This window comes from Eublepharis macularius, chromosome 1, assembly GCF_028583425.1.
Source record: "Eublepharis macularius isolate TG4126 chromosome 1, MPM_Emac_v1.0, whole genome shotgun sequence".
NCBI classification, from domain to species: domain Eukaryota; kingdom Metazoa; phylum Chordata; class Lepidosauria; order Squamata; family Eublepharidae; genus Eublepharis; species Eublepharis macularius.
Window position 1 is genome coordinate 81,669,327 of NC_072790.1, and position 72,089 is coordinate 81,741,415.

Consider the following 72,089-nt stretch of genomic DNA (forward strand, 5'->3'; position numbering starts at 1 on the left):
AAACTATAATAATCATTAGGAGTTTTAACCAATCTAAAGAAAAGAGATTCATACATACAAATGCATGAAAAATCCTAGCACTGGGCACTGATTTACACAAGGTTGCGCTGACACAGAACAACATCTGTCATGATCTTCCTGCTGCTGATGCTGCTAACAGCCATTTTATATAACAGCACTTAGGACATGGCAGATGCCCTCTCTCTGGCATCTGAGGATCTTAGGCTACACACACCATTTCACGGCACACGAGGGTGATATCTAGCACATTGCATTGGAGCGGTGCCTAAAATCTCTTCTCAAGAGACATATTGTTAAGGAAGCATGCACCTGAACAGATGCTTCCACAGGATTCAGGATTCCTCTCCAGGAGAAGCACTCCTGGGAAGGAGAAAACTTGTTCCATGTTTCTCAAGGCTTTTGTCTCACCTAGACTCTCCTGGGACTGCTCCCATGTTCATTCTTTCTCTTACCCTCACATAGCACTGCTTGCAATGAAGAGGGATGCATGAACAGGAGATGTGCAATATCCACAGTGACTAGGACATGAAATGGAATCATAGCTAGATGTGGGAGTCACTGGCATCACCCATTGCATTAGAGTTTGGATTCTCTAGTGTGGGCTGCCAATGAGGAAATAGTAACAACATTATATCTTTTGCACTGAAGCCAGAGCTGAACAACTTGTGACCAATTCAAAACCCAGCCCATCAGCCATGAAATTGCGGTCTGTGAGAAGTTTAACACCCTCCCCCTGCCAGCAGTCAGAAAAAACACGAGGTTTACTGAGCTCCTGATACACTGCTGAGCATGGCCAGTGTATTGTGTTTGGCTTGGTGCATCATAAAGTGTGTAGATCTAACTCACACAACTCTGGTCTTGTGTGTATATATGAAATGAATCCAGTTATAATTCTCCTCATGGCTGCTGAAAGCCCAGCTGGGTGAATACTGGCGGTGGTGGAGAGCAATACAGCTCTCCTGCTGCTTTCTTCCAGAGCAGGCATACACATCCTTCACTTTACTAGCAGCCAAGCAAGTCCTCATCTATTTTACAATGTACCTTGAGATCCACCAGACCTCTGCCCTCTCTTCCTGAGTACATTGGCTGTGCAAACTGGAGGAGAAAAATCTGTTGTGGATGAGAGTGGTTTGAAAAGACTCTTGAATTCACATATTTTTCTATGGCCTGGCTCCTAAGTAGGCATTTTCTATAGAAAAGAGGAGACATAAATCCACAGGATGGGGCGGAGGGGGGGGAACAATAGTGCATCTGTGCTGAAGCCCTGAACCTCTCTTCTCATCTGCCTTAAATGGACCATGATGACAGCTCTTATGTGCACTAAAAGGGAATGTACTCAGATGTTGTGGAAAGAAACAACTTGCTAAATGAAGACAACTGGCTTGCAGCTCTGACTGAAATGGCTTCATTTGGAAGCATAATATGCTTGGAAATGATTAAAACAAGGGAACTCTAATGATATGTGGAACCAATTCTTATTAATTCTGACCTGGTATGTCTCGTCTTGAGAGAAATCTTTATTTTTTTTGTAATGGCAATTGCAACCATATGATCATTTATACCCCTGGAAAAAAAAACACTGCCACAGATTCATGGGTAGGGAGGGGTAGCAAATGATTCTCTCTGCATTATATGCTCTTCACACCTTTATTCAGCCAGGCAATTCTCTCTCCTCGTTATCTATACTTCATGGGCTTAATTCCTTTGGCTGATATTCCCATCCTCTTCACTGAGAGACAATCAATATTACATCATTTGGTTAACTGCAATGCCTCATACATACGTTGGAGCAAGTTCCTGCGGGACTTGTTTTTTTTCCCCACCAGCCCTCCTTCAAATCAGTAAGGAAATGAGAAGGTATGATTGGAGCATCGCCCAGACAACATTATCACAGGGCTTTAACCTTCCTTTATGGGAACTGATGTCTGCAAGAAATCCATATGCTGCCATTTGTGCTTGCAGCCAAGATTTAATACGCAATCAATGAGACAGACACAGAGAGAATATAATGAATTAGTTTGGCCTGTACAGGAATTTAAAGGTCTCCACTTGGATGCCCGGTGATGGGGGGTGGGGTTCCAGTATATTGTAGGATAAATGATATTATTGGGGGGGTTACTTTTTTATTATACAAATTGAAGAGATTCCGTTCTGTCCAGGGTTTTAACTGGATAGCTAAAGGGGTTTGCATAATGAACATGGATAGCCAGTCAACGGATGTTTCCAGACATGGCACAAAGGCAATCATACACACTTCCTAGTGGATTGAGACACATGTGTTCTGTGTGTGTGTGTTTGAAAGAGAGGCTATTAGAACTTAGCCTCAGCAAGAAAAACAGTTTTTGCAGGTGGCTTGCAAGATGCAGGCTGATGCTGTGTTGGGGGGGGGGTTGATGTGGCTTTAAAGATTAGTTCTGCTTGTCTGCTCCTCTGAGCTCGTCTATTAAAAAGAGACAGCTACATTGCAAGTCTCCACGCTCTCTCTTGTCAGGGAAACATATACTGTAAAGGCTACCTCAGAAATTTTGTACTGCTTTGGAAAGCTGTCATTGTTCTTGAAGACAAAATATGATACACAAACAGAGAGTGGAAAAGAGAGAGAGTGAATTTATGGGGCCAATATTGTGGAGGATCCAGCATTGTCATTTTATCTACACTAGCCCAAGTTCAAGGAACAATGTGAAGGGTTTCATTTTTGTTGGTTAGGATAGCACTGAAGACTTGCAGTTATCAATATCTGGTTTTATTTACAAATGTACAAGGAGAGAATAGGGGAAGTGAACAGACATTCCTTCAGCAAGCAGCAGATTTCCTTGGGGTGCTGTCCTTCCCCTCCCCAAGACTGTCTCTCTTGCAAGCCAAAAAACTCTCAGCTGTCTTATTTTCTTCCATTCAGGTACTGACAATTGCTGCTGTTCAGAGACACATCAGCTGAGTGCTTATTAGACACCCCCCTCCCCCAATCCCTGCAGGTGACTTGCCCATTCAGGAAGCATTTCATCAAAGGAACATTAATATTCTTTCCTCAAATCCCTATCTCCCTTCAGGTAACACTTTAAGCAAAACCCATAAGGACCCAACATTCCCAGTAATCAGGTGGTCAAACAAAATGCTGTGAGTAGAAGCATTGCTGCAACAGAGAGAACACAACAGATCTGGTTTTGATCTTTGTCACACATATGAATGTAAGTAGATGCTTTTTCAGTTTAATTTTGGTTGAAAGATGCGTCCCTGGAACTAAAAAGTGATCACTCCAAAGATTTCCAAGACAAAGAATAATACTGATTTTTAAGTAAACACTCACTATAGCCTCAGACACAGCAGCAGTAACTGGCTGTCTTGTTTAGGGATTCATGTTTTTCTTGCCATTGCTGTTATCACAGACGTGACAAAATCAAAAAGGAATAATGTGGTACTTCCAAGACTAGCAGATTAACAGTATAATCCTAACAGTATTACATCCTTTTAAATCCAGTTAAAGTCAATGAACTTGAAGTCAATTAACTTAGAAAGGCACAACTCTGTTTAGGATTGCACTAAAATTACAGTTTGAGTTTTTATGGACTAACAGTGCAATCCTAAACAGAGTTGCTCCATTCAAAGCCCATTTATTTCAATGGACAGACTGGAGTAACTCTTCTTAGGGTTGCACTGTAAATCCCACCATCTGATATAACTGCGTAATCCTATGCATGTTTATGCAGAAGTAAGTTCCATTGTATTAAAATAGGTTTACTGTCAGTTAAATGTGCCTAAGTACGCAGTTTTAGGGAACAAACCTAAGCAGGTTTATTCAGAAGTAAGTCCCATTTTATTCAATGGTGCTGAGTCCCAGGAAAATGTTCTTAGGATGGCAGCCCTTGTCTTTAAAGAGCCGCAGAGTCCATGGCATAAGTCTGCTTTTTTATTTAAAAAACCTGTGATCAAGTAGCAAGCCACCACTGCAAAATTTGTAAAACCACTAGTGTACTTTAAAACATGGCTGTAGGCTGTCAGTAGCAATTTTGTCTTTTTACATATTACAGGTCTGTAGCTGGGATAATTGGTGAATGAGAAACTGAGGGTAGAGTGTTTCTTCATTTAATTCTCAAAACAGAGAACTGTGCTTTCCCCTGATTAAATTATTTTATAATTCAGTCGTTTGCACATTCTTGTTGGTATAACATATATAACTTGGTGTTTCTCCTGACCAAGCAAAAACATGTTTAGCTTTAACAGTGTAACCACATCATATGCTCTCAGGCCATGCTCTGATCTTTTTATAGCTAGCAAATTCTTCTTTCTCTTGAGATATGTGATAACAACAGAAAGTAGTGGTAAATATTCTAAAGCTGCACCAGCAATTTGGGAGTGGGTATAGCCTAGCAGAATTTTTCACTGTCATATGAAACTTTTTTTACCAAGTCAGACCACTTGTTTATGTAGCCCATTTCATGAAAGGCCTGGCATATTTTACCAATCTAGGCATCTTCACTCTGTTTAGCTGTTCTATTCAATGACCTCAGGAGACTTTAGTCTGTGTATTGATAGACCGGGAAGAGTAGCATTTCATCTAGATGGAAAAGATGCAGAAAAGGGCAACTCAAATGATTGAGGACTGGAAAGGATAAAGAGTGTGGGTCTTTTCTGTTCAGAAAAACAAGACGCCTAAAGGAGGACACAACAAAAGATTTACAAATTGCAGATGGCACATAGAAAGTCTATACGGAGACATTTTTGTCCTTCTCCCAAAATACCAGAACTTGGGAGCACCTGCTGAGCATATGAACATATAAAGCTGCTGAGTTATACCACTAGTCCATTTAACTTAGCATTGTCTCCTCTGGCAGGCAGCAGCATTTGAGTCCAGCGGTACCTTAGAGACCAACAAGATTTTCAGGGTGTAAGCTTTTGAGAGTCAAAGTTCCCTTCTTCAGACACAAGTAGGAATGGAGATTCCTGAGCCTTTATATCCCAGCTAAAAGGTGGGTGGGGTATTATTACAAGGAGGGCATCAGGATGTAAAGGTACAATGCAGCTTGACCGGGGGGGAGGTGGAGAGATGTTCCATTGTTCTGAATTTGTGAATGAACTCCATTTCAGCAATCTCACATTGTAATCTCCCCTTGAAGTTTTTCTGTTTGAGGAGAGTCACTTTTAGGTCAGCAATGGAATGTCTCTGAAGATTAAAATGTTCTCACACTGTTTTTTGAGTGTCCATTTATTCTTTTTGTTAGCAGTCAGACTTGCCAACACAATACTAGAAGGCTTATGAATGTAGTTATGCCACAAGCCCCTTCTCTGAAGCATTAAAACTATTGCCCAAGCAGGCGGGAATATGGAAGCCAGTTCCCAGCTGGGAGATGGAATGTGAGAGCGTGGGGAATGACAGGCAAGGCCAACTCACCCCCTCCCATGCCATAGAGGCTCACTAAGGATTCTGATACAAAGGGCCTTTCCGGAGTTCCCGAATTAATCACTGCAACACACCCTATCTATCTCCTCTTAACCACTTTCGTATTCTTAGGCAATTTAGGGAGCTGATTGCCTTACCCATCCATACTTTGTGGATTGTCAATCATTTTGATCACTTTAGTTCTACCCGGGAGGACCTAATCAAACCTTTCAAGTTCATTGTCCCACTTTGGAGACAGTTTGCCAGCTCTTTGTCTCGCTCCGGAGACAGCTTCTCAATCCTTTGTCCCACCCCAGGAACAACCATTAGATCTTTGCTTTGGGGGCAGAAGATGCAATCTTGCCCTTGGGTAGGATCTACACTATAATTGGACTGCCCCTCCGGCATATCTGGGTGCATGCTCTTGGATCCAGCAACCACCCTCAAACCTCTGTTCAAGCTCTTCCGCCTTGATGCACTGGTCACTCAATGTTCTCTCTTCTGGATGCCCTCTTCTGGATGGTAAATATCACCCAATCCCTTAAACTCTATCTAACTTTCACCACTGCTTTCCAGTTAGCTCTGAGTGTGTGCTGTGTATGTTTTGTGTGCTGTTGATCTTTGTTATTTTCAATGTAAAAAAAACCTTTTTGGGTGAAACCTCAGTCTGGTCATTGAAAGAGTTCTCTAGCTGGAACAATCCTCATATACATTGGTCGAGATCCCTAAGTTACCCCCTCTTGTTGCCCTCCTTGCATGCTGATTCTTGTGTTCACTTCTGTAGACCCAAATGGCAATTCTTCCACTGTCCAGTTTTCCCATTGCAAACTTTCTTCTACACAAATTACTTACTTTAATTAGAGGTGGTTGGTTGAATAAGAATTGAGTTGAATCATGTACTTTACCATGTATATTTGTGAGACTTAAATTTGTTTAACTTTGTCCAGATCATGTCCAGTCTTGATAGGTAAAATTAGATATCTTATCCTCCAATGGACAGCCTCAGCTGGCACCATGTGACAAGTGAGTAGCCAATCAAAGCTAAACAACTTGTCAATATCACAGTAACAAAATAGCCACAACTTTAAAACTTACTGTGATTTTTTACTGGACACATCTACAATATGAAGACTAGATGAACTTTTATTTGAAAAACTTATTGTATTGTTTTGCTATGTAAATAAGTTTGTGTGTTTTATTTCTCTGTATTAATATGGTTTTTTTTAATATATGTTACTGTGGGTTAAGTTCAAGCATCTGAGTTGAGAAGGAGGGAGGCTGGATGGATGAGTGTGGTGTGCTGTGCTTAGATGACAGCTGTACCCTAAGTGATGGAGTAAAGTGCAGTTTTTAGTCAGCTGAGGAAAAGAGTTTAGTCAGCCAGGAATTCTGTCTAGGGTCAAATCCACATTACTCATTCTAAGTCGCATGTTCCCCGCATTCCCCACGCAATCCCGAGTGCCGGTCACATTACCTCATTAAACAGACGCATTTCATTCGCATTTCTCCCGAATATGTGGTCACAGGTTTTCAACGGGAGTTTCACGGTGGCCGTGAACAGGCCAATGCGCAATTTAAGTGGTTTTTTTAAAAACCACTCCCCTTCCTGTCTCTCCGGCTGTTCCGAGAGTTCCTATTGGATGATTCAACTTGCAAGTGCTCCGTAGTCTGCAAAAGACTGTTTTTGACTTCATAGCATTGGATTTATTGATTATGCTGTTTCTGAATCAAATCTGGTAGTTTGAAAAATCATTTTGGGGTGAATCCATCCTCAGAATGGACTCGCGAAACTTCCTTTTTAACTGTTTTTTATTTTTTTTATTTTATATTACTGTAATATTGAAATTACGAAATATCGAAATAATGACACTCCAAGGAAGTGAAACTTCAGTAAAATTCAGGCACTGAACTGTCCTGCATAGGAAATGCCCACGAAAGCTTCCCACATGCTTCCAAATTTCCAAAAAAGAAACGGGAGAGAGCTATCAGTGCTGTCAGTGGGGGAAAGAGAGGCATCATTATCTTCAATGATGTTTCTTTATAAGGCAAGATCGAAATAACGGAAAAGTGCGCTCAAAAAAATTTAAAAAATGGGCGGAGAAAATAGGTCCCGCCCAAAAAAGCGGTTTTCGAGCGGCCGTGTGACCAGAGGGACGCGCGAGAAAGATGGATTGGAAGCAGGAATGTGAACGAAGAGGAAAAAATCGCGGATTGGAGGCAAACGGAAGATATCCGATAAACATGCGGGTAATGGGTGAATGTGGATTTGACCTAGGTCAGTCAATCTGTGTGGAAGTCTGAGGGCCAAACTACAAGTGACGAATGACACTTGAACAGCAAGTGTATTCCTCGCTGTTCACTTGCCCTCCACTTGCTCGCCACTCAATCCACTTGCCGTTCAAGTGTCATTCGTCGCTTGTAGCTTGGCCCTGAGTGTTCTGCTTTGTGGATGAACATGACCTAAGTGGCAACAGAGGGAAAGTCTAGTGCAGTCAGGCAATCTGTGTGGAACCCTGATGGAGTTATTCTGTGGGTGTCGAACTATATGGAAAATTAGTCTTTGTGACTAGGTTTGTGCATAACCATTTAAGTATCTATAACTATTTTGAATCTACCAAGCCTATGAACCTATTCTGAAACCAATACACTTTTCAATACTCTGCAATCATCACACGTATGTACTTAAAAATAAATTCTCTTTCTGGTTAAGCAAAACACCTGTTTTATCTGGATATAGGATCCCTTTCTACCTCAAAGACACCCCCCCACACACATGCTGACTGTTCTGTCATACTACCAGTTATAACTAAGCCTTCTTATAATACCAGTTAAACTGAAGAGATCTAAGGTGAAAACCTTTGGTGGCAGTGAAAACCTTTTGGGAATACTAAGGAAATCAAGGAGTCAGCAATTTATGGGATACACGAAGGGGGCAAAATGCCATAGGTTGTGTTAGTGGTAGGATTAAAACCCCAAAAGGAAGATGTTGTTGAGGTAAAAAAAGCCTGGGTAGAGAACCTGAAGCTCTGGGGGTGGGGGGAAGGAGTGTTTGTTGTGACCAGGGCCCTCCTGAGGTAAAAATATAAGGTAATGTAAGGAGGAGCTGTAATAATGGTCCGCTTAAAGGTTACACGTATGCCAGACACAAGTGCTCTTTTTCATTTCTAAATACCCTAATTAAAACTTATTTTTAAAAAATAATGGAGAAAAGTGAGATCCTCTTCATCATTTTACAGAACAAAAACTTAAGAGGGAGTACTCTGATCATTTCTGAGGCAATTCTAAACAGAGTCAAGATGATAATTTCACACTTCACATACCTGTCTATGGAAGTAATTATAAGATTTCACTGAAGATAAGAGCTTATTAAGATTAAAAATTAGGCCTTTGGTTAGCTGAAAAAGCTAATCACATGGTACAGAAATAAGTCTCTTTATAGATTTGACTATGGTGGAACACACTAAGGGCCAAGTTTACATGCAAGTGCAAGTAACAAAAAGTCCAACAGCTGCTTTTTCGCCTCTCCTTATGCTGCTCCTCAGTACTAAGTGGTCCCCTTCTAAGTCTGTTTTTCCTTAACAAAGAAATGCCATCAGGATTCTGTTATCTGCATTTGCTTTTATTGCATAGCTAGCCCTACAAAAGGCCAGCAGCCTTTCCTAAGCAGGCAGGTGCGTCTGGAAGTTCGCAAGCAGAAGGAAGAGGTGAGGATGGCTAGTGTCTTATCTTCAGCCTGCTGAGGACTGCTTTGCTATCTCTGATCACCAATATCTCTCATTTTCATGGACTTAGGGCCAAGCTACAAGTGACGAATGACACTTGAACAGCAAGTGGATCGAGTAGAGGGCAAGTGAACAGGGAGAAATACACTTGCCGTTCAAGTGTCATTCGTCACTTGTAGCTTGGCCCTCAGTGAATCTCTTTTCCAGTTTATAGGGAAACTGAAGCTGCTTCAGGGCATCTTCCCAACATATGTATTAAATGGCCACCGTGATGGGCTCATTTCCAGTATGGGCCAAGCCCTTCACTTGCACTCTGGTTAGCATCTTGTAGATCTGGAACATTAATTCATGTTGCACAAGGTGAAGGGTTGTTGCAGATGAGGAATGGTTTCTCACAAAAAGGCGTTTTACAACTGTTCTGACCCATGAATCTCTCAAAGAATAAAAGATTTAAAAACCTTGTTTAAGCATACAATTTATTAGGAATTAGAAATGAACAGTGCATAAAAGCACAACATAAGTGCTTATCTGCATAAGTGGGAACACACAAGGAGGCATCTCATTGCCACCTCCCCCACTATTTCCTCTTTCCCTTCACTAAAAGCCCTCCCCCCCCCTCTCCTTTTCCTGTCTCCTGCCAACCCAGTGGTCAACCTACCTTTAGCTCCCACCCCATCTTCAGTTTTTCCTCCTTCTCTGCCCCTGGCATCCTCTCCCTGGGAAAAGTCTGGCCAAACTGTCCACTGCCAACTGCCAGGCCAGGCCCAGTTGCATGGTAGGGAACCAGTAAAGTACTTGTGGGAGGCACCTCAGTTTCCTTTTACTGTGTAGTGGAGCAAACAATAAAACATCCAGGTTCTTTAAAATTGAAGGTTTCTTTATTAACAGTAACTGCAGGGCAGGTAACTTGTCTCGAAAAAAAAGATATAAGAATACTTAACAGTTTGGTGTAGTGGTTAAGAGAAGCAGGACTCTAATATGGAGAACCAGGTTTGATTCCCCATTCCTCCACTTGAAGCCAGCTGGGTGACCTTGGGTCAGTCACAGCTTCTAGGAGCTCTCTCAGCCCCACCCACCTCACAGGGTGTTTTGTTGTGGAGATAATAATGACATACTTTGTAAACCGCTCTGAGTGGGCATTAAGTTGTCCTGAAGGGTGGTATAAAAATCGAATGTTGTTGTTGTTGTTGTTATATTAAGCAATTCATGTTCACCGGGCCCAGGGTTGTCCTGGACTGGTTCTGAAGAGTTCTTGGTAGGCCCCAGTGGCCTGAAGGCTTTAGCAGGGAAAGTTAAACTGTCCCTCCTACACCCCTGCTAGCACTGAGGCCTACTGGGATGCCTCTTAAAGAGGCAGTACACAACACCTCTGTATCCCTTTTCTCACACTATTTCCTCTTTCCCTCCTCCTAACTGATGGAATAGGTAACTTCAGCATGCCTTGGACACTGGGAGGCACTGCATGTTTTTCTCTGTGTTTGTGTCACTCTCTTCATAAGTAAGCTGTTTCTTCTTGTGTGAGGTTGGAACACCTCATCACCCCTCTCTTTCCTTCTTGTTTCATGGCCTTCCAAAGGGGAAGAATGCATTTTTCAGAGCTCCTGCCATGAAGGCCTCAACCACACACCCACGTCCAGCCTTCATGCAGTGCAAGATGGCCGTGGTAATAGGAAATTGATTCTTTAGACTAGAACTCTTTCTTTCGATTCCAAGATATTGCTGCAAATAAAATCAACCTCAATAAATGATAAGTTCTATCTTCTCTACTATTTGATTGCCTGAGGATTAATTACTGCACGTTTGAGAAAACACTTCTGACTGGGTAACTCTGCTACCAAACGAAATATAACTATTTCTAATACTGACAGACCCCATATTGTTACCTTTCTCTGCTTCCTTCTCTCCTTCCCAGCCACCAGCCAAACAATGTTTTATCTGTCCTGTACCTTCAGCTATATATTTTTTTCAGGGGTCTCAAACCTTTTTGAGCTGCAGGTACCTTTGGAATTCTGACTAAGCATGGTGGACGCAGCTACAAAACAACAGCCACAAAATGGCTGCCTTGGGAGGCAGACCCAGTCACAAAATGGCTGCTACAGATTACTTTCAGTCACACAGTGAAGATTCATGTGCTGTAGTGGCTGCTGCTGCCAAAGTAACATTTTTAAAACTCTGTACAGCTCACAGATGCCCAATGGCCAATAAGAAGCCTTGCTAGGCAAAAACCACATCTGGCCCCACCCACATTCTAAAAACATTTGGCAGGCACCTGATTTATATACCCCATCTTTCTCCACAATGGGGGCTCAAAGTGGGAGGAAGGAAAGAGCAGCTTGCCAACCAATTGACCAGGCATTGCTTCCCTTGTCTCAAAAGTGGCTGTGGAGGACTGGACACTGTTTCCCTTGTTTCATCAGAGCTTGAGTGTGCTGGGCACCACCTCACATGGAGCTCGAGCAGACAAGCCAGGGGCTGCTTTCCTAGCCTAGCCTTGCACAGGCTGAATTAGGTGCCACTTCCACCTCCTTGCTTTGCGCTAGACTCGGGTGGGTAGAACCAGGTGCTGCCACTGCCTCCCTTACCTTGCTTGGAGCTCATGTGGGCTAATCCAGGCACTACCTCCCATTGCCTCTGGTGGAACCAAACTGGGCACTGCCTCCTCTTGCCTCCAGAAGGGCTCAGGTGGGCCAATATAGGTAGCTGCAACCTATATTGATGGATACACAATAGGTGGGCACTTTGATAATACCACTTTCCCCCCAGTACCTCCTTTCCCACAGAGATTATCTCTGTGGTTTGCTTTGAACAAAGCTGATTTTCACAGTTAGCAAAGCCAATGGCTCATGTATCCCTGTATCATCTTCTGTGACTGGCAGCAGCTCTCGAAGCCTTCACACAGTGGTCTTTCCCAGTGCTGCCACAGGAGATCTTTCTAAGACAGGAAGAGAACCTGAAACTTTCTATATGCAAATTGCCATTGAACTACAGCCTTTTCCTGCAAGGGAGCACTACTGCTGCTGAAACTCACTTTAATATAATGGGGGCTCCTTGTGGCTGCTGTAATGATGGCAAACACATGGGCTGGTCCTATCTCCAAGAAGGTACAGCATTGGCATGAAGGCTTTCCATGCAGCAGGGCAGATTTGTGAGCTGCATACCAAAGTTACAGCAGCTCTATGGAGCTCTGGACACAGTAGCATTTTTGGCAGCAGCTACCCTGCCCATATGGAAGAGGCCTGGATCAGCGATTATCAGCTTACGAGAGTGCCGGAAAAGTTGAACTGCAAGCAGAAAACACCACGGCCCAGTAGTATTAGTTTCTTTGGGCAGCTTCCAAAATGATGAGGAATTCAAAGCAAATACTTTATATTCAAACAGCCCTTTCATTGTCACTTTTAGGGGAATCTTAAAAGTCTGTGTTCACTCTATTGCACTGCCAACAGTCTCACTGTGCACAGAGAGGAATGACTGCTGCTAGGTCAGTTAAACTGGGTACTGTATATGGGAAGCTGGCACTCATACTTTTGACTGTAACTTTATTTTTCCCTTGTGCACCAACAAGTTCATACTGACCTTTCTCTAAGTTGTTCTGTACCTGCATAAAACAATGAATGGAGAAATTCAGTACTGAAAGCTAGTCTTAAATATTACAGCATTAAATATTAAACAAACACAATAATGAACAAATGTGAAATGTTTCATCTATTCTGTCTTGGGGACAAGGCTGTAGCAGTCTAAGGCCTGTCTGATGGTTGAAAAGCAGTGATTTAGCATTCAGAGACTAGATGATGTTCTTTGGATTGCCCAGCAAAGAAGGTTTTTAATGTTTCTAAGTTGGGTGGATGGCGGTCACTTTCAACTGGAATATAAAGTGAATAAAACTGACATGAGAGGAGAGATGATCTGTTTTCAGTGTTTCTGTGGTCCTAAGTATACAATACATGCAAACCCTTGCAACAAAATCCCAATATCCATCTTAAAAAAAACTTTTTTAAAAAGCTTTTGCAGTGGGGCTAGTGATGATAGTTGGAAAAGAGAAGCAGTAGGGAGGAGTGTGTGTGTGCACCACTGTCGTAAACATGCTGCGTTCCAGTAGCATTAGTCCTTGGTGCTTCAACACACAGGTTTGCAAACTTGGGGTGGGGGGAGTGGCTGGTGGGCTGATTTGGAATGGCGGTGGTGGGTGGGGAAAATGCTAACTGACCCCCCTCCCAGCCCCAGCCCCATTCCCATTTCTCTATTCCAAATTGCCCTCTCCTGAAACTCCTTTTCCTTTAAAAGGTAAGCAGGGCACATGCATCCCACACACACTCATCACTGGTAATCTTACTCAACTGCACGTATCTTTTCAGATTAGTTGTTCCTCATAGACTTCCAAGCTTGTTAGCACTGCCACAAGGTCTACACAATCTTGTCTGTATTTTCTTTTACTTGAAATATTGGGTTTTCAAGATGGTGAATTTAGCATTTTGCAGTATGGCTGTTTTGTAGGACATACATGGTTCCAGCCTGATCATTAGGATACTGAGGTTCATTTCATAATGTGTCTAGAGTCAGTGTTGTGTAGTGGTTAGAATATCCAGTAGCACCTATAAGACTAACAACATTTGAGGTAGGGTATGAGCTTTCGTGAGTCATAGCTCACTAAATTTTGTTAGTCTTAGAGATTCTAATAAATAAAAACTGTTCAAGATAAAATGCAATAGAATGCACTTAATAACTCATTTGGTTTCATTCCATTCCTCCTGTTCTGAGTGTGTGTACATGTTAAACTATTAAGACAAAAAAAAATACAGCAGTAATGGGTCACCCCACTCTCTGTTCTACACATGGAATCTGAGCAAGCATGCATGGGATCATTGAGACAGGAAATCCGCTTGGTGAATGGCTGCAAGAGTAGATCCAGGCTGGTCAAGGAAGACTTCACTGGATATATCCTATACGCAGTAAAAGCGAGGAGAGCACTATTCCCTCTCTGTGTTGCTGTCTTGAGAAGCTGTAGCAATCGCAGAACTCGGCTAAAAATGCAGATGGAGAAAAGAAAGGCAATCTGGAATTCTAGGGTTGCCAACCTCCAGCTGGAGACTGAATATCTCCTGGAATTACAACTGATCCCCAGACTACAGAGATCAGTTCCCCTGGGGAAAATGCTGAAGTCCCTTTCCTCTCCAAACCCGCCCCTCCCCAGGTTCCTCCCCTGAATCTCCAGGAATTTCCCAATGTGGAGTTGGCAACCCTATCATTCAGGCTTATTTAACTCTGCCTTTTTCAGATAACAGGGGAAGCAGAGGAAGGTGTCCCCAGCAGGCTAGCCTAGTATAGCTCTCCAGAGGAATTTGGGATGATGAGAAGAGGATGGGGAGCTGCCACATCTTCTCTGATTGGTGGTACCTCTTCCCCTACCATCTCCTCCTCCTCCTTTTGTATCCTTATCCAAAGCACATTTAATGATAATGGTATTTTATGAAGTGTCTTTCCTAAATACTCAAGTCATTTTACATACATTATATCTGTAACCTGTGCAACGTTCCTGTAAGGTAAGCCAGTGTTACAATCATATTACAAATGGAAGACTGAGACTGAAATTTAGTGGCTTGCCTATGGCTACCCAGGCTGTTCATGGCTGTGGGGATATTTGAACTGGAGACCTTTTTTAAAAAAGCTAATACTTTTCAAAGGCGTTTACTTCTAAGGAGTTGTGCAGAAGATCTTAGGTTTGAGCTGCTCTTCTGCATTCTGTTTCTCTTTTGAGATGTTTTGACATTTTCCAGCTTTTTTTTCTCACTTGTTTGGTTGGATTTCTGCTCATCTGTCTATGTGAATCATTCCTGCATGGGCACGGATCACCATGCATGAGTGAATCAAGATTTCATAAGATATCTGATTTGTCTTGCTGTGCTGTAAACTTGATTTCAGTGTGGTAGTTTGTAAGAGCCATAGGCCAAAATCCTATTAGGGGATGCATTGCATGGACATACCCTGTCATGAACAACAAAAATCCAATTCCTTAATCACTTACCTTCCAAGAAAAAATGGAAGGTAAAAAATGGAAGGTAAAAAATGGAAGGTAAAAAATGGACAGTTTTAACAAACGGGTGAATACAATCAGTAGGTGAGTATTGGTTAGCAAAACATGTACAGGCCTCACCTCATGAGCTGACAGCCCATTCTCAAAGCACTACTAGTTCTCAGAGCCACAGAGCCAAGCTACAAGTGATGCTTGACACAGGTTGGACACTTGTCAGCTTCCCTCAAGTTTTGATGGGAAATGTAGGCATCCTAGTCTTGCAGCTGTAATGGAGAGCCAAGCTGTAAAACCAGGATGCCTACATTTTCCATCAAAACTTGAGGGAAGCTGACAAGTGTCCAACCTGTGTAAGATGTCACTTGTAGCTTGGTTCTAAGTCTATAAGTTTCTGTAGTTTTTCAGATCCCTGTGACAATGAATGAAATTACTGGTTGAGGTGGCATGGCAACCATTTTGTGTTTATGATGGATGAAGCAAGAAGTTAGGGGTCACATCTAACTTTCCTGTAGGCTGCTGCTACTCTGCTGTATGCAATGACAGCCAATGTGGTATAGTGAACAAAGTTAGGCTTGGACCAGAGGGACCTATGTTCAGAACCCTTTTCAGCCATAAAATTCAGTTCATAAAGATCTGAAGTAATGAAGCTACTACATTCATAATCTTCATTATTTTCTTTAATTTTTTTACACTCCTTCAAAATTGAATGCTGGCTCATAAATAGGCAATTTCCCCTCCTTTCAGGCTGTAAAAAGAAAGGGGTGATTTCTAGAAAAGCTGGGCTTATAAATGTGATTGTATTTTTCATCCACAAACAAGAATAGCTTTAAAAATATATTAATTTGTTTTTTCTTAAAATGTAGGGTAATAGTAGTACTTTATTAATGCCTTCTACAGATCTCCTGATTTGATAGCACGTTACTGACTAAGCTAGAGAAGAATCTGAGCAGACGAATGTTCTGGAACTGCCAGCCTGTGCCTTAAAAGCAAAAACGAGCAGAATCTGAAGTTGATGGTCCCCATCTGGAAAATTCTCATTGAGCCTAATATGAATGACTAGCGAGATAAATGCATCTCGCTGGAGTCTGCAGTCTACATAAAGCTCAAAGATCTGATGGTGATTAGTGCAACAGAAATTCAGACAGATGGAAGGATCAATAAAACAGCAACAGAATGTAGTTAAAAACAATTCTATTCAATAATATCTTATTAGTCTGGCAAGCTGTACAAAAGCTCTCTGTGAGTGTTTGAGAAAAATCCCTCAGGTAGTTCTAAAGGAACAATTTATTACTATATTATTAAAATCTGGGTAATCTGGATCTGAGTTTCAGGGATAACAAAAACATTTGTTATCTCTGAAATCTGGGTCAGATTCTCTGTCCCGGTTAAAGAATCCTAGATTTAACTGCTATTATTCTCTATGGGGGAAAATGTCTGGGAGGACTGGGGTGCATTTTTAAAACTAACTCCACCAAATTCCTGACTGTCTTCTAAAGAACCCCCAATTTTCAGGAGGATTGAACCCCAGAGTTCAATTCTATGGGGCCTTGAACAAGCTGCCCCCAGTGACCCTCCATTGTTTCCTATGGAGGAAAGATTTCCAAGGCTTTTAAATTCTGTGGCTTGTCCTCCCTGCTTGCTTGAGATTCTCTGGTTTGACATTGACTCAAACCCAAGAATTCCAATCCAAGAATTTCAGTGTCAAACCAGATAATCCCTCAATTTGCAGAGTTTAAAAGGTAACCACCTGTGGTTGCTTGAAGGGCTCCCAACTTCCTGAGGCTCCTGAACTCTTCTGCCAAGAACTGTCCAGCAAAAACTCAATTTCCCTAAATCACTTCTGCATTTTCTACCTGCAATACCTATCTTCTCTACTTCCCTATTCCCCACTCTCTATCCTTCCTCTCCCTTTCTTTCTTAGAGATACAGAACATATACCTCTCATGGATAGACCCATAGGTGGATACATCTAGTCTAAGCAGGATACTTCTACTAGGAATTGTTTGAATTGTTCATTGATGCTTATTCCCCAATTTGCGTCATTTGCATCAGTGTGATTTATTAGCTTCATTATATTTTCCAATCTTAGTGTACTTTATTACATTACCTTTTCAACCTGCCTTCTTTTCTTGTCCTTTTCCCCCTATCTTTATTCAATAAAGATTGGATTTTGTTCATCTCACCCAACATATCACTCCCAACATTGTATCTATGTATACAGGGATAGACTTGTCAAGTCCAAGATGGGAATTTCCTGGAAATTTGGGGGTGGAGCATGGGGAGGGCGGAGTTTGGGGAGGGGAAGGATCTCAGTGGGGTATAATGTCATAAAGTCCCCTCTCCACAGCAGCTATTTCCGGCAGGAGAGTTGTTCTCTGTAGGCTGGAGATCAGCTGTAATTGTGGGAGATCTCCAGGCTAAACTTGGAGGTTGACAGCTCTATAACATGGACTCAGATCTTTTGCCTGGATTTAAGAGTGCTGTGTGTGAAGGCCATGCATGTGTAGCCTCCCTGGTCCTTCATGAGTTGTACCTTGTTTCAGAGCATTCTCTACCAACAAGATACTTAGCTCCATAGAAATCTATGGGCCAGACACTAACTCTTATGAACTTCCATTGCTTCCAAAACCACAACAAAATTTAAAACACAGCGATGAAAAAATATATTGCCTAGACTCGGGCAGACATTATGTTGTGCTCTGTTCACACGGTATGTGACCCTGCCATCCATTGCCCAGTTCACACAATACAGTGAACTGAATGCAACGTAATGCCTGCAGAGTCAGATGCATCTATATTAAGCCTAGTCTCTGGCTTGAGGTGTCTGTGGAATGCTTACAGCTGCTAAGGACAGAATTGAGCATTTCAAGAAACAGGTCTTTTGCTCAAAATGGCAGCTGTGATGTTGAGCTTTCCCTTCCTCTGCTACAACTAGACAACTTGCTCTTTACATTATACTAGATATTAAGGAGGGGGGAGGTTGACTTTGGGCTGCAACAGATCCATGTTTTGTCTCAGTGGTGACAAAAAGGTACACTGCATGTGTTTAGAGTCAGCTTTCAGTTATGAAGAAGGCAGTTTATTTTCTGACATGGGAGATGCAAGTTCTGGAACCCAATATTGGCTTGTGAAACAGATTTTGGACTCTTGAAATCAAATGCTAGGGATTTCTTTTTCCATTATCCTAGCTGTGAAAGTGATGTATCCACATAAGCCTAGCTGGGAGGATTGCAATGTGTGCTGGCAGAACTGAGCCTGAAGGACTGGCACACCACGGTTTATATCTTAGGTACTCTGGAGAATAAGAGTAGGGGGTGATATGGGGGGAAGTGGGGACAGGGAAAGGGCTTTACTTCTCAAGCAGGAACAAGATCAGTATGTGAAATCAAGGTCTCTCTCAAGCCATATAATAGTAAGCCCAGGTTTTAAGAAAGTATTACGGTTTTTCTTTTTTTGATTTCACTGTAGCTGCTAATATGCAGAGCAACATTCTGCCCCCTCTCATATTTTTCCTTTTTATCTGGAGGACTATATAACTTTGCAGATTTGCATTTTTTTCCATTTTCTGTTTTGTCAGGGATTAGATATACCCGGAGGTTAGAATTGAAGTAGCTTTGGTATTCAAGAAAGTTATCTGAAGGTGGCTGTTGTTTTCGGATATTTATGTGCTCTTTATTTAGCTTAAAATGAAATTTCCCAGAGTTCAAATTGTCACTTTCTTGCATAAGAACAAGACATTATCATTCTGCAACTTTCTTTTCACATCTGTACCATTTCCTCCCATCTTAGGAAGCACCATTGCAATTTAATAGCTTAACACTGCGACCCTAAACAGAATCACACCTTGAAATGAATTGGCTTAGAAGGCCTCTGCTTAGGATGGCACTGTCAGTGAGGGAGTTTTCATGGCAGCAAATGCAGTTCATCAGCCTGATTAACTACTTAGAGTTTTCAGCAATTAAAATGTAACTCGGCTTCTTTGAAGGGTTCTTGCTAATCAAGCAGCGAATATGCATTCACAAGCCAATACTGGGTTCCAGAACTTGCATCTCCCAAATAAGCTTCATTCTACCAATACACTAGGTGAACAAGACATTAACAGTGCCATCCTAAGAACACTTTCCTATGAGTAAGCCTCGTTGAATACACCTGGGTAGGATTCTGAGTAGACTTGCTTAGCATTGCTCTCTCAAACAGAACTTTCTTCTAGCTGTCATTCAAGGCTAGTAGACTTATCTAAAGTTATTTCACATGTTTTAAAAGCCAACCTTTCCCTTCCATGTACCTCTGTACATTTATTTAAATGTAATCAATGAGTTGATCCTTTACTTTCACAAAAAAGCTTGATTGACAGACCCAATAGATTTATACAGAATTTGAAGGAAGAGCTTTCAATAGAGGTTTGTAAGGCAGAAATCAATTATGTTTCACTCTGACTTTATGCTGTATTCTTCCTTCAGTTTGATTGCTATATAGAAAATATTGTTTATAAATATAAAAGGCTTAAAGGAAGAAAAATTAACAGTGATGCAAGAAACAGCAGCAGATGTTATTTTCCTCCAAGAAATTCTTTTAAATCTATTACATAAAAACAGAGGAAGGGTTAAGAAGCCAAACCTATCCTGTTTGCAGTGAAACTTGATGTGGATGCTAAATTTTCATTAGTATAAATTAAACCATATATATAAATATATATAAATGAAAAACAAAAGGTACATCTGGCAATAAGATACACTGGGCTGGATCCTAGACTCCCATCCATCAAATCTTGCTTCAACAGAAAGTGATTTCCTTCCATTAAGAAAGATTGTTCTCCTAAAGAAGGTAATCTTCCATTGAAGGATTTTTCTCTCTCTTGAAGGAGAAGTTTGCAGAAGAGAGTTGTAGGAGACCCAGCTTAATGGAAGGGAGCCAACGCATTGTTCCCAGACATCTGTTCCTGCAGTTAGAGTTGCCAGCTTCAAATTTGGGAGCAAGGTCTAGGTAGCGTTTGGAGAGGGAGCTCAGCAGGGATATGATTCCATAGAGTCTGCCCTCTGAAACTACCATTTCTCCCAGGGTTGCTGATCTCTGGAGATCATTTGTAATTTTGGGAGACCTCCAGGCACTAACTGGAGGGTGATGATCCTACCTGCAGCACATGGGAACAGGGATCAGCCGAGATTATCTGCTGCAGGGCCACAGGTGCTGATGAAATAAGTATAGCTTATGCAGCATGCACTGAGAACATATTAATGTTCTAGTGGAAAATGTATACTTTCCCCCCAGGACAGTTCAGACTCTCCCAAGTGTTGGGTGCACTTAAGCCATGAACTCACAAGGTAACCTGAGGCAAGATACTATCACTCAGTCTAGAGTTGCCAATTTTTGTTTTCAAAATGCTGACATTTCTGGCTGCCTTTGTGCATATTCTGTCTCCTGCCTCTCGGTAGGTGTTAGTTAGTTGGTTAGTTAGAGAATAAATGCCTCTGATCATCTGCACTTTTCATTTTTGATGGGTATTACCTTTTTTTTTAATGGACCTTAGTGATTTGGAGAGGGGCTGTGACTCAGTGGAATAGCCTCTGCTTTGCATGCAGAAGGTCCCAGGTTCAATTTCTGGCAGTAAGTGATGCGAAAGACCTCTGCCTGAGACCCTGAAGAGCTGCTGCCAGTCTGTACTGATCTTGATGGAGTGATGATCTGATAAAGCAGCTCCGTGTATGTGTGTGACTTATGCACTGCTGATGTATAGTGCCCTCTTTATGTGAAATGATGAAAATATAAAATATGACATTTTCTCTGGCTGTATATTCTCCTGTCTTTACAACAGGCCAGGGGGATGAAATTCCAGCCAGGAAAATAAAAATGTGCTGGTTGGCACCTGCATATGAGCCTCTGTTCTGTCATATCATTTTTGCACATATACAAACAATCTGCTGTTTCATTGCTTTATCTTCCCTTTTACTGTCTTTCAAAAGCATTCTGCACATTCGCCTCTGCCACTTTGTGCCACATAGTGAAGGGAATAGGATTTATTTAACCAAAGGAGAAAAAAAATAAAAGTAACCTATATATGCAATTTAATGGAAGACTATTAGCAAGAGGATTCTGAGCAGTCACCTTTACAGCAATAATCATGATCTATCAGCCTTTTCCCTTGGACTGGCACTGACACCTCAATAAATCGTCAAGCCCTTTCTGTCTAACTTGTAGCTACTGTAGACTCCTTAGCTTGCATGTACAGGCCTCTAGTCATTCAACTACTTGTTATTTTTTATTCTGAACAGGTGCAAGGAAGTATGATAGAGGTGAGTGTGTAGGTCTTCAGTGAGAGTCTCTCTACATGAGACATCTGACATGTGAAGAACATGTGTCGGGAGATGTTAGATGGGAAGTGTAGTTTTAAAAGACAGCTGGCAGCAGGGCAAAGGCTTTACTAGGGGAACAAAAGGGGTTAAGTAACAACCTAAAAGTATATATATATATATTAAATATTAAAAAGTATTTATTATAGATGTGCACCAATGTGAATAAAAACAAGTTTAAAACATAAGGCCTGAATGGCAGGCTACATATAAATACTAAAACTTGCTAAAACATCTCAAGGTACAGATGATGGTACAGTGCATGACCAACACAAATAGACCAAGGTACAGTGCAAAACTGACCAGATGCGTTTCGGCCCTAAGGCCTTCCTCAGTGGTCAATTGTAAACAATTTATGATCAAACACACCCACACATATGGAAACCAATCATGCAATGCTCCCAGTGTTTTATCTAGAGCAGTAACAAAAGAAGAAGGGGGAGGAATTTTTTTAATATAACATAGTCCATTCTAAAGTGCTAGAAATATTCTAGGTAAAATACTGGATCAAAATTTACCTCTAGTATTGTGTGATAAACTGCAAATATTGCAGTAGACCCAGGACTGCATTCACACAATGCTCTTCATTTATTGTTGCACTCTAAAGAAAAAATGTATCAAATTATAAAATTATTCCCTAAACATGCCCTTAATTACCCCCTAGGTTCTCCAAATCCAATCACAAACCCACCTGAGGCAATCTGCAGTAAAGATACAACGGCTCTTTAACCTAAAAAAGTTCAGCTATATGACAAGGTATAAGGATGATGCAATCCCTCCCATGTGATAAGATGTGCTCTCAAAAGAGGTGGAGGGGAGGAGAGAGAGAAGGAAGGGAACACCGGAGTGGCTGAGACACACCACACATTCAATTAGGGCCATTGTCCAAATCCAATCCAATCCATCTCAGACACAGCAAGTCCAGTCCAATTCTTCATTAAGTCCCCAAGGTGGGCTGGACTTGCTGTGTCTGAGATGGATTGGATTGGATTTGGACAATGGCCCTAATTGTATGTGTGGTGTGTCTCAGCCACTCCAGTGTTCCCTTCCTTCTGTGTGGGTGTGTTTGATCATAAATTGTTTACAATTGACCACTGAGGAAGGCCTGAGGGCTGAAATGCGTCTGGTCAGTTTTGCACTGTACCTTGGTCTATTTGTGTTGGTCATTGCACTGTACCATCATCTGTACCTTGTGATGTTTAAGCAAGTTTTAGTATTTATATGTAGCCTGCCATTCAGGCCTTATGTTTTAAACTTGTTTTTATTCACACTGGTGCACATCTATAATAAATACTTTTAAATATTTTATATATATATATATATATATATATATATATATATATATATATATATATATATATATATATATATATATATATATTCCTTGCAAAGGCTTTACTATACACTGCAGCTGTGTGAAGGGGCTGTGAAATGCCAGAAGGGAAACTTCAGCTCATTATAACCTCTCCAGGTCCTACCCTGGCTCTGGAAGGCAGCTCCAGCCCATTTCCATTCCTCACTGCCCTCTGGTTGCAATTCCACACAGTTTTAGACAGGAGAGGTAAAACTGACAGGCGAAGGTGAAATTAACAAACCCTCTAAGGAGCAATCTCTGTGGGGTCTGTCTTTTAAAACTACACTTCCTGGCTAAGATTGCATCTCCCTACACTTGAGCATCCCCATGTAAGATGTCTTGTGTAGACAGACTCTAAGAAACACTGCATCCATAAGGATGCAACAAAGTTTTCAGCTCCATGGTAGGTGTTACTCAATACCTGATACTGGCCGTTTCCAGATGGCTTACCTGAAGCCGCTCCATGCCACAATGTTGTGGATCGTGCCGGGGGAAATGCGAAATATCGCATTTTCCTGCGTGAGTTTTGCGCGACGTTGCTCAAAACTCACGCGAGAAAACACGATATTTTGCGTTTTCCCCGGCACGATCCACAACATTGCGGCATGGAGCAGCTTCAGGTAAGCCATCTGGAAACGGCCACTGTATTAGATAACGATGCAGAGGAGTTAGCCATGTTAGTCTGTGGTAGCAAAATCAAAAAGAGTCCAGTAGCTGATAAGTGCTGGAAATGCAAAAAGCACGAAGGATCATTATACCATATGTGGTAGACTTGTGAAGTAGCGAAGCAGTACTGGGGAGATATAATAGAAGTAATTAATGAGGTGTTACAAACCCAAATAAATAAGAACCCAGAACTGCTGCTACTAAACTTGGGAATGGAGAATGTTCCAGTGCAAAATAGAACATTGTTATTTTATATGACAGCTGCAGCAAGATTACTGTAGGCGCAGAAATGGAAAGTGCAAGAAGTACCTACTGTAGAGGACTGGATTTACAAATTGCTGTACATGGCAGAGATGGATAAAATGACAAGAAAACTTAAAGACCTGGATCCAGGACAGTATTTGGCGGACTGGGCGAAACTGAAACAATTTTTGGAAAAAAAATGGGATGTGAAAAGAGAACTGTGGCAGTTTGAGAACTTTTGAAATAAGACATTTTAAACAGAAGAGAGAAGTGACTTTACCATTAAGAATTTATATCTATTTTAATCTAAGCTTGGATTATAATATAGCAGAAGGGGGGTGAAATTTAGAACTGATTTTTTAAAGAATAAGATAGGGAGGTTACGATAAGTAATACCTGTCAAGGAGTTCCAGACCCCTGGGGCCCAGCCCAGCTCAGGGAAGGGACACAGGCTGCCTGGAAGGTCCTGTTGCAAATAGCAAACCAAGTAAGCTGCCACCAGCTCCCCAGTCTATCCCTAGGCTAAGGAGTTAGGGAGCAAAGCTCCAGAGCCTATTAGGGAATTTAGCCAAAGCAAAGTCTACCTTGCAAGGATAAACTTACAGGCAGAGTTCACAGCAAAAGAATAGTTGTTTGGTAGGTGGATCTCAAGCACACATAGGGTGAGTTCAACAAAGGTTTTATAGCAGTGAGGCTTCAGAGTCTTAATAACCCACACAAGATAAAAATATAAAGGTTTATTAATTCCAGGTGCAGGGTTATCACACACGAGACAAAAGGTGAGTACAAACAAACAAAAACCTACAGCAGTAAGCTCTACATACCACAGTAAATTCTTAGGAGGCAAAGCAAGTTGGTTTCTCAGTTGTAGCAAGCAAAAGTCCCACAAAACAGCAAGGCAAAAGATGGAGCTTCAGTCCTTCTCAACAAATAGAGCCAGAAACAAAGCAAAAGAGCATAGGCAGAGGTCTAAGGTAGACACTCAACAAAAGCTTCTCCATGTTGGTTAACAGCCGGTTTATATTGGTTCAAGCTGGAACCAAAGTGAGGCAGGCCTAACCACACCCGCTCCCAACCTGACCACATCACCTGACAAGTACGCAAAGGGACGTGTGGAAGGTCTGCAGTTCTTGGCACACGACCCCGAACTACAGGTGTGAAGTTAATTACCAATTAGCTAGTAAGAACAGCTTATCTTGACTCAAGGACAGAGCATACATAACTTACTGCTAGCAAAAGTGAAAAGCCTCTCCAAAAGGGGGGAGGGAATTTCTCCAGCCAAGGAAGCCTCCAACCCAGCTCTCAAAAGGGCTTCCTATACTCTTAAACATTTTTTCTTTACAATACCTTTATCAGAGTATATGAATAAGGGAACAGTTAAACAAATATACTGATGGGGCATACTATATATACTATTATGTTGGTAGATCAGATTGTATATTATATAATGAATGTGCAGTATGGTGCTGTGTGCGGTGCCACATTGTTGGCAGGGTGCACAGTAGGGGTGTTAATACATATTATGACAATAGTATATTTGATAGAATATATGTTTAAAAGAAATAGAATATGTTTAAACTAAGACTTTTGTTATATATTATATTATATTATATTATATTATATTATATTATATTATATTATATTATATTATATTATATTATATTATATTATATTATACTGGTCTGCTATATTGAGGGGTATAAGATTTATACTATATTGATAGTATAATTGATAGATGTATATTATACTGATAGAATATTTGATAGTATAATTGATAGAAGCATGCTATATTGATAGGATATTTGATATATATGATAGAATACCTGGAACAAAAATTAGAATGTGCTTGGACTAAGGGAATTATCAAGTAATAAGAGGGGGTAAGGGTTGGAAAGCTGTTGGAAGTCGATAGAGAGGGGGGAGGAAAAGGGTGGGGGATAGGGTTAATTAGATATTGAGGGAATGTATGTATTGAATTTGAAAAGTATACTCACCAATAAAAATTTTCTAAAAACAAAAACAAAAAGAGTCCAGTAGCACCTTTAAGACTAACCAATTTTATTGTAGCATAAGCTTTCGAGAATCAAGTTCTCTTCGTCAGATGCATGGTACAGAAACTGGTCAAATATAGAAGAGGAGGGCATCTGACGAAGAGAACTTGATTCTCGAAAGCTTATGCTACAATAAAATTGGTTAGTCTTAAAGGTGCTACTGGACTCTTTTTGATTTTGTATTAGATAAGTTAACATAATGCAGTGATGAACATCACAGGAAATATTGTTAAAGCACCTTGCAATATTGTGTTTTAATTAAAGTAACTATGGTTAGTGTATAAGCTTGTCAATCTCCAAGTGGGGCCTGGAGTTCTATTAAAATTACAGTTTATCTCCAGGCTACAGATATCAATTCCCTTAGAGAAAATGGCAGCTGTGGAGAGCAGACTGTATAGTATACCATAGATTCTAGGTCAAACTCTCCCCAAACTCCCTCTCCACAGCCACCACTGGCATTTCCAGGCCCCTTTACCATCCCAGAGGGTGTGATGACATCACTTCTGGAAGTGACGTCATTGTGCCCGGTGACAGAAATGCTGCTGGGGCCAATCTGGGCCCCTAAGAAGCACGGGAGCATGTCTGCTGCCAGGCGCAAAGATGTCAGTTAAGGAAGTGATGTTGTTGCAGCAGGTGGGAGCATGCCCACTGAGCACTGGCCTGGGTTTCTTTAACCTCCTAGGCCCATTCCCCAGGCCTCCCTCCCCCGCCAGCCAAGTGAGGCTGGGAGCAGGGGTCCTCTGCTCCCACTAGGGAACTAGCAGCCCTAGGTACCTCCAGATCTCCAGGAATTTCTCAGGTCAGAATTGGCAGCCTTGTTAGTGTGATTGTCTGAATACAGACCACTCCATTAACTATTATCAATTAGAGTTTATCAAGATATGAAATCTTGGTTTGAAGTTGATTTATTAACCACTGTTAGCCTTATCTATTGCCGCTTATTTTATTTACTTAAAACATTTATATCTTGCCTTAGGGCCCTCAAGGTGACAAATATTTAAAAACATTTAAACATTAATTTTACAAAATGTATATTCTGCCTTTCTATCCTCACAAGGGCCACCAAGGTGGCTAACAAATTAAAATATACATAATAAAATCGCATCTTAAAACTGTTAAAACTAACCACCACTGGGCATGAAGAAGGGATCACTGAGGGAATGCAAAATGAAACAAAGAAGTCTTCAGCTGCTGGCAGAAGGTGGCAATAGAAGAGGACGGGCCAATCTCCCTGGGGAAAGGACGGGCCAATCTCCCTGGGGGAAGAGTTTGAGTGTCTTGGTGCCATGACTGAGAAATGCAAGGTCCTTTCCTGGGTTTCCACCCACCTCATTTTAGAAGGCACCCGAAGTAAGGCCTCAGAAAATGGCTGTAGTGGTTGGATAGGTTCACAAAGGAGTAGGACAGTCCTTCACATATGTTGGCTAGAGGACTTTGAAAAGTCAGCATCAGTACCTTGACTTGTGTCCAGAAACAAATTTGGAGTCAGTGCAAATGGGCCAAGACATGAATTGTTATGGTACCTACATACAACTCTAGTCAACATCCTGGCAGCAACATTCTGCATCAATTGAAATTTCCAAACACAGTGGCCAATTCTTTTCTGTCAAGGAAATGCCATAGCTGGCTAACTAAAGCCAGTAAAAGGTACTCCTCATCACCATCGCCACCTGTTTATCCAGCAGTAGGAACTCCCAGACTAAAGACCTGTTCCTTTAAGGGGAGTGTAACCCCATCTAGAATAGGTGACACCTTAAATTCCAGGTCAGACTTTCCGCTAACCTGTAACACTTGTAGGGATTATGCTTTCGTGATTAGCCCGCATACACTCCAAAACTGTCTCTAGTCACCTTTAAAAAAACATTTGTGGCTTTATGTGATATATTAACATGGACATTCCTAACCTGTTTTCTGGAGCCGCTCTTGCTGCAGTGCAGGCTGGGATGCCAGTTGGATCTCAGTAGGAAAGGTGTGTGTGGGGTGGGTGGGTGGGGAAGAGATGGAAGATGATGGAAACAGCATTTGTCCACTCAAACAAGGGTTTGAGTTATTAGATTCAAGACAAATCTTAGTTGCACAAATTCATCTTAATCAAAATAAACCATGGTTTCACATTTTATCTCAACCGAGCCAGCACAGGAATTGGGGTGGGGGAGTTACAGACAACAGAAGCAAAAAGGATGTATGCAGTAGAGCTTCTCCACTTTTGCAGGAGTAAATGTTCCTGTATAGGTACATGTATTTGTTTTCTTAGATCTGTTGTTTCCACTTTAACATGCACTAAAACATTTCAAAGGCCTCTAGCTCTTTTGAGGTAAATCTCTCAGTGACGGGAGACCCTATAGATAAATAAGATAATAAAGCCATCAAATCACTGTAGAAGGCAGCATTCTGAGCTTGGATCTCATCAGCTTTTTGATGGGGGTCAAGAACTTGTAAATCTGAACTTGAAATGAAAGGAGGAAAAATTATGACTGCTCAAAGGAAATGTTGAGACTGCTTTATCAAGAGGCTCAGGATTAGTTATTCATTGAACTTTGCCTAGATGTTTGAGTTCCTCAAGAAAGGTTAGCATGTATTAGATAAAGATTCTGTAGGTGTAAAGTGATGTATGGAATTTAAAAGACCTCACGTCCAACCCCTGAGGTATATCCTCAGTGCTGAATAGAGGCCACGCGCTAGTTTTGATCACTTTTTTGGTGCAGGATGGGGGAAACTGAATTGGAGTCATCACTGACTTGAAGTAGGGTTACATATATCCCTGTTGAACAGATGTTCCTCAGTACCTGAGCTGAGGACCAGTTGGGGAAAAGGCTAAATCTACTGATCTGGATAGGTATATTTCAGGTAGATCCACTGAACAGAGGATCTAATGTGGTTGCTTTGATCATCTGCTGAAGACAGTACTGAATCTCAAGCAAGAGATCAGAAACAGGGCTTTTTTTCAGCGGGAACACGGTGGAATGGAGTTCCGGCACCTCTTGAAAATGGTCACATGGCCGGTGACCCCACCCCCTGATCTCCAGGAAATCAGGGGGCGGGGCCACTGGCCATGTGACCATTTTCACTGTGGGCAATTTAAACTTTAAAAAACTCCCCCCTTGTTCCAGCTAACTCAAAGTGATGTCATTGTGCTGTCCTGAGTTCCACCACTGAGTTCCACCACCTCTTTTCCCAGAAAAAAAGCCCTGATCAGAAGTATCTTATTGACAGCTGAGGGGCAATAGACAAGAGGAAATATTTCTTTGTAATTAAACAGTAGAATATACTACCAGTGGATGTCAGCATGGATGGCTTTATAAGGGGGTTTAGACAGATTGATAGAGATTAAGTCCATCAATGGCTACTAGCCACATGGAACCTCCATATTCAGAGGCAGCAAACCTTTGAATACGAGTGCTAGGAAACAACATTGGGGTAGGCCTCTGTCTTTGTGTCCTGTTTTTTGGCCCTCCAGGGTGACTGGTTGGTCATTGTGTGAAACAGGATGCAGGACTGCATAGGCTACTGGTCTGATCCAGCAGGGCTTTTCTTATGCTCTTGAATGTTTGCTGGAGAAATCTTTGCTCGCATCAGTATGAGTGCAGCTCCGGTTGCATACAAGACACTCTGAATTGGAGCCATTACTGCTGCACCTATTATTCAGTTTTAGAGGAAGATTATTGAATACAGCAAATGGAATTCAATTTCCATTAAGGTCAGGTAGTACTATGTTGAGCTTTTTGTTCAGAAAATACAATGGACCACCTTGACACTCTTCAGCCTTTCAGAGTGTGAAATACACTGGCTTCACTGAAGGTTGTTAAGCAGCCTGTGTAGCATACAAAGTGGGAAGGGCATAGAGATGCAAAATGGAGCACACGGTAATTACTCTTTCTGGCTGGATCCACTAACAAGTGTGAAATCCTCAGTTGTCATTTATTTCTCTATAAAAAGAGGAAATAACTCTACATTTTATTATGACAATATGTGAAAAATTAGGGTAAAATTTTTGTGTCTTGCCTCCTAATAGAACTGAAGAAGATAACCTCCATCTTCTAGTTCCAGACGTCAGTGCCTCATTTCCCCAGTGACGCATTTTCTTTGTTTCATATTTTAAAACTGAAGCATTCATTTGTTGCAATAGCCTGGCAAAAATGGCAGTCCCAGCAATGGAGGATTTCAATCATAGAGAATAAGCAATAAACATCTTAATGACTTTTCCAGAATGTGGTGTGAAAGCAAATGGAACCTATTGTATCACTGGAAAGAGGTATAAAGGTACTTACCCTTGAAAACAGAATATTGTATTTCTCTTACAGTACAAGAGAGCTGGTGCATTCCAGTGCATAGAGTTCGATTTAGGATTGAAGCAGCTATGTCTCTTCTGGGCTATGAGGTCCTGGTCTAGCCTGAGGCCATTGAATGGTGCCCAAGAAGGGGAGGAGGGCCTGTGTATCACTCTGACAAAGTTTCCAATGCTTTTAATAAAGGAAGGTTGCTAATCCTCTGTATATTCCCTGCTGCATTCCCTTCTGATCCTGTTTTTGGTTTGGATCCATGAGGCATGAGATTAGGGAAAGGTGACATGGATAGAGTGAGTTCACAGATATGTTCATAACAGAGACAATATACAACTGGTGATTTGCCAATGTTTCCATTGAAAAGGATGGCCCCAGTTGGTGTTTCAGTGTGCAGCATTTCATTTTCGGTGAAACACATCACAGTCTCAGGGAGAGAGCTTTCTGTCTGATTATATCTAGTCACAGATCCTGTATTTTTGTTCTTGGAGCTTGCACATACTACCTAGCATGCCCCACTAGACCAGGTGGGAATAGAGACAGTTTCCACAGCTTGCAACAAGAGGCATGAATGAACCTGCAACCACGCCTCCCAGTTCTTAGCACTGACCACAGCCACTCCAGAAACCAGGCAGGCAGAATGCAGTTCAATTTATTGGTGAGACTGGAAGTATTCCCTTTCTCAAAGGCCGTGCTTCCCAATCTCCAGTCAGTTTCTGGGGTCTACACACACGCAAGACATGAATTCCAGGCTTCAGCTTAATAAAATGTAAGTTTATTAGTTAAAAAGTGTCTCCACAAAACAGGAAGCACTCTTTTCAGGCAACAGCTTCTAGCATGAGGGAACTGACAAGCCATCTTTTCAGGCTTTACTGAATCACCCAGCAACACAGGAACCAATCAGGGCTAAGCCATGCATTACAGCTGTAATCGAGGGCGTTGACACAGAGCCCTCTTGTGTGAACAGTCTCTTCAAGGTCAAATCTCTATGAAAATTAGAAACTGTTCTGCAGGTGTCCCCAGTCAGTTCTGGCAAACACATTCCTGTTCCAGGCCACAAATCCTACAACACTTACAACCTGAACCTAAGTTCAGCCATTTTCTCTAAAGACCTGGTCTCAGGTTAGCATCTTCCATACAAGGAATTCATTGCACGAGACAACAAACGCTTTGCTTGCAGTAACTAGCATGAAGACAGACAAGGCTACAGCGACTGGGTGAGGGGGGTGTGTGGAATAAAGGCAGAGCACTACAACTAAGGATGACAGTAAAGTGGTCAGTCTGATATAGAGTAATGCTAAGGAAGTGGCTGTAGTAGTAGCTCTCATCTCCTGCTTCAACAATAGCAATAATAAATGTAAGTTACTTTTATTCTTGTCCCTAACAATAACAACTCAAATCTAGATGAAATGTGAGGAATCACTGAGGAGGAAGGAGAATGATCTATCAATGCAAGTGAGATCTCCTAATTGAAATCTGAAATCTCTTAACATGTTTAATTTCATGCAAAAGCACTAAACAGCTGTTCCTTTTCCCCAGTAAAAATGTATCCTTTTCCCAGCTAATGAGCCCTAATAAGTAAAAAAGATGAGTGGGTACTTGGGGGTTGGGTTTAGTGCAAGTGAGAATTGTCTATGCAAAATAGACACTTTCTCATATTAGACTGAAATTTGGCACAAATTTCATCCCAGGTGGGAAGAAAACAGAAAAAAAATACAGGTAGAAATCAATAGAAATAGTTTCTCACTGAAACCAATAAAAATTAATACAGAATAGAATAAAGAATCTGAACAGGTATACTAACTATTAAAAGTCAAACAAATAGAACTATTAAAGAAAAAAGGAACCTCTGGCTGTTTCCACACTTCTTACCAGCCTCTGGAACACTGCACAAAACACCCGGAAGACAGTGTCTTCTTGCGCGAAATCGCACCAGTAAGACGCTATCATCTGGGAGTTTTGTGCAACATTGAGTTTTCCTGGCATGATTTCGCACAAGAAGATGCTATCTTCCAGGTGTTTTGCACAGCGTTCTGGAGGCTGGTAAGAAGTGTGGAAACGGCCCTTATCGCCAAGCCTCTCAGGCCAGGGAATTCCACTGTCTGGTCTGAGGTCCATGCTCCATATATCTGCCATCTTTATTTCTGTCACAGCAGACATGCAGAATTGATCTTAGATTAATGTCAAGTTCGTATAGGCTTTACCCATATAGGCAGAGGTAGCCTTTTAAGTATTTTGACCCTAAGTCATTAAGGATTTTAAAAGTCAGTAACAATAATTTAAATGGGACTTGTAACTTAACATCAATCATTACAGCTGATGCAGCATAAGGTTGCTAGCCTCCAGGTGGAGCCTGGAGATCTCCCAGAAGTACGACTGATTTTTATCCTACAGAGAACATTTCCCCCAAAGAAAATGGCTGCTTTAGACTCTTTGACATTGTACCCTACTGAGGCCCCTGTCCTCACCAAACCTTGTCCTCCTCGGGCGGCTCCCCTAAATCTTCAAGAATTTCCTTGTTTGGGGTTGGTGGTCCTAGAGCTACCGTAATTGGTCACAATGGGTGTGGAAACTACAGTGGGTGTGGAAACAAGTCTGTAGTAAACAGCCTGCCTATGGGAAAGCAGACAGGTGCTGGCACTTGCAGGCAATTAGGCCACAACAACTTTTTAAAACTCTGGCAAGCCACCATGTCTTTGGATCTTGCTGTTTGATGTGGAACTGTGCAGACATATGACCTGCAATTAGGCCCATGGAGTGACATCTCAAGAGGATTGTTGGGGATCCCCAGTCTTGAGAGAGGGATGTAGTAAGCCTATCTTTACTTGATTTTTAATGTAACCACCACCCTGCTTATAATACTTTGTTCAACCTGAATAAACACCATGGTAAACATAAGCAGTCTGTCCTCTTCTTGGGTATCCTAGGAACCTAAAATCAGAGTATGACAGGCCCTGATTCTAAAGTAAGACAGGGGATGCCGGTTAGAATCCTCTCAACAATACTTTGGAAACCTCCCCACCCCATGAAATTTTCCAGTCCTGAAGTTTCAGACCCCTTCAGACAATAATCCAGTCTGTATAATTACCAAGGCATGTACGACTATAGGTTTGCCCTCAATAAGAATGGCTGCAGTTGAGAAACCAGTCTAAACTGGTAAAATGTACTTCTGGAAACCACTGCAACTACCTTCTCAGGAAAAGAGAAGTGGATCTAGGAGTGTTTCCAGTGCAAAGCTGATCTTTCAGGGGGATTTCATCCACTACAGTAATTTATTATTCATACTATTTATAGTCTGCCTTTCTCACTGAGACCCAAGATGGATTACAAAATGTAAGTCAATACAGCCAACGGCTGTAACCCCAACAAACAATACAATGGGAGATGGATTGCTGAAATTTGAAAACAAGCATAGACCTGAATACAGATATGAAACATAACAGAAACAAAACATAAGTAATTTGACATGAACATATTTAATGACACGCAAACTCTCAGTAGAAGCATATCTACATCAACAGATGGTACTCAGTGTCAACAGTACAGTCTACAGGCCCTGTCCCTTTACCAAGACATCTGTTTGATCCATTTTTTACTGCACAGACTTATGAGTGTAAACTAATCCCAGATTAGTTTTCTCTCCAACCAACACAGTAGTTCTTTCTTCTCTAGATTACGTTTCAGTAGTTTTTCCACATCCAGCCACCATTGTCTCCAGACATTAATCAATGGTGTCTATCACCCTTGATGGAAATAGGAAACAGTAAGCTTAATGTGTGTGATATCAGCATTTTAACCATTGTAGTCCAACTCTCCAGATTACCTCTTCTAGCTGTTTTTTGATGTTAAACAGAATGGGTGACAAGGTAGAACCCCGTATAACACCAGAGACCTAAGGATAAAGCTGGAGTCTCTTAGAGCCAAGCTACAAGTGACACCTTACACAGGTTGGACACTTGTCAGCTTCCCTCAAGTTTTGATGGGAAATGCAGGCATCCTGGTTTTACAGCTTGGCTCTCCATTACAGCTGCAAGACTAGGATGCCTACATTTCCCATCAAAACTTGAGGGAAGCTGACAAGTGTCCAACCTGTGTCAGGCATCACTTGTAGCCTGGCTCTCAGCACTATGTTTTAGAACCTACCCACTAGGAATGATTGGAGTCTCAATAAAATAGCATCCCTCCCCTCCAGTCCCCTCCAAGTCACATCATGGTCCAGAAGGTTACCATGGTAGGTGGTAAAGACACATTCTTTCTCTGTCAGCAACGTTGTGGAATTCATCTAGTGAGTGAGGAGAAGACGACAGATGGGAAAGGATTTCAATAAGGGCCAGGTTCAATTTCTAGAGATATATTTACAAATTCAAAATGTAAATCCAATTTATTTAAATAGAACACAACTATGAAAACGTTCCCAAAGTTATCAATACTGGGTCACTAACCAGTGACCCCAGAGCAGAGTCCTACTCGCAATCAGGGTTTTTTTCTGGGAAAAGAGGTGGTGGAACTCTCTATTATCATATGTGCGCACGCAAAGTGCGCACATGCTCTCAGAAATGCATGATGACATCACTCCCGGAAGTGACATCACTCCCGGAAGTGACACCACTTCCCAGAACCCAGCACAATGCATTACAACAAGATAAATGTTAGTGAGCTTGGGAAATTACACTATTATGAGAAAGGGTTTTTTTCCTTTCTGTATCCTCTACAAAAAATGAAATCTTCCATTCCCTTTCCCAAACATTTCATTTCTTTGGAATCATATTTTAAAATATGCAAGAAGGAGGGGACCTCTAAAAATTCAAAACCCATCTCACAAATCTAAATTCTAACAAATTCCCTCTGCCAGCGTAGAAAAAAAATTCCAAAATTCTTTCTCAAAATTCCACAGAGTCTGAAATTCCTAATCTAATGAATATTGAATTTTCAAAATTTCAGGGAGGGGTTTTGCTTTACTGAGCAATTCAAAATTAGCTACTCAACTTTGGCTGCATTAGATTTATACTTAGTTTAAAATGGCTTTTTTTGTTGCCTGCCAACTCTACCTTACCAATGGCTAAGCTGTTGTGACATTATGAAATGCTCACAAATATTCCAATGTCCCAGACAAACAATATTCATAAAAACTTCCTTAACACCCATATGTCCACTGCAGTTTCAGTGATGTTAATCAGCTGAGGGTGGGGAGAACCATTTGAGTTACAGCTATTAAGACATAAGAACACCTATATGCTGATGAATTTTTGATGAAAGCCTTCTGTGACTTGGACACAGCTATCCGTTCCTAGCATAAAACTGGAATAACCATAACTGATATTTTAACTAATACAAATAACTATAACTGATATATTTAACTAACACAGAACCAATCTGCATTCAAAAGCTGTGGGAGTCATAACAATGTCAACTTCAGTCAACAAAAGAATGAAAGAAACATGCACACACACACATACATGTACAGCCCCACCCACCCCCATGAAAAGAAAGCAGAATGAACTCAAAGCAGCACACACGCGCATGCACACACACACACACAGCCTAACCCCCCTGAAAAGAAAGCAGAATGAACTCAAAGTAGCACACATACACACACAGCCCCACCCACCTACTCCCCCAATGAAAATAAAACACAATGAACTCAAAGCAACACGCACATACACAGAAACCCCCAAATGAAATGAAAGCAGAATAAATTCAAAGCAGCTTAGCCTTCTCTGGAGATCTGGCCCCAGCAGCTCTGCTTGCACTCTCTCTCTCACTCACAAATGGAAAAAAAGCAGAATGAACTCAAAGCAGCTAAGCCTCCGCTGGAGAGCCAGCCCCAGCAGCTCTGCTTGCACTCTCTCTCTCTCTCACTCATGAATGGAAAAAAAGCAGAAAGAACTCAAAGCAGCCAAACCTCCTCTACAGAGCTTGTGCCAAGCCCCAGCTCTCTCTCTCACTCACGAATGAAAAAAAGCAGAATGAACTCAATGCAGTTTAACCTCCTCTGCAGAGCCCACAGGGCTGAAGGAGGAAGGATTCACATGGGCAGATTCTAGAGCTGCCGGAACGGCGTTCCAGAGCATTCCCCCTCAAAAAAAGCCCTACTCACAATCCCCTTGGTAGAGGGTGCAGACAGTTCTGTGGGTTTGGGCAGAGGCTGTGCCTGGAACAGGGTCCCAAATATCCAGAAGGCCTTGCAACAGCATGACTCTTTTTGTGAAAATGCTGTACGATTCCTGGAGCTTGCTTGTTGCCCTAACAGCAGTTCCCCTTTCCTCCTGGCAAGATGAAGTGGGGCAGCTCTGTACTAGGGTGTTGGTCTCAGACAGTCAATGAAGAATTCAGCTGCCAGCAATTTCTGCTCTTTGCTCTTCCTTGCTTCTTCAGCTCATCCCAGGTACTGCTGTTCTCCCAGGGAGAAGGGTTCAATTCTTCCCAACTATCAGTTTCAACTCTGACCTTCTTAGATCCAAAGCTTAGAAACAAGCTCTGCCTTTCAAAGAGCATTAGCTTCAGCACTCCTCTCTCTCTTCCAATCTTTTCAGCTAGCCTAGTCCTGCATTATGCCACCTTTTCTAGTGTTGCAAAAATAGCAAGGTTCGTGTGCCTAGTGCTTTGCCCAATGATTTACATCAAGACTTGGAGAACTTTGAAGAGGAAAAACCTTTATTTCATGAAATAAGGAACAGAGTTTCAACAAGTAAAAACACTCTGAATTCACCCAAATATGGTGGGGAGGGACTTTTATACCTTTCTTCTTCTTGAGACAATGGCTCTATTCTGAGAAAAACACACCTCTTTTAATTTCTGTGCCCTAGTGGAACTTTCTGTTCTCATATCTCTAGCTCAAACTATTTGTTGTTCACAGCTTCTGCCTTGCTGTCTAAGCTGTTCTTTTACACTGTTATACATTTGAAGGCTAAGCAACTAAGCTGCTTTGTATTTCAAGCTAGCAAGAAAAAAATGGCTGTGCTTTTGCTCATACATGGTGATCTTTTTAACACATGCTCCATAATCCTTTGCTAAACATACAAATTAATACAAACCTAGGTACACCTTAGGTTCGTCATTTGTTGCCATACACAAACAATGAACAATGACCATGGATGAACATGAACTGTTCCCGAACATGTTCGTTGTTTGTGGGGGCCAGAACCCCACCAACCCCCCCACTTAGCCCCCTCCCCTCAAACCCACTTATCTGGCCCTTTAAAGATCCCTTTAAACTATCAGCTGGCAGGCAGCAGGGGGGATTCCCCCCAGCCACCTTCCAGCTGATAGTTTAAAGGGCCCTGTCCTGGCAAAAACAGCAGTGTCTGCTGGCAGCTAGTGTGAGAGGTTACCAACTGACTTTCCCAATGTTCAATACCCACCAAATTTGCAGAGGACATAGTCTTCACTGTCCTCTGAAGACCCCCCACGTTTCAGAGAAATTGCACCCTGGGAAAGGCATGATCCACAGGTCTCCCCCTTGGCTGTCATTTTCTCTTCACAGTGGCAAAAACAGCAGTGTCTGCTGGCAGCTACTTTAAGGGGTTACCAGCTGACCTTCCCAATGTCCAATACCCACCAAATTTGCAGGGGACATAGTCCTCACTGTCCTCTGAAGACCCCCAAGTTTCAGAGAGATTGCACCCCAAGAAAGGCATGATCCATGGGTCCTTCCCTTTGTTGTCATTTTCTCTTCACAGTGGCAAAAACGGGACTCTCTGCTGGAAATACTTTGAAGGGTTAAAGCCAGAAGGAAAGCCAGAAGGAGTTCAGACAGAGTTCAGTCCCTGCCTCCGGTTGCCAAGGGAAATGGATTGCATCTGGCTTGATGAACGAGGCTTGCAACGACCACTTGTTCTTTTAGAATGGGGCCTCACGAACGGCTTGTTCGCAAACGGGCGAATGGGCTGTTCATGGGTTTTTCCGTTCATAATGCTGTTCGTGCCCATGTCTAGTCCTGTCTGCTAGTCTGGTATATCTATGTATCTGCAGTCTATTAATCAGACCTAGGTCCTGGGTCCCAGACCCTTTTTTCAGTACAGGCTTACATATATAATCCAGAAATGCCTGCTTTTGCTATCACTCTGTTGAGCATCTTACCCAGAACAGGTAGTTTTGTCACATAGCCAAAGTTGTTCAAATGAGAAAGAGCGAAGAAAGGCTTTATTCATAAAGCTCTTATTACAGCTTCCTTCACAATGTTTAGAAATGGACACTTCTTGAATTGAGGCATTAATTTTTGGCCTTATCCATTGAGTCAGCCTGTCAGATTTAATTGCTCAAGCAGGACAAGGGCTGAGAACGCAGGAGATTGCCCTCACCTCTCCAAGGATGCTGTCTGTAGTCTGAGCAGAGCCACAAGTATGACATTTGGATCCATCACTGTGAAGCAGAGGGAACATCATAATTCTGGATCTCCACAAGAATAAACCTCACCATGTAGAGATCTGTTCAAGTAGTCACATTGCTAGGTACTTTCTGCATGTCTATAGATCAAGTCTTGTTGAAAATGTAAATGTTAATTAGCCAGTAGGAATCTAAATGTTAATTAGTTAATGTTTTATGCCCCACACAAATGTAATTCAGTTACATCTTTACCTGAAAAATGACGGGTTTCAAATGTTGTAGCGCAAGCATTTATTACCAAAGTCTAAATCTACTATTTGTGTCAAGGCTGACACTGAGAATGAAGACATTATTTTTAATTATTGAAATATTTTTTAAGTGCGTCAGAAAAAGTGTAGCGCTCACAATGTTTTTCAAATGTTCAGAAGGCAAGGCAGGGTTGGCACCAGCCCTACACTAATGGCAAATTTGTCATTGCATGAACCAGAAAGTCTGGATTTTTTCCTGCCAAAAAAGTCAGTTATAATTAATAAGCTATCGTCTTAAACCCCTGGATAGATGAGGGAGTGACAAATGACTATGCAGCAGAGTGAATCGCCAAGATACTGTTTAATAGGTCCCTGATGGGCCCAGATCATACAGTAGCACTCCTCTAAAAATGACTTCTCTTAAATCTCCCAGCCTCATGAGAAAAATTGATTCAGCCAGCCAGGAACCAAAATCAATATGCTGTGACTTAATGTTGCCAAATACTCCTAAACAACCCAGATCAAAATGCAAAAATGGTTGTCAGTTGCCTGAGAGCAGCACCTGCAATCTTGATCCTCCTGAAATCAATGAAAGTATTGCCAACAAAATCAATTCAGTAAGTTTATATATGATTTTCTGGGAATTACTTGAGACTCTGAACAGTTTAGATTCCATGTCATGCCAGTTTCTGGCCCCTCTCCCTGCATTCAGCAAAGTTCATTTGCAATTTATATATTAACTGCTTCTAAAGCTCAGTTCCCTCAGATTTATTTTCAAGAAAAAAACATTGCTTTGTGATGTTAGTCTGGTATCTTAGCCTTTCAGGCCTGACTGACAATTTTAGCACATTTTAAGATGAAAATTTAAAGCTGCACATTGTTTGCAATTTTTGCCTGCAGAATGCGCTGTTCTCCAAATATCTTTTTTTAAAAAATAATCAGCAAGTGATAACAGTTAAACTAAATTAACAAGACTTTAATGGAACTCATACTGGAAAATAGCCTTTAAAATGTATTAATTATTCTTATATCCCGACTTTCTTCTATGATGGAGCTCAAAGTGGATCTCCAGTCTGGGCATTAACTACTCTCAGACCAGTTTAGCTTCAGCAAAGATGCTGTATCATGTGCTGTCAGACTACACTCTGAGTCTTGTGTGTGGCCCAAATGTTGAGATACCTCATATGAACTCTTGCCTGCTGATCTCCTCCCCTCCTACTTTCAGAAATTCTTCAAATTCAAGAGTTGTTGCCCAACTACAGAGGAGCTTTAGTCTTTTTATTTTTTTTCCCGTTCTATGATTAATTTTAATTATTACAATTGTTCTGTTGCTATAACAATAATATAATATATATATTATGTATTATGTCATATACATTATTGTTGTTGTTATTGTTAGAGGATTGTGCTAGGATCTGGAAGTTCCATGTTTGAATTTCCACTCTGCCAAAGAAACTTGCTGGGTGGCCTAAAGCCAGTCACACTCGCACACAGTCAGCCTAACCTACCTCACAGAGTTTGTTGTGAGGATGAAATGAAGTGGAGGAGAATGATGCCAGCTGCTTTGGGTATCCATTGCAGAGAGAGGTGGGGTATAAATGAAGTAAGTAAGTAAATAAATAAATGCATTATTGATTTGACATTTGCCTAACAATACAATAAAACAATACAATAGGCATACAAACACAATTAGGGAAGAGGGCTAATAAGAGTTTACTAAGTGTATGCCAAACAAAACAAAAAAGTCTTTATCTGCTAGCAGAAGACAATGAGGGAGACAGATGCACTTTCCTGAGGAGGGAGTACCAAAGATGTAAAACTGGTTTCTTGGGTTGCCACCCATCAAGCCTTAGATAGTGGGGTCATCCCCACTCCTCCGCTTGAAGCCAACTGGGTGACCTTGAGTCAGTCACAGCTTCCTGGAGCTCTCTCAGCCCCACCCATCTCACGGGGTGATTGTTGTGGGGATAATAATAACCTCTCTGAGTGGGCATTAAGTTGTCCTGAAGGGTGGTATATAAATCGAACGTTACTATTATTACTATTACTATTATTACTATTATAATATCTAAAGCAAGGTTTCTGAAGAGTGGACAGGAGTGGAGAGACAGGTCATATAGGAGAAGGCTATCTTTAAGATATATTAGTCCGAAGGCATATATGGCTTTAAAAGCACTTTTAAAAGCACTTTGAATTGAGCCCAAGAACAAATTGCGAGCCAGTGTAGATGGAACAAGACTGGAGTTACATGGTCCCTGTGACAACTCAACATTCTGGCCACAGGATTCTGTACCAACTGTAGCTTCCAGAAAGTTTTCAAGGGCAGCCCCATGTAGATCACATGGCAGTAATTTAATCTAGATGTTACCATAGTGCCAAGATCTTTCCTGGCCAGGAAGGGCTGCAGCTGGCTCACCAACCACAGCTGGTGAAAGGTGCCTCTGGCTACTGCTGCCACCTGTTTATCCAACAGCAGGCCTGGGTCCAGTAGCATACCCCAAGCTATGAGCCTTCTCCTTTGGGGGAGTGCAACCCTATCCCGAACAGGAGATACCTTCTTCATTCCTGGGTCAAACCTTCCCCCCCTCCAGTGGCACCTGTTCGCCTGGTATTAAGTTTCAGCTTGCTAGCCCTCATCCCAAAACTGCCTCCAGGCACCTGTTCATAGGCTCCTTGGGATCTGCTGGAGGCATGAGATAGAGCTGTGTGTCATTCCCATGTTGAGGGTAATTCATTCCAAATCTCCATATGACCTCTCTCTGTGGTTTCACATAGATGTTGAAAAGCAAGGAGGATAGGATAGAACTTGTAAGACCCCATAGGCTAGCAGTCAAAGGGTGAAGCAGCAGTCCTCCAGCACCAAACAATGCTCGAGGTAGGACCAAAACCACCACAAAACAGAGCCTCCCAGTCCCAATGCTGAAAGGTGGTCCAGAAGGATACCATGATTGATGGTACCAAAAGCTGCCAAGAGGTCTAGGAGGATTAACAGAGCTGCACACCCCATGTCTATTGCTTGGTGCAGGTTATCTATCAAGGAGACCAAGGCCATTTCAGTCCACTGACCCATTATATTTGTTAAAGTATTTCTATGCCACTTTTCTATGTAAAATGTCTCCAAAGTGGTTTCTAAATAGGAAACAATCAAAATATACTGGCAAATCAAAATCCAAACAATAAAAATATAAATTTGGAGAGACGGCATAATGCGTTTAAGCCATTATGTTAAAGTCTCAACAAAATTTAAAATAATTGTTTCATTAATATTTGTAATACTTTTGGAACATAAATATGAATTTAGTTAATGGATATGTCAGAGATAATTTAAGGAAACTTTGAATGAATGATTTTCTAATATTTGATCCTAACAATGAAATTCTATCTTGGGAACCAGCACCTTTGGGATGACCTGTAAACTGGGTCAAGGACTAGGCACTAAACCTAATTCTAATGAATGTAAACGTTTAATATTTTACAGCTGATGTTGCATAAATCAAATATGGATCTTTGAAGTAGGGTTGCCATCTTCCAAGTAGGGCCAGGAGATGTCCTGGAATTACAAGTGGTCTCTAGACAATAGAGATCAGTCCCCTAGGAGAAAATGGTTATTTTGGAGGGTGGGCTCTATGGCATTATACCCTGCTGAGCTCCATCGCCTCCCTTAACACCACCATCCCCAGGTGGCTCCACCCCCAAATCTTCAGGATTTTCCCAATCTGGAGTTGGCATATCTAGAGAAAATAATGGGAAAGGATTTCTTGACCCACTAGACCTCACCCCAGCTTGTTAAACTCCATCCATGGCCTGTTTGACTATTTTCTGAGGCCTAGTCGTTTTGAGATCAAAAGTTGCTCCTGTAACAGTCAGTCTGAAAAAGATAATAAGAGAATTGATTGGAAAGGTAATGCCAAGAAGAGGTGAAAACTGGAATTACGTGCATAGATGCAAAATGCCTGTTGGAACAGGCCTAGGGTCAGATGCTAATTTGACATGGAAGAGATTGGCAATATTTGGTCAAGCATAGATGTCTGCAGAGAGAAAATATGGCATAGATCTTGGATCAAATAAGATTTGAGAACATGTAAGATATACTGAGTTTTGTCTGACAGGTTGTAAATAAAGCAAGCTTACTAGTTCTGAGTTCCAATGCAAGTTTTTATTTATGGCTACTGGAGTGAACAAACAGTGAATTCCCAGGGGCTGATATATTTCCCTGGGCATTTACCTTGATTTACAAATGATACATTTGCAGGCTACTGATTAGGGATTCTGCAACAGACTTCTGATGGAAAAACCTCAGGTTTCCTGCTTGCTATGGGGGCAGAACGGCCAGCTCCGTAATCTCGGTTCCACAGCTACAGATCTCATTTTCAGCTGGTATTGAATATTCTGAGTGAAGCCAGCGCCGTCTCTCACATTCTGTTCCCTTTTTGAGAGAGTGTTAGTGAAGCTCTTCAAATGGGAAAGACATGATTCCTGGAATCGTTAATGCAATCAGGATGGAGACGTATGTTTGTTTATTGCTGGGCAGAGAAATGCTGCATGGACTGATCAGTGTCCATGGGAGGTATCACCCACTGTCAGGCAAAATTTCAAAATGTCTTAGGCTCCATATACACAACCAGCTAACAGTGAAGCAGTTTTGAACACTGGTATAAATTTGGTCATATATATACATGGATTCATACAGGTGGTATACAGTGTTTCTAACAGTCTCCCTGCAGTAGGCAGGAAAGTAACAATTCTCCATCATTTCAGTACTAAACTAGGTACGTTTCAGTTGCACATTTTACTATGAGATTTAATTGAATGGAAGCTTTCAGGAAGGGTTTCAATTTACATCCCCCGTACTCAGGATTTTTTTGAGGAGGGGCCTCCTTCCGAGGAATCAACAGTAGGTTAAAACTGAAGAGTATATAACTGACGAGAAAGCTTAAGCAGCTAAGGAAATTTTCTCTTATACAAACTCAGCAAAATCGGCTTTCATTCTAATATTCTATTCAGAGGTAAGAAGGTATCTGCCCCCCCCCGCCCCTTTTCAGGCTGACTAGTGACCTTGACTGGCTGCTGTTGCTGCTTTTTCTTCTTCTCCTTTGCTTCACTTATGCAATAAAGTGGTCTTCTTGCTCATTTACTTATTTATACATTTCTTACTGCTTTTCAACTGCTATAATAAAAACCAACAGAAACAAATAAGCTGGCTGCCTCTGGCTTGGGAAATTTAGGGTAGGTGGGTGGGGAGGTCAGAATCTGAGGAGGGGAAGGAACTCAGCATGGACATGATGCCATGGAGCCCACTCTCTGAAGCTGCCGTTTGCTCCAGAGGAACTGGCCTCTGCAGTCTGGAGATCAGCTGTAATTCTGGGGAAACACCAAGCCCCACTTGAAGGTTGGCAATCCTATAAACAATTATGTTGAAACATATTACCTATAAAAGCAAGGCCAACACGAGCATCAGTGCGTTAAAAAATAGAATCTCTCTCCTTCTCCCCGCCCCCCTGTCTTTCTCTCTCTCACACACACACTGCTGGCAGGAGTAGTATAAAGGGGTTGTCTGATACATCTCCAGAGTGTGGGTGCACAGTGAAGAAAGACCTGTCCCTTTCTGCATTAATCTGTAAAAGAAGGGCTATGAATCAAAGCCTCAACTGTTGATCTGTGAAGCTGGGGGAATGAATGTGGGGGAAAGTGTTCCCTGTCTTATGATTAAAATCCTGAGAAAGTTGCACTAGTGTCCCATTTTAGAGTGTGACAGAAATGGATTGAACATAGATTCATGACAATTTGTGGCGTTTGTCTTCAGAGAAGAGAATGTATGTTCAAACCGCTTCGGCCACAAAGAATATCTGTCTGTTTTCAGTCTAAAGGCCCATCCCTTCCTATGCTATTTATTTGGGCCTCATTCATTCACTATTTCTTGCAAGGGGGTACTGGAATTGTTAGAGTAGTTCTCAAACAGCAAAAGCCTTAAAATTTATTACACACATTTGTGGCATATTTACTAGAAACATCTGAATATCTCCCTCAGTGCAGAGATCTACAAGTGGCATTTTGTTAACTATCAATTTTTATCCTGTGTATCCTTCTAGGAGTACAATTCAAAACCTAGGCTGAAATGCTCTGAAGAACTGACTGTTTGAACTTTCTCAGCTCTTGAGATCATCATTGGAAGTCCAATTAGGTCGGGGGCAGGAAGGTAGGGTTGTCAATCTCTAGGCAGGACCTGGAGAGTTCCCAAAATTTTAACTTCTATCCAGTGCTTTTTTTCTAAAAAATTTTTTAGGGGTACTCTCAGTTTGACTTAAGAAAATCACCATTTTATAGTCCAAATCGGGAAAACGGAAAAATTGCACAAAAGTACACAAATAGACAAATTGGTCGCTGCCATCAGGGGTAGCAACAAGACTGACCAATTACCATGCTAGATTCCAACTACCAGAGCTCCAAGTGGCTTAGAAAAGACTTGTTTGTATTTGTCTGCACCCTAACGATCACTGATTATGCCAGCGATCTCAGTGGTGTGTTCGATGCTCAAAGATGTTCCATTTTTTATAAGACAAACAGCACTCCTAGTGAGTTTAAATATAACTAAACATCTTCGTTGCCAACATACGCTACACAAAACTTAACAAATCACATAAATATCCATAATACGTTTGGAGTTGGTTTAGCAGGAATTCCAACATTTTTAAATTTTTATTTTCTCCCGTTAGATTCACAAAATGTTTAGGGGTACACGTACCCCTGCGTACTCCCAGAAAAAAGCACTGCTTATATCCAGACAAGATGCTCCAGAATCAGTTCCCCTGGAGAAAAAAATGGTTGCTTTAGAGAGTTGGACTGCATGGCATTATACCCTACTGAAGTCCCTCCCTCCTCAAACCCTGCTCTCCCTAAGTTACATTCCTAGATCTCCAGGAATTTCTCAACCCAGTGTTGGCAACATTAGTGGGAGATCTAGCATACTGAGAGAGAGAGAGAGAGAGAGAGAGAGAGAGCTTTTCTGTGGTTGCAGCCTGCTTATGAAACCCCCTGAGGAATGTTTCCGTGGACCCTTGCTTGACATCTTTTAAGCACATGATCAAGTCTGTCCTGCTAGTTTAATATTTTGGTTGAACTCCCACCCACCCCCTTTGGCATCAGCATCTACTTATTTTAGTTTTCAAAGTTTTTTCTTAACATTTTGTAACACCTAAGGCTTTAAATGTTGTTTTAAAAATGATGTGAACATTGTTTTATTGATTGCATTGTCTTTCTCTTCTAGTGTGAGCCACCTTGAATGCTCATTGGAGTATTTTGCACATTGTTCCTTTAAATCTACCCTTTCTCAGTTTCTATTTCCTGTTCAGTAAAAGAGAAGAACTTGCCGTAACCGCTTGGCTGTTGTGAGTGTTTGGGATGATAACTTCTGCATGGACACCTGTATTCACTACATATGCAACAGAGTAGAAAGAGGGCATACACATCTTTAAAAGAAGTATCAAACAAATCTGAATTTGCTAAAGTATTAAAAACATTTCTAACCCACTTTCTCTATTGGATCCACAATCAGGTTGCAACAATTTTAAAAACAACAACCCACAGTCTATAATATAGTATCACAAACAATGAGAAAAGCACCGAAACTCAAAAACCATTAGACTCTAATACATTAATGAATGTTTTAATAATAATATTGTGCATTGTTTTCCATTAATTTTAACATTTCAGTATTGCTTATATTGCTGTTGAACTTGGAAGCCAAACTGACAACACCGAGGATTGTCAGGCCCTGAAAACCAGATAAGAAATGCCAGCTTGTTTCGTAGGGGGAGAATTTAGTGGTGTCTATACAGCATATTGCTCGTGCCTGCTGTAAGGTGCTATGTCAGTGAAAAAATGTCCCTCTTATCTTTGCCTTGGTGTTCCTGTATGGTAGTGACAAGACTCATCTGCTTCTCCAGGGTGATACAGCGCCTAGAGTTCCTAGTTCTTTGCAAATGTAAAAAACATATGGAAGTAACACTCTTGAAAAAGCAACACTGGGGGCAACACTACACTTATTCCAAGAAGAGCGCAGGGAGCCTTATGAGGGAAGATTCATGAGAAATAAATGAGAAGGACCAAGGGAAGAAAAAAGCAACTCTGAGGAACAGATTTCAAAAGGAAAAGCTGAGGTATATAGACTTATAATTTTTCTTTCAAGGTCTGTTGCCAGCATTGGTTTAGGCTTATATACACTATGCAGTTGAGGATAAAATATTTTGTATAGTTATCTATTGCATTTATCTTCCAACTATCAAAACTAAGGCTATGAATGTGACTAGGCATAACAGCAAAATAATCTTCAGTGGCCATTTAGCTTCATACATGAGGTCCAAATTACATATTGAATAAGGCCAGGGTGACAAATTGGGGAGATTTGTCACCCTGAGGAATGGGGGGGGAGGGGAAATGCTGCAGCGTAGAACAGTGCTGCTTCACCCAAATCCTATGTTTTCGAAGTTTTATGTATTCAGTAATTCAACTGTTCAACATGGATGTCTGTTCAAACAAATCTTTAACCATATGAAAAGGTGCTCATCTGGTTGGCGATAACAAAAACCAAAATGCCAAAAATTTATTTATCTATTTATCCACTTATCTGTCTTAGGGTTCCCAGGACCCTATACCCTCCTAGTGGGACGGGGGTGGGACTTACCTGCTCCAAGCACAGACTCCTGAAAAGGTGCAATGACATCACTTCTGGGAAGTGACATCATCACACCAGCCACCAGTGTGCTTTGCATGGAAATAATTCTGACCAGTTTGGGGCCAAAACTGGGGAAAGGGGCAAACACTATCTATCTGTCTGTCTGTCCGTCCATCTGCTTTTCTTACTGAGAATCATGGTGGATTACCCAGTCAACAGCTAAGACATTCAATAAACAAAACAACAAAGTGTGCATTGAAATTTGCAAAGAATAATAAATCCAAATAAAGGAATATAGAGATGAAACATTGCTGAAACAAAACATAAATAATTAGATGTGATATATTGAATGATGCAGAAGCTACCCAGTAGGAGCATATTTACATCAACAGACAGTACTCAATAGTATTGTCTATGGAACCCATCACTTTACCAAAGCATCTTTCTGAACCATTTCCTTAAAACACATAATTATTGTGGGAGTAAAAAGTTGGTCTGTCAAGGTCAGTATTGTCTATTTCAGGCTGGCAGCAGCTTTCCAGGCTCTCAGACAGAGGTCTTGCGCATCACCTCCTACCTGACTCTTTTAACTGAAGATTCCTTTTTTCTCTAAATTATTCGAAAGCATTGGCATTGCTGCTGCTACTCATACACTACCTGAATATCATAATCCAAAAGAATATAACAGCAAGACAAGTTCCCAGCATTAAATAAGGAAGGGTTTCATGAAGTTCATGAATTCCAGATGTTTCTAATTTGTATTAAAACAAGATCAATATGTGTTAGAGTGGAGGCAGTTGCCCAAGATTAGGCACTAAGATGGAATTTGATTAGCTTGCTCTGCTGGCAGATGAGAGAAGTGTGTTGGCTTAACTAAATGAGCCCCTTGGTTCTTGGCAGTATCATATTTGATCATTTTGTGCTCTAATGTGTGTGAATCTCAGTGGCTTTTATTTATGTTGGAGATGGATTTTTCCAGTTCTGATGAATAGTTGGCTTTTATATTTTCAAAGAGGGAGAGTCCATTTTTTGCTTCTTCATCCCAGGAACTTCTGTTGCATATTGAATCTGTCTAGAACTTGTCACCATGAAATCAGATTAGCCTACAACACTTTCTGGACATCGCTTTAAGAAAGCCACATACTGTATACTTTGGGTTCTTCTGTTATGACTGAGAGACAAACTACATGAGATGCCAGACACATGTTCTTCATGTGTCGGGTCCTGCAAGGTTCCCTGGGTAGTGTAGTCTTACACAGAGCAGCCACTTGATGTGATTCTCCACTGGGGGAAGAGTAACGGGAGGGATGCTGTCTCTCTCTCTCTCTTTCAAAAAGCCTCAGCTCAGGTTTTCCTCTGGGAGCTTGGGGTGGGAGGAAGTAGCAGGAGGCAGGAAATCCAGGGTGGCTTTTTGCAAGAGAGAGAGAATCCCCACCACCACTCTTCTCCTCAGCGTAGAATTGCATCTCAGATTCTTTCTCTCTTGCAAAAAGCCAGCCTGGATTTCCTGCCTCCTTTTACAGCCTTCCCCCCACCCCGTTCCCGAGCTCCCAGAGGAATACCCGAGCTTTGGCATTTTGAAAAAGAATCCCTCCCATTGTTCTTCCCCCAGCAGAGAATCGCACTGAGCAGTTGTTCTTTGTAAGACTACACTACCCAGGGAACCTTGTGGGACCTAACACACACCCAGGCATCTTGTGAAGTTTCCCTCTGAAACACTCTTTTTCTCCCTCACCACTGCTTTTATATGTAACATCTGCTTTGTGAAGAACACTGTGGAACTCAAAACTTTGTGATCACTATTCTGTGATTAGTGGGTGGGGGAGAACTAGAAGGAAATACAATTTAAATTTGGACACAAAATCAGCAGAAGAGATCCTTGCTTTGGGGGATCTGATGCAGGAGCCATGGTTTTGCAGCTTATTGCAATAGTGTCCATGTGTTTCTTCTGATACGTTATTAAAAAGATACCAGAAGTCTCCGCTGCTCACTAACCAAGATAAACTAAATGCTTCAGCACTACCCAGCACTTCTCATTGGTCAGGAAAGTGGAGAGTACTTTACAATATTGTTATAGCAAGTCTTCTTGAACAGACTGATTTGGGACATCCATCTTGTCTTACTGCGCTATCTCTTAGGAACAACGCTAAAAGCAGGAGCTTAAAACATTTGTTAAACTGATTTAGCCTGATGACTCAGAGAGATAATTACTGTTCTTTAATCAGGACAGTATTCTGTTTAATTACAATCAATTTAGCTAACACCAGATAATTAAGGGATGGCTGCTGAGGAAGATGTCAAACAAATGTAAGATGCTGATGTAGTTATTTTAATTTGGAAGTTAGCAAATAAAGGCACTGCTGCATGGGACCTCCCCGTATTTCTGATATGGAGCTTTACTATTAAACTGAAAATGCTGGGAGAAATACTTGCAAAAGGATTTTGTTGCATCAATATCATTCTTTTCTCTTGGTAGACCTTAGTATGCATACTCAGTCTGTTACTTGCCTCACCATATGGTCTCATGGACAGAAAGTTAAAATATTACTGTGGACTGAGGATGGGAGTTGTATGAGGTTTATGATGATTAGATTTACTGAACAAGAGCATCCAATCACATAAAAACTTAGCATGTCAACACCTAAGAAGTATGTCTTACTATCTACCCTATCTATCTCTCTACATTTTTTATCCTATCCTGCCTGTAAGGAGTTAAGGGTTGCATATATAATTGTCCGTCATTTTACTTCAGGATACTTCCCAAGAAGTGTAAAAATAAACAGCAAATTAAACTTATCCCAGTGAAAAAATTGTACTCCATCAGCTGCATGAAACTGTGTGCTTTCTGCATGCAAGATCACAAATCCTTGTTTTCCAGGAAAACTACTTATATCTTTAATTGCAAAATACCACAACGGTTTGATCATCAGAAAAATCTAGTTTACAGGGATCACCATACAAATATTGCAAGAGTAAAAAGTATACTATGACCCCCCTCTTTTTGACTTAAAACAGCTTAAATAGCACTAGAGGCATTTTAAAATTCAAAAGTAATATAATATTTTATTTAACAAAAATGGGAAAAGTCAAGTGACATCAGGGTTGAAAATGTCTGAGATAACTCAATATAGATAACTCTGAGGTAAAATCAGTAAATGCACAGACTTAAGGTCTAACTTTTCAGACTAATGAGAGTTTCTTAAGCTCTTCACAGTTACTTACAACTTCATGTTGAGAGGCTTTTGTTCCAGTCTTTTCCCAAACACTCTAGTACATTTTCTTTGAGTATTCTCTTACTGTTTTGGTTTAAATAATGCTTGCACCATCTTTCCAGTACTCAAACCCCTTCTCTTGAAACACCAGTACTTATCTTGAGTTTTTAACTGACCCTTAAGGTCTCCAAAGGCAGTTTCTAACCTCATCAGGGCTAAAAATAGCGCCCCACTCATGGAAGACTGGTGGCTCCTTCTGCATGATTTCTGATGTCAACATTTCAGAAATGGAGGCAGGCAGTTATGATTCCATTTTCGTGGCACCACGAAAACTGTACATCTTTTAAAAAGTTGTTTTCTGTTGTCCCAGAAAGTTGAACCAGAACCATTCTTTAAAATGGTGAAATTAAATCAAAAGAGTTTTTGGCTAACCATTAGGAATAATGTCCTGATAATTAGAGCGGTCCCTTGGTGGAACATGCTTCCTTGGGAGGTAGTGGGCTCTCCTTCTTTGGAGGTTTTTAAGCAGGGGCTAGATGGCCATCTGACAGCAATGCTGATTCTGTGAACCTAGGCAGATCATGAGAGGGAGAGCAGGAAAGATAACATCAGTGCTTAGTTCTCATGGCCTTTTCTTACATGCCCAGGGTAATGCCGATTTCCACTTTGAGGTCAGGAAACAATTTTCTCCAGGCTGGTTTGGCCAGGGCTCCTGGAGGCCTTTTGCCATATTCTGGGCATGGAGCAGGGGTCACTGGGGTTGAAGGGCGGTAGTTGTGAATTTCCTGTATTGGGAGGTTGGACTAGATGACCCTGGAGGTTCCTTCCAACCCTATGATTCTATGATTCTAAGTGCAGTCTGTCACAAATACAAACTAGATTGGTTAAAGATTCATAAGCTTCAACTGCCATCTTTATTGTTTCAGAGCCCAACACACATCTCATAAAAGTCTTTGTCATAAAACAGAGATATTGTGATCATATATCATATCTCTCAAGTTTACCACCCAAGCGTCCTTTTAGTTTGATGGACATCCAATATTTGTTTTCCTTTTTAAATGGCTTTATTTAATTGGCCTATAAAATTCATCTCACTCATTCTTCTTTACTACTTTCATCTTATCAGCTGGGTCATGAACCAAGAAGGCAACCTCGGCCACATGAGCACACTTCTCCATTGGCCACATCTACTCTCAGAGCTTTGATTCCATATTCTGTAATTGGAACCTTTTGCACACTTGGCACTGTGGATCATGGCCTTATGTTACAGCTCCACTGGATATGGGTAATAGTTAGTTAGAATTCAAAGCAGTGAAATGTTGGATGAAGGAAATTCATTCAAGCAAAACTGTAAGGAGTCTTGTGGTACCTTAAAATTTATTGTGACATAAGCTTTTGAAAGCCAGAACCAGGAACAGATGATGAAACAAGATCCAGAGAAAAGGACCATTCCCATCTGCTGATGACTGAAGAAAATAAATAGTGTTCGTAAGAGTTTTAAAGAAAGACAGTTATTTTTCTGTAATGAGTTTCTCTAGACCTTTTTGGACCTAAGGCTGATAGTACCAAATCTGTATTTAAATTCCAGCTCTGTGGCTTCCTGTTTTTTTCATGTATGGCATACTATAAGACAGTTAACTAATGTCCGGGGAGTTTGAAAAGCTCTCTCACTGGTTTCTGAGCATTTCTATTTTTAATGTATGAATTGTGTCCATTTATTGTCTTGCATAGAGACAGTCTCTAATTCGGCCAATGAAAATGACGGAAAGGCATTCAGGCATTTGATAGCATATGTCCCATTTAAGTATGTGCAGAACAATGAGTTCTTCATGGTATAGCCAGTTAGGTTTGGCTATAGGTCCTATGGTCATGCAGTTTCAGTCGATATGGGTGCTGGGTTTATTGCAGGGACTAGAACCTGGGTTTGTATCTCTGTGGGGTGATCAGTTGTTACTCATGATAACTGGGAGCTGTTTCATGTTTGGGAACTGTCTGTAAGCAAGGTCAGGACTCCTCTCCCCAAGGCCTTTGGGAGGGAAAAATTCAAAATTTTAATGATACACTAGAGAGATTTTGGCTAAGAGCTATAATTGACAACCAGTGGAGGTATTCTGTTACTTACCAGGCTAGACAGCTCACATCTAAGGTGTCATTGGAATACCTATCTGTCCTTGTCAGTCTTTCCCTAGGAGGGTGGGAGGATGGAGTTTTAAGGAATTTTTGGTGAAAATTCTGCAGATGCTCTTCCCTGTTGTCTGGAGTACATATACTTATGTCTCAGACCTTGGCTGTAGACAATGGATTGTATGCTGTATTATGGATGATCACTATCTGAAAGCATGTAGGTAAGTGCAGTGGACAGCTAGTTTCTTCTAAGAGGTGTTTATATGCCCATTAGTTACCAGTGGAGCCCAGAAAGTGAACCTGCTGTATGAATTCATCAACTGACATTGATTGTAAAGTGAAAGTTGTCAAAGACCCAGTGGAATTTCATGAGGGCTTCTTCCTACAAGTCTAGATGTCTAAAATGTCATTGATGTATCTTGAAGACAGGAGAGATTCTTGGAAATACCAACTGCATCAGCACAAGGCATTATATTTTCCACCAATTTGGTGTCCAATTTGGTCTCAGAGGACACAACTCTAGCTGTAGGCATGAAATTTTTTGGAGTGCCTAAGCAGCACCCATCGCAAGGCACAGAGAACTCTCTCATCACTAGTAGATAGATTACATGTTTTTAATTTTACCATAGGAGATCCTATGTCTTGGACTGCAAGCTGACAATACCCTTGCGGGCCATGAATGCCTACATTTTCTCACATGGGTATGTCACCTTTGTTATCTTTGTAATATTTTTTTATTTTTATTTAAACAGACAAACAAATATAACTTATAAAACAGATAGAACAGAAAAGAAAGAAAGAAAGAAAGAAAGAAAGAAAGAAAGAAAGAAAGAAAGAAAGAAAGAAAGAAAGAAAGAAAGAAAGAAAGAAAGAAAGAAAGAAAGAAAGAAAGAAAGAAAGAAAGAAAGAAGAGGCTTTCTATTTTCTCTGAGGCAAATACAAGTACAATTATAAAATTATCTCTTATTCTATGGTTACAAAAAGCTCTTTTTTTCTAGTTCTCTAATTTTTTTCTTAATTGTCAAAACTACAAATCATCAATTCATTTCTGTCTGTTTCATGCAAAAAGTCTATAAGGGGTTTCCAGTCAGCAATAAATGTAGATATCATTTCTCTAATCAAAGAAGTAAGTTTAGCCATCTCTGCTAGTTCCAGCATCTTCACCAACCATTCCTCTATTGTAAGTATTGCCAAACCTTTCCACTTTTGTACATATAATAATCTCACTGCCGTTGTCATATATAAAAACAAAATTCCATGACTTTTTCCCCAATTGTCTGTCCATTAGTCTCAAAAGAAAAGTCCCTGGATTGAATTGAATATTGATTTTTAAAATCTTCTGAATTAATGAATGTATTTGTATCCAAAACTTTTTGGTTTTAGTACAAGTCCGCTATAGATGATAAAATGTCTCTTCATATTGTTCACATTTCCACCATACATTCAAAATCCCTTTATACATTCTAGCCAATTTATCCAGAGACATACACCAATTCTCTTTAAGATTAGTGCTTAATGTAAATTTAAGTCCTTTCACACATGTATTTTCCCATTGTTCCATTTGTACATATCCAATTTTTTTAGCCCATTTAATCATGTACTCTTTCACTTGCTCTTCCTGTCTCAAATTTCAACAAAAGTTTATACATTTTATCAATAACATATTTGTTATTTGTACCCAGTTCTGTTTCAAATTCAGTCTGGGCTTGTTCAAAACCATGAAGCCTTTTATCTACTTTAAATCTTTCTACTAATTGTGATTCTCTGGAAAAGTCAATAATGCTAGGAAAAGTAGAAGGCAGTGGGAAAAGAGGAAGATGTATTTATTTATTTTCTTAAATTTATAGTCCGCCCTCCCCAAACAGGTGGGCTCAGGGCTTGACTCAATAAATGGCTTGACTCAATAAAAGAAGCCACATCCTCCAGTTTGCAGGATCTGAGCAAGTCTGTTATTGATAGGTAGAGATGGACACGAACAGCAATACGAACAAAAAAAGCCACGAACAAGCTGTTCATGAGGCCCCATTCTAAACAAACAGGTGGTCATTGCAAGCCCCGTTTGTTGCTGTTCCTTGCTGTTCATCAAGTCAGACAGTCTGGCACCTGCAATCAATTCCCTTGGCAACTTAGGCAGGGATTGTTTGAACTCTGTCTGAACTCCTGCTGTTGCCCTGGAAACCCCAATCTAAGTCCAATTTAGCTTGATAGGCAGGTCTTCCTTTCAAGTGTGGAGCTCCAAATTTGTTACAAGGTAACAAAGACCAGGGGGGAGGGGGTCTCCCAGCTCCGGCTTTGGAGAGGGAGAGACAGCTGCTGTTGGCATTTTGATAGAGAGAGTGCATTGGAGCTTGAATTTTCTTTGTGTGTGGTGGGATAGGGATCTACCCCTTCAAGTTCCAGGGCTGCTGCCAGGTTCTGGGCCAAGCTATTATTTATTATTGGTACCTTTCCTGCTGCCTGCTCAGGTAAGGTTTCTGGGAGTGGTGTGGTAGGGATCTACCTCTTCAAGTTCCAGGGCTGCTGCCAGGCTCTGGGGCCAAGCTATTATTTATTATTGGTACCTTTCCTACTGCCTGCTCAGGTCAGGTTTCTGGGAGTGGTGCAGTAGGAATCTTGACTTGGATGGCTGGAGGAGAGCCTGCTGGCCCCCATGAACAGCCAACCACGAACATGTTTGTGAACAGGACCATGTTCGTGGTTGTTCGTGAGTCCCTGTTCATGGATGGCAACGAACAACAAACATCATGTTCGGCGTTTTTTTCTGTTCATTCCCATCTCTATTGATAGGACATTTTGGAGGTCTTTCATTCATAGGGTCGCCATAGGTTGGAGACAACGTGACAGCACGTAACATACACACACACACACACACACACACATTGTGCATAAGAAAGCTATTGGCAAAGCTATTGGCAAATTTTTCCTTCACTTATCAAATCTCCTCTTGATTTCTTTTTACATTCCCCTTATCACAAAATGTTAAACATTTATGCTCATTTTCCTTTTCTCATCTATAATGTGGTTCTTGTATTGAAAACCACAAGGGTGTTTTCGGACCCAGCCTGGGTTTATATCTATTCCATATTCTCAAAATGGCATGTCAAACATAGTGGTTTTTAAGCTCTGTATTAACGTTGGCTTTATCATATCACAAATATCCGTACTAGAGATGGGCATGATCTGCATTATGAATGAAAAACCCCCACAATAATGGCGATCACACGATCATGACCTGGCGGATCGTGATCATCCACGGCCAACGATCCAGCGGTTGGGAGAGGCCTGGATCGGGGCGTTCGGGCTCGGATCGGGGATCCAGACACTCAGGCACCAGCAATCTATTCTTCTGCCAATGGAGTGAGGGGAATGCCTGAGCTCTGTTTGCCCTCCTTCTGTCGCCCTGGAAACCCGAATGGAAGCCCAGCTTTCCTTGATCAGCAGGGCTTCCTTCCAACCACGGAGCAGCAAAGCAGTCACAAGTTGGGAGAAGACACCCAGGGGAGGGAGGGGAAGGGGGGTGTTCTGTAGCCATGGACACTCCAATCTCATCCCTGCAAACCCTGATAGGCAGCTCTGACGGCCAAACACAGACCTCCTGTGTTGCTGAATGGGACCCATGCTTATAAATAGCCATGGGCTCCCAGGCTGGGTTTCATGATCCACGATCCACGATTCGGGTTCAGGAACGGGAGATGCTTGGTGAGGGTTGTTAATTTGGGATCGTTGCCAGCGCTGATCCATGATCAGCTGGATCGTTAATTTTTTTTTGGATCGTGCCCATCTCTAATCCATACCACCCAAATCTCAGCCCCGTGACCTTCTAGCTCCAATAACCTTCTGTTTCTCAGAAATACACACTCTCTTATCCATACTAAACAACAAACAGAAAAGTATAATTTGAAGTCAGGTAAACCCAGTCCTCCTCTTTCCTTTGCATCTTGTAGTACCTTATATTTAACTTGTGGTTTCTTACCCTGTCATACAAATGTAGATACAGGTGTCTGAAATAAAAAATAACATTCAAGGTAAAACATTAAACTTGATCACAGATATTCTCTTCAACAGTGACAATTGCAATTTATCCCATCTTAACATATCTTTTAAAATTTTATTCCAAATCTTAATGTAATTATTTTGAAAAAGCATAAGGTGATATCCAACTATTTTACCTTCTTTTCAATCTTAAAACTTGTCTTATTCATCAATTCCATTTGCTCTTGAATTTTCATATTTTTTTTAACATTTTTGTCTTCTGTTTGATTACCTTGAAACCCACTAATGCACCAAATTCTTTTAATTTGGCCATTAGTATTTCAATTCCTTTTGGACTGAAACAAAAAAAGTTTAAAAAACAAAAAAGCCTTTTCTACATCTAAAAAATATCAACGCTGCTCGTTTTTCATTATGTTTCTCCAAATATTCCAAAATGTCTAATACAGTTCTAACATTGTTCTTCAACGGTCTTTGAGGTAAAAATCCACATTGATCTTCATGAATAAGTTGTGGTAAGATTATCTTAAGTATTTCAGTTAATAATATTGTAACTTACACTATTGAAAAATGAAATTGGTCTATAATTTCTTGTCAAAGTGAGGTCTTGCCCACCTTTAGGTACTAATGCTATATTGGCCTCTTTCCATATCTCAGGCATCCTTCCCCCATAAAATACAATTCATCGTATTTTGTAAAGGTTGTAAAAGTTCATATTCAAAACACTTATAATACAAATCAGAAAGACTGTCTGGTCCAGGAGCCCTTCCTGATGGGTTAATCTTTTTTATCACTTCCACAACTTCCCTTATTGTCATAAGTCCATACGTTGTTTTTTTTTCCTCTTCTGTGATCCTGGGTAAATTTATTTTTCTAATATATTCATCTACTTTCTGCAGTGAAATATCCTAGCCTTTAGAGTGGTAAGCTGCAGTACTGCAATCAAAGCTGCAATCATGACCTGAGTTCGATCCCGGCTTACGACTGTAGTGGTAAGCTGCAGTACTGCAATCAAAGCTGCAATCATGACCTGAGTTCGATCCCGGCGGAAGCCGGGTTCAGGTAGCTGGCTCAAGGTTGACTCAGCCTTCCATCCTTCCGAGGTTGGTAAAAAGAGTACCCGGTTTCCTGGGGGTAGAGTGTAGATGACTGGGGAAGGCAATGGCAAACCACCCCGTAAAAAGTCTGCCAAGAAAACGTCATGATGTGACGTCCTCCTATGGGTCAGTAATGACTCAGTACTTGCACAGGGGACTACCTTTACCTTTTTTATATAGATTAGAATAATACTTATAAAACATTTTTGTATAGCCACATTATCCCTTATAACAAATCTCCCTCTTGTAATTTCAATATCATTTTCTTTTTCTTTTTACAATTTATATGCCAGCCATTTCCCTGGTTTGTTTGCAAATTCAAAATTTCTTTGTTTTACATAATTCAATTTTATTTCTATTTCTCTTATTGTTACCATAGATAACTGTTGCTGTAGCATCTTGATTTGTTGAGAAATACTTATATTCCCTGGGGAGTTAATTCTTCTTTCTTTTTATTTCATCCAAATCTTTTGTGTTTACTCTTGGCTCTTCCTCTTAATTTCAAAATTATGTTGTATCAGATGGCATCTATAAAGGCTTTGCTTGCATCTCAAGCCATTCTTACGTCAGTATTTTTAATTTCATTTTTTTAAAAAATTATTTTTACAACCACTGTCAGATACAGCATGTGCACCATGGTAGTCCTGAGGATGAACTCCTGAAGATTCCCTGGCTATAAGATCCTGTCATGGGTTGTCCCAACTCCCCCACCAGAAAAGCAGGGATTTTACTCTCTTATATAAACCTGCATGTGGACAGATGTCTGGCCACTTCTCCCTACCAGGAAAGAGCTGGAGCTGGACTTCTGCTCCAGCCTCTTGCTCTTTGTGAAGATTCCTGTTCCCAGCTCCTGCCTCTCCTTGAGGAACCCACTTCCCCCTTACCACACCTACTCATGCCCTACAGCCTCCCTGCTGTGTGCAAGGCTTCTGCTCCCTCTCCGCTTTAGTTTTACTAACTTTAACTATTAATTTTCTTTTTTCCAAGACATCCATACTTTTAAAAGCACAAAATTGTTCTCCTTCTTTATGTTATGAATGGTTATTTTTATCATGCTTTGCCAGAACAGAAGTCTCTTTGGAGATCAATGTATTAATCTCTGGCTCAATGATGCTTTTCTATGCTTCTGGGAATTAATATAATTCCTTGTTGAGGAGAATCTTTAAATGTGTTAGATTTTAATGCTAGTTTCTTCCATATTTGCTGGCAGGGGGAAATCACTTCTCACTTGCTTACACCTAATTTTCACAGTTGCATTGACTCTGCAATTTTTTCACAGGGCAGTGTGTTCTGTTCTAATGAAAAGTCTTGGGGGGAGGGGCAGAGGTAACACCTCAAATTTATTATATGTTGCTTGGAAGGTGCAATGATTTTCTTTTTGTTTGTTTTAAAATATTTGCCTTTGGACCTTTAATCCAGCTCCTCCCTATGTTACCTTAAACTTGTATCTCAGGAGGGCTCTGGTCAGAACCAACACTGTTTTTTCCTACAGATGTTCTCTACCCAGGCTTTTATTTTGAGAACATCTGTGTTATTCAAGAGTTATTCAATAGATTGTAAAGATTTGGTTCTTTCCTGAGGGAGGCTGGCTTTGCCCATGGTAAAGTGGAGTCTGGCCCCAATAAATTGAATGGATTGGGTCGGTACCAAGTGAGACTTGTTTCAGTTGATAAAGAAGCCTAAATGAGAGACTGTGGTGATGGTAAGGTCAAGGAATTGGGACTAAGCCACCGATAGCCTGTCATGTAGGTAAGGATAAATGGCACATCCTTAAAACTGAAGGTGGGCAATCACTACTGAAACTCATTTGGTGAATATTCGTGGAGCAGAAAATAGGCTGAATAATAATGATGTGAACTGCTTCAGGTCCCCAGACCCCTGAGAGGGAGGTAGGCTGAGAGGATATAACTGGCCCAAGGTCACCTAGTGAGCTTCCATGTCAGAGTAGGGATTTGAACTTTGAACTCGGATCTCCCACATCATAACTTTGAACTCGGATCTCCCACTCTAACTACTATGCCATGCTGGCTCTGTCCAGTTTTAGCTGTGGGTTACATAGAATGTAACACAAATCTGAGGTTTTAAGCAGGTAGCCATGTCATGTCAAAGCCAAACCCATTTTTATACCATAATTGTTTAAAAGGAAACATATACGGACTCCCAGTATTTGTTTAAAAAGCCTGCTCCTGGACTATTTTACTGACTTTTAAAAAATTATTATTGATTTTATGGTTTTGTGACTTTTAATGTATTTTTAAAATGTTGTTAGCCACCCTGAGCCCATCTGTGGGGAGGGCAGGGTATAAATAAAATCAAATAAATAAATAAAATAATAAATTTCTCAATCAATTTCATTGAGCACTTAATAGTAAAAAGAGAACACCTCAACACAAAATTAAGAAGTCAGTTACTATGATCTGCCACTAATTATTGATTTAAAAGTAGGAGAACTTTCAGGCACTGGGCAGGAACGTGTGCATTCATTTTCAAACATACAAGGTGGGGGGAAACCTCATCCCAAGTACCAAGAAGGTGTAGAACATGTTCCCACCAGGACTAAATTTAAAAGACGTGCTTAGCAGTGATGAACACAAGCCTAGCATATGGATGCAGTTGACGGAAGGGCTCTTGGCCTCCGTTCAAGATAACACTCACATAGCAGATGAACCATTGCAAATTTAAAACTCTACGTCACATCCTTGCCACTGAGCCTTCACTTAGTCATCTGTGAATGCTGTTTCATTGTCAGAACCTAGAATCTAGTTTGCTGCTGGGTGCTGCAAGTTGAGATATTTCTGTTCAGGATAATCCATTCCGAACACGTAACACCTGCAAGAACTCATCTGCTCTTTTCCACTTGAGAGTCATCAGTTAAGTGCAACAAATAACTTGGCATCCTATTAGACTGGCATCCTCTGCTTCGTACAGTCACTATCTAATAGACCTTGCCTAGCATCCTGTTATTTGATTTTTTTCTCACAGTGGTGAAAGAAAATATCTTTTTCAGCAATTGTTTTTACCAATATGATATTAAGCAAGTGCAGTTTTCTATTGTATTAAATATTTCAGCACAGCAATCTGTTTATTAATACCTCAGTACACCTCCATTCCATAATGTCATGGAAGAAAGCAGAGTCTGAAAAACATCTTTTTTAATTCTATAGGAAGAACATTTTGACTGGCAGGAGAGCTGAGAAAATTAACAATGCCATCCTAAGCAGAGCTACACCCTTCTTAGTTCATTAAAATCAATTGTTTTAGACAGGGCTCATTTTGAGGGGGAACACGCAGGAACGCAGTTCCAGTAGGTCCCCAAAGAAGTCACATGTCAGGTCCCCAAAGAAGTCACATGCCACCCACCTGACTCTCAGCCATTTTGGGCCCGTTTCGCCCAGATCGGGCCTCTGACAGGTGGTATCACTCTCCTGCTCAGCAGCGGCCCGATCCTGACCATTTTGGGCCCAATTTTGGCCCTGAATGGCCAGGATTGGGTCCAAAACAGCCAGGATAGGTGATGTCAGGGGGTGTGGCATATGCAAATCAGTTATGCTAATGACACATTTCCGGTGATGTCAAGGGGTGTGGCATATGCTAATGAGTCATGCTAATGAGCTCCTCCAACTCTTTTTCTACAAAATGACCCCTGGTTTGAGAAGGGTATAACTCTGCTTGAGATAGCACTGTAGTTCCCTTCATAACTTGACATTATGCTAATTTCTTTTGGTTAAATGGGCAGCCTTATATACTTATATTTAGGCAACTTCATTTTTAAATCTTCTTTCCCCCTTTCCTTTCTTTTCCTTTCCTTTCTCTCCCCACTTTCTGCTTAATTTTCTTATCTTTATGTTTTGTAGCTCTTACCATTTCAATGTAGCTATGTAGCTTTGCAGACTTAGCTCTAGTACCCGCCCCCCCCAATCTATATGAGGAGAGTGAGGGAGTGGGTGTAGAAATAATAAATTATATATATAATGGTGTGACGGACTCAGCTTCAGATGCTGAGATTTCCAGTCAGTGAGCTATGATTGACATGTTTCCTCCCCCCACCATGGGGCTAGCCTGAAATGGCAGTTGGGGATGGAATGTTGGGGAAACTGTCAGTTGGAGTTGGAGAGTAAACAAGAGAATGAAAAGGAGTTGGAGCCTGGCTTTAGACCAGAGAGGGTCAACCAGAGAATCATCTGTGTGAGGAAATAATGTTTGTGAAGCACTGTTAGTCCTCGGACTAAAGTGGGAAAAACCAGCACTAACTCCTGCTTAGACTTGAGAGATGTGGGAATTATAGTGGGAGTCTCCCCTTTAGTGCCAGGAACAGGGTTATAGCTCATAACTATAATGCCTGCCCAGTATCTAGTAAGGGTTTGTCTCAGTGGAGCACCCTTAAGTCTGGAGAGGAGGGAAAGTCATGCTGTGTCTGCTTTGAAAGTAGAGCATTTGTTAAGCAGTGTCAAGCTCTGAAAGAAGCCAGCAACCTAGTGTTAAACCAAGTGTTTTGTGCCTCACACCAGTGAAGTTGCGGTAAAAAAACCTTTCTGTTACTTAAGTTCAAACACCTGCTTACCTGCCTTTTGATTTTAACCTTCTGTAAATAAACCTTCTGTTACCTTTTGAACCTCCCCAAGCCTTGTGTGCCAGTTTTTGCTAAAGGGAAGTGCAAACCCCTGATCTGTTTCCTACTAAGACTTGGCTGGGTAACCATCTTTAATATTTCCTAAGGGTGGGACAAGAAGGAAAGTTGAAGCTTAACATCAACCACGCTACCAGAGGCTTCCCAGCCCAGTATACAGCTTCATAGGCTTAAAAAGGAGAAGTTTTACCTCAGGGTAGGGGAAGGTCAGCCTAAGCCTGTCTTGGGCGTGGGTTTGTGGCAAATGGATTAACAGTTTTTGTATCAGAAATCCTAGAAAGTGAAGTAAAAGCTGCACTCAAAGCAATTGGGAGAAACAAAGCACCTGGAGTAGATGGAATACCAATAGAACTATTTCAAGCTACAGAAATGGAGCCCATCAGAATATTAACAAGAATCTGTCAACAGATATGGAAAACAAAACAATGGCCCACAGACTGGAAACGCTCAGTCTACATTCCAATTCCAAAAAAGGGGATGCCAAAGAGTGCAGCGACTATCAAACTATCACGTTAATTTCCCATGCAAACAAGGTGATGCTCAAAATTCTACAGCAGAGACTCTTACCGTATATAGAATGAGAAATGCCAGATGTTCAAGCTGGATTCAGAAAAGAAAGAGGCACCAGAGATCACATTGCAACTTTATGATGGCTAATGGAACATAACAGGGAATTTCAGAAGAAAATCAGTCTGTGTTTTATAGATTACAGCAAAGCTTTCAACTGTGTGGATCATGAAAAGCTATGGAGAGCTATGAGGGTGCCACAAAAACTGATTGTTTTGATGTGCAACCTGTACTCTGGATAAGAGGCTAGTGTCAGGACAGAATATGGGAAAACAGAATGGTTTCCAATTGGCAAGGGTGTCAGACAAGGATGCATACTATCTCCTTACCTGTTCAACCTCTGTGCAGAGTATATCATAAGGAAAGCTGGATTAGATCTGGAAGAAGGTGGAGTGAAAACTGGTGGAAGGAACATTAACAATTTGAGATATGCAGATGACACCACGTTACTGGCAGAAAATAGTGAAGACTTGAAACGTCTACTGATGAAAGTTAATGGAGAAAGCACCAAAGCAGGATTACAGCTGAACATCAAGAAGACAAAAGTAATGACTACTGAGGAATTACACAATTTTAAAGCTGACAATGAGGAAATTGAAATTGTTCAAGATTTTCTATTCCTTGGCTCAATCATCAACCAAAAGGGAGACTGCAATGAAGAAATCAGAAGAAGACTGAGACTTATCAGAGCAGCTATGAGGGAGCCAGATAAGATCCTTAAAGATAAAGAGGTCTCTCTGGGAACCAAGATCAAGATAATCCAAACTATGGTATTCCTCATTAATTCATTTGAAATGTGTTGCTGGAGGAGAGTTTTGTGAATACCATGGACAGCCAAAAAGATAAATAAGTGGGTATTAGATCAAATCAATCCTGAATCCTCCTTAAAAGCTAAAATGACAAAACTAAGGCTATCATACTTTGGACACATCAATAAGAAGACAAGATTCTCTGGAAAAGTCAATAATGCTAGGACAAGTGGAAGATAGTAGGAAAAGAGGAAGACCTAAAACGAGATGGCTTGACTCAATAAAAGAAGTTACTTCCTCCAGTTTGCAGGATCTGAGCAAGTCTGTTAATGATAGGACATTTTGGAGGTCTTTCCTTCATAGGGTCGCCATAGGTCGGAGGTGACTTGACGACACATAACACACACCAGTTTGTGTGTTGAATTATGCTTTACTATCATTGTTAGCTGGTGCCCAATCACAGGCGACTTACTTTGAGGAAGAGTTATTTTTATTTCTTTGAGCTATTTTATTTTATCCTATTTTATTTTGTTTGATATTTTAAGTGAAATTGCTTTTTGGGAAAAAAAGGCTAGGGAGTAGGCTGATAGGCCATAGTAGCATATTTTGATTATTCTAGAGCAACCCATTAACTATTTATTCTGCAGACACACACAATACTTTCAAAGTGGTTTGGTGAAAGCTTTGGATGAGAAACTGTCATTGGTCAGTATGATGACTAGTCTTATTTTTGATATGGGCAAATCAAAAGCTTTCTTTTTGGTTAAAAAGTGTGTTTTAGAAATTGACCATGGAAGTTTGAAATTTAGAGCTCAACATGTCTGTTTCCCCTTATTCTTTGGCCTTGCTCCTCCGAAATCTTTACCCCATTATATGTATTATTTAACCATTCCATGTTATTGCAGAGCTTTTTGATTTGTGAGATTGAATATTATGCTTTCTATGGTTTTAGAAGGAAGATTTTTGAATACGTCTTATTCTGACAGAATATGCCCTTGTGGTCTCAATAGGATGTGTGTGTGTGTTGTGTGCCATCAAGTCATTTCCGACCTATGGTGACCCTATGAATGAAAGACCTCCAAAACGTTCTCTCTCTAACAGACCTACTCAGATCCTGCAAACTGGATGATGTGGCTTCTTTTATTGAGTCAAGCCACCTCATTTTAGGTCTTCCTCTTCTCCTACTGCCTTCCACTTTCCCTAGCATTATTGACTTTTCCAGAGAATCTTGTCTTCTCATGATGTGATAGCTTTAGTCTTGTCATTTTAGCTTCTAAGGAGAATTCCAGCTTGATTTGATCTAGTACCCACTTATTTGTCTTTTTGGCTGTCCATGGTATCTGCAAAACTCTCCTCCAGCACCACATTTCAAATGAATCATTTTTTTTCCTGTCAGCTTTCTTTACTGTCCAACTTTCACATCCATACATGGCAATGGGGAATACCATAGTTTGGATTATCTTGATCTTGGTTCCCAGAGTGACATCAATAGGATACATCCTTACATGTCCTGCTTGAATGCCGTTTGTATGAGAATATCAGAGACTACTATATTAAGCCACATATTATTGATCAATCACCTTCCTACACCTCAGAAACAATGTTTTATTTGCTGAGAAATAATAATCCCAAGACTACTTTAGCAGAAGCAAATTTTGTCTCAGTCCTTCTATCCCTTGCATCCAAAATGATGAAAAAGAACTTTCTGTTGCTCTATATTTGTTAATCAATGAGCTTTTGAGGGAATAAAGGAAAGGAAGCTGTGAGGAACTTGATTTAGATTGGGATATGTGGCGTGCGGTGCTAGTCTTTTCCCCCCTCCTAGGGTTAATAGTTTGTGGAGTTTTGGCCCAATTAGTGCTACCATGTGCAGAATGAAGGATCCAGACTGGAGGTCTCACAACTGCAGTTTACCTTTAAAAAACACTAGGAAGACCCAGTCAGAGATCTCCCAGCATCATTTCTGATTTAGGCCATAGGTCCTTGGCCTGAAGCACTGACAATCTATCCTTTTGTTTATTGTACTTAAAGCACACTGATGCTTACTCTCCCTCTGCAAAAAAAATAAGCCTATTAAATGTAGGTCACAAGTGGCTGCCAGTACTTTATGTCCTTTGCATTATACAGCTAGCACAGAGAAAACAAACAGGTTCTCTGCATACTAGATGTCTTGGAGCTGCTTTGTTTCTTTCTAGCCAGGATCGGGAAGCATAGTTTGAAGTAAGGTTGTTACTTATAGTCTTAACTATGATTTTGCATGATGTATAGATGTGAATATCCTGGCTTAATCCAAGGCTCATTCCCCAGTTCTGACCTTGAACGCTTCTCAACTACAGGGATGTCTAGTCAAAACGAAGGCATTTGCTGAAACAAACCTTGATTTGTGTGATCATCTTTTTCCACCAAATAACCATACAAAATAAATCAAGATTTATTATTATACTTGAACAGAGCTTTAAACCTCTTCAGCACTCCTAAAATTTTAAGGATGACATTGATTTGCCTGTTTAGAAATTAAAATGAATTTTAAATTCTAATTAAATAAATCAATAACCTGTCAATAATCTTGAGCTGTTGCTGGGATAAATTATTTTTATTTTTGAAAGAATGCTATATTAGATTATGAGAGCAACAACCTTGACACATCTTGAAAAGAAGAATGATATTTCATTTTTGGAGTAGTTGTTAAGCCAGTGTCTAGATCTCTTGTTGTTCAAAAGTCTGATATCCCACGAGTTATGTTAATTCTGTAGGAAGTATGGGTTTCTGTTCCATGCTCTGGAACTTCACTATACCTGCCTTTGTTGCTGTTTTTTCATATCTAGCTAATTGGAGGTGCTCCTCTTCATGATTTTAAAACACTTGCTGCATCTGGTAAACCAACTTGTATTAACTGGGAGGAGAAGCAACAATTCAAGTATAAGTTTAATTATTTTCAAGCTGATTTTCTTTTACAATGCATATTTTTATTTGTGAAAATGAAGCAACCTAAAAGCTCAGATCAGTTCTTTCTAGAATAGGAAAAATCAATCTTACACATTCTAGAATAGGCGAAATCAATCTACACATTCATATATACTTAAATCAATATTTAGGTATACATGAATGTGTAATACGTCATGTCTAAGCCACTGTTTTTATCATCACTGTCAGTATGTTAGTAAGTGTGGTGGTTACTATAATGCAAGGAGTAAACTGTGACTGAAGCTAAAAGTTGGGCTTGAATGATATCTGTATAGTCCTGGAGTTCATCATTTGGATTTAGGAAAATCTCCACTAAAGTGATACAAGGCAACATGTTATTCATACAAAAATTAACACAATATTTTCTAAAACTCAAGGTGCCCAGAGCTCAAGCCTTCCTACAAGCCATGTTTCCTGAACTAAGTAAGTAAATAAGTAACTATCTTCTTAGTTATTTATACAGTGGTCAGGGGTAGACTGGGAGGACAAAATGGAGAATGTCCTACCCCTCTTTCTACCATGCCCCATGATCACAGAGGCAAGATGGCCTAGCTTGGCTCCAGCATTGTCAGATGAGTTGGTGATGTGACTCATCTGAGCAGCAGCAACCTATTGTAGGATTCCCAAGTATCCCCAAGGACAAACCATGGTGTGGGGTGCAGTTGGCATTTACTTACTTACATAGAGTTTGGGGCCAATTTTCAGAGAATTGGCCCCTAACTTGACCCATTGTTTCCATGTCATGTCAAAAATGATGTCATTTGCCAGAGTTGCAGTGGGCCTGGGCATACTTTGTATATGGGCCAGATGTCTTTCCCGCCTGTTGGCCAACTAAGGAGCAGCAGGGGGTGGCAGCTAGCAAAGGGTGGGGTGGAGGATTTCCCCATCATAATGGGGGTCCTGGAAGCCCTGACCTAGTAGCCTTTCTGATGGCAGCTTACCTGGCCAGGCCTTTTTGCCAGGCAGGGAGGCTTAGGAGAGGTACCCGCTCTTAGACCATTACCCCTTAGGACTTTTCCTGGTAGTTAATGGCAGTAACTTCAGAACATCATTTCCATACTAAGTAAGTAGTATGGAAAGATCAGTAACTTCAGTAACTTGGCCAGTAAGTTCAAAACATCTTTTCCATCTTTTCCATTCCTCTCCATTCACAGGGATTTATCAAGGGCTTCCAATTTGCTATGTATACAAACAGTACTTTTATATCTCTTTGTAACTATAAGTTTGGCAATCTCAATTAAACCCCACATCTTTCCAATCCAATCCCTCTACTGACAGCAGACAAACCACTTCAGCATTTTCCCACAAGACATAAAAAAAACCCCATACTCTCCCCCCCCTCCCCGGTCCACATTTCCCAACACATACAACTCTAGTCTAGACTAAAAATTAATCTTTCAAATACACATTAACCACCCAAAATAATAAAATAATACTTATATTCCCCTTCCCAATTTTTAATTTACAAACCTTTAATCCTTTTTACTATTTTCTATACCATCATATTTTTATAGGGAATTCTCTTTACAAATTCTACAAAATAAATTTTGGGACCCTTTATTTACCATTCAGCTCTTATTTATTTATTTCCAAAGTTCTTTGTTCAAGTCCTCATGACTGTTCTATTCTTATTCCTCTTCCCCTTCTGGTGTTAAATAATCTTCTTCCTATTCTTTCAAATCTTCACAATTTAAATTGTGACTTCTCTTGTTAATTTATTTTTTTATTATTGTGCATTTCATTTCCACATTTAGGTTGCCAATCTAATATAAACTTTATGCATTCCAACTTCACATTTGGGTTAACTTTGAACAGTCCAGTCCAGTCCACTCTTTGGGTATATGTCCATAAGAGGCAAACAGAAACCACAACCGTTTTTATTTTCTTTGGTCCCATGAATTAGATTCCTTCAGCTCTAATAAAAACTAATTATTTTAATGCAATTAAAATCCAATTTCATAGTGTTTAATGTATAAAAGTCCAGTTTCGTAGTGTTATATCTCATAGATCCAGGAATTAATGTTATTAAGCCAGAGTTTTATAGCCAGAAAGATAAAATAATTTCAGAAGGAAAAAAGAAGAGAGGCAGGGACTTCTCAGGAAGATTTATTGTTAATTGAGCCGGCCAGGGTTTTTTTTTCTGGGAAAGGAGGTAGCGGAACTCTCAAGAGGGAAATGAGGAAGGAACACACAGGATTCTTTGAAATCATATTATTTTCAAGCACTATTGCTGAGTATTTTCAAGAGGTGCCGGAACTCCGTTCCCCCCTGTTCCCCCTGAAAAAAGGCCCTGGAGCTGGCTTATTTTCAAGGTTGTTGCTTCACATTACAGCTTCCCAAGCCAAACTGTTAGACTTGCCAAGATGTAAAAAAAAAAGGCTTCCACAAATATAGCAAAAAGTCACCCTACATCCATTTGAAACTTTCTTTTTCCAATATAAACAAACCAAGCTCCTGTGTGAATATTCATTTCCTTTAATTCTTATTTTTCAACATAAAAAGCACTTCCAAGTTAGATGAGAGTCAAGCAAGAGAGATTTTCTCACCCAAGCTGCATAGGTTTCATTCTGTATCACAGGTTCCAAATTGTAGTTATAAGATCAAAGAGAGAGTTTAGTGGATAAGATTGGGAGGGGTCATCCTTCACTCCAGCGCAGCTTCAGTTTCAGTGATGTTCTGTTCCCAGTCCTCAGAACTTCGGAACTTCGACATCAGACACTGCCCCGACATGGTCAAGGCAGAAAGACTCTTCAGCCACAAAGAAAAAAAAAACAGCTGCATGTCTCTCCCACCGACATGGGAGCATCAGGATGCCATTGCCTCCTGAAGGGGCAGGCTCGTTTTTCTGAGTGGGATGGCTTTTATTTTCTGGTTACATTGATTGTTTTCAGCTGCAGCTAAGGTGTTATCATTATTTCATGGGTTTATCTGCTGTATTGAGTATTTTCAAGTTTTTCCTGCATTTGTTGTTCTAGTGCTGTTTGTGCCAATAGGTCTATTGGGTTTTTAATTGATTTTTCTTAGTGGCTATCTGTAATTTTTCTTTGTTCAATATAAATAAATAATGTCCTATATTTACTTACCTGAAAGTAAAACCCTTTGAACTCAATAGGATTTACTTCTGAATAAATAAGTACAAGACTGGATTATAATATGGTCTGAACTTCTGTTGAAAATGGTGTGCTCATATGTCATAAACAAGTGTCTAGATGACAGTTTAGCAATATTTTTTAGCATTATGCTGTAATCAGCAATGTGTTGAAAACAGTATTTTAAGAACTGGTATTTATCTATGGTTGACTTTGTATTAACATTGTATTTATCTGCAGCATAGAAATGATCTAAATAAATAAATGAATGCAATCTCCAAGGCATGTTATATTAGCACTTTTCTCCCACACAAAAGACAATGTGAGGATTTAGCATGAATAGGTAGTAAAACAGCTTTTCGTTTGATCATTGGTAGTGAATGTATATGTTTACTGCAGCTTGTTGACTGAGGCAATTCGGTTAGACAATCACCCAACTGAAAACATTTCTTCAAATACTTTAATTCATTTAATAGTCACAGGGATTTTCATAGCCACCTTCTTCAATTTACTTTGAACACAGGGTGAGTCCAGCCTGTTTTAGGCTTTTTCTGCACTCTCAGTGGGTTTTAGGGATATTTGGTCCTCAAGGATCAGATCCGGTTTGGGCTTCTGTAATTCCACACTTGAGAGAGACAAACTGAAGTGATGTCTGTTTTTCCCCCTACACTTAGAAAAATGTCCCATCTTGACAGACTGCAGATGCAGTACAAAGCATGGCTCTTCCTTGACATTAATTCTAATTTAACTAATGGTTTTTAGAAGAAAATGGACATTAAAATGTAAAATGAGCATTTGCAATGGAACAATGTTATAACATTGTTTCGAAATAAAAAAGGGGAGCAGTGGGAAAAAATTGTCAAAAGAAAAGGAAAAACAGTGATTAATGTACAAAATGTCCTCTTCAATTGCTTGTGTTGGTGAGCAGACTATGGCAGATCACGTCATACTTCTGATGTTCACATGTCCACACAACACAATAACAACATTTTTTAAAATAAGGACAGATGAAGGGGAGGAGTGATGAGAGAGGGAAGGTAAGAGTGGTTGGACATTGGTGTTCAGCCACTCAGCACCAAGAGAAATAAGGAGGAGGGCAAAAGGCTGGACCAGGGCTTACACCAAAGAAAGAAATCTGCACACATTGTGGTTTACGCGCAGAGGAAAAACTGCGAAAACCCTAGGGAAAAACCAATTCTGTAGCAGATGCCACCTTTCACCATGCAGAACTCAGAAGATTAAGGGAAGCACTTCGAACACTGAACCAATGTAATTTGCCCCATATGAAATGACCCCAAGTTTCAGGTGGGTAGCTGTGTTGGTCTGTAGTAGCAGAACAAAATTTGAGTAGAGTAGCACCTTAAACAAAATTTTCCAAGGGTAAAAGCTTTCGTGAGTCAAAGCTCACTTCGTCAGCCTGTTTTAGTAATTCAAATCCAGGAAGAAACTTACCTTCCTTTGCAAATATGTGCCCAACTTAGCCATTTTAGGCATGATAACCACACTATTACATACTAATTTTGTAATAAGCAAAAATGAATTTTTCTTCAAATTAAAGCGGTTGATTACAGAAAAGAAAAATGTATAATGTCTAACTACTATAGATCAAAGGAATAATAAAAATGACAATAAATACAATCCTCCCACCCAGGTCTAAAATGTCTTCCTATGATGATAATTAAGAGTGTGGTCACTAAATCTGTTTCCATCTTTTTGTGTTGGTTCTCTCCAGGTCACCTGATAAAGCTGTTCTTTTCCAGCCATCCCACCTGCCATCTTTTCTCTTCCACAGCCTGCTGACCAGAAAAGCCCACCAGGCCTTTCTCCTGTTCCTCAGAATCTCTGAGGATGCTCTTCAAGAATCTCTTAACAAAAGTTTTCTTCCATCTTTTATATTCAATCAGACTCCACCCATTCTACATGACAGAAATTTTGGGGCAGATTTCTTCTTTATTCTGCATCTATTGAGAAATTAACTTGTGCACAGACACAGCTCATTTTTAAATATTTGAATTTCCATGTTCCTATATTTTTGTATATATCTATTACCATTTTACAGACAGAGCTACTAAAGAAACTTACTCTGTAATCTTTGTCCGCCAGAGAAGACTATGTTACACTAAACTCTGAACATTTGTAAAGTGATAACTAAATATTTCTATTCCTTAGCTGCAAATTTATATACATTATTTGTGGAATGAGGTGTCACTTCACCACAGAGTGGATCTGGAGAAACCATCATGCCATCAAGATACAGTTCAAACAGAAGAATGAAAACCAGAAAAGATAACCAGTCAATTTTAAGAGGTTAATATTTACAAAGATAGCTATACAAGCACAGAG